This window comes from Lolium rigidum, chromosome 4 (genome assembly GCF_022539505.1).
Source record: "Lolium rigidum isolate FL_2022 chromosome 4, APGP_CSIRO_Lrig_0.1, whole genome shotgun sequence".
In the NCBI taxonomy this organism is placed as follows: Eukaryota; Viridiplantae; Streptophyta; class Magnoliopsida; order Poales; family Poaceae; genus Lolium; species Lolium rigidum.
In genome coordinates this window covers 202,321,661-202,386,937 of record NC_061511.1, presented here as the reverse complement: position 1 = coordinate 202,386,937, position 65,277 = coordinate 202,321,661, and the positions used below count along the sequence as shown (strand labels likewise).

Sequence of the window (65,277 nt, the reverse complement as noted above, 5' to 3'; positions counted from 1 at the left end):
GCTTATAGAGCTGCTTATAAAAATCCCATGGGAATGTCACCTTATAAAATGGTTTATGGGAAAGCTTGTCATTTACCTTTAGAACTAGAGCACAAAGCTTATTGGGCAGTTAGAGAATTAAATAAAGATCCTAAACTTGCCGGTGATAAGAGGTTGTTGCAATTCAGTTCTCTAGATGAATGGAGGAGTGAAGCTTATGAAAGTGCTAAACTCTTTAAAGAGAAAGTTAAAAAATGGCATGATAGAAGAATTATCAAAAGAGAATTTAATATTGGGGATAAAGTCCTATTGTATCGGTCTCGTCTCAGATTCTTTGCAGGGAAATTACTCTCGAAATGGGAAGGACCATATGTTGTCGAGGAGGTGTATCGTTCAGGAGCAATCAAAATTAGCTCTCTCCAAGGCAATGCTACGCAAGTGGTGAATGGACAAAGACTCAAGCATTATATCTCGGGTGATTCCTATAATGTTGATGTTGATATTATTCAAGTGGAAACATCGGAGGCTTTTATCAAAAGGCAAATTGACAGTCCGCCAGAACCCGACTTTGAATAGGTAACGGTACTGGTAATGAAAAGTACGCAATTTACTTTCCGAACAATATTTTTGCTGTTTTTGGAAAATATGAAAAATTACGAGTTCGAAACGGAGTGGAAAGGACGCACGAGGGGGTGCCACCATAGGGCGGCGCGGCCTTACCTGGGCCCGCGCCGACCTATGGTTTGGCCGCCTCGTCGCCCCTTTCCGACTCTGGTTCGATCTGGCACTTTCCTTATGTCGCGAAAAATTTTGCTATATAATCCCCCGGACCCCTGGAGGTCCGTATATCGTTTTCTCAACGTGTTTTGTTTCAAGCTGTTTCTGCCAGGATCTGTTTTCGGTCTAGAAGCACCATGGCCTCCAACAACAAGGGCAAGGGGCTTTCGGAGGAAGAAGTGAAGGAGGTGCCATCAAGACAAGAGCAGCAAGCCGGAGGGAGCAAGCAAATCTTGGTGGGATCTGTTGCCACTCGATGTTCTTTTTCTCATAACTTGCAGGGACCTTTACCATCCGCTCGTAGCCTCGACTCCTTCCCTGTGTTGGAGGAAGCTCTACGGACTACCGATGAGTTTTGTGATCAATATCGGGCTCTGAGAAGGGAAGTGGAGATACTCCAGGAGGAGAATTGCCGTCTCCGAAGATTACTGGAATACCATTCGATTCGCATCACAAGGTCATCATCGCCAACTTCAGATAACAATGAATATCTTCGAGTTTTAGTGCAGAATTGCCAAGCTGAGAAACTGAAGCTAAAGGAACTCGTTGAGAAGCTTATCAGGAATTCATCACCACCATCGCCGAAGGAGTAATTCATCATCGGTATTGGCATCCCCTTGGTTTGTTCCAAGCTTGGGGGAGTGCCGCGGTATCACATTATCACTACCTTTTACTTTTATTGTCAAGTAGTGTCATATCATGAGTAGGGAAGTTATTATATAAGATGGGTTGCAGTGTGGAAGTATCTCTCCTTTAGTTGGTTATCTATGTATCCCTTGGTGTGAGTTATCGCTATGGAATATTAATGAGAAGTCTTATCATTTACATATTGCACATCTTATTTTAGTTTGCAATCTCTATTGTATGATTCACCTTGTTGTTAGTATTAGTATCACTTTGGGAGCATTAAATAAATCTATTTGGTTTTGGCAAACTTAGCATTGGTCAATAGCAACAACACTTTGAGGTTTAAATAGAAAAGAGAAATACATGTAGTTGTTTCATTGTCTTTCTTTCTTATTAGCTCATAGCTTATTATTACGAAGTTAAAATTGTTTGTGCTTACAAGGAAGATGCATGATTGTTTCTATCACATGTATATTTGTTTGTTTCCCTCGACTCTTATGCTTGCTAATTAACCTTGCTAGCCAAAGACCTGTGCTGAGAGGGAATACTTCTCGTGCATCCAAACCTTAGCCCAAACCTATGCCATTTGTGTCCACCATACCTACCTACTACATGGTATTTTACTGCCATTCCAAGTAAATACTTCATGTGCTACCTTTAAACAATTCAAAACTTAGTATCTCTTATTTGTGTCAATATTTTATAGCTCATGAGGAAGTATGTGGTGTTTTATCTTTCAATCTTGTTGGGCAACTTTCACCAATGGACTAGTGGCTTCATCCGCTTATCCAATAATTTTGCAAAGAGAGGCGGCAATGGGATTCCCGGTCCCAAATTAATTAAACTAAGTAGACACTCCTCCATGGTATGTGATTGATGGACGGCACCCGAAGGATTCGGTTAGCCATGGCTTGTGTAAGCAAAGGTTGGGGGAGTGTCATCATCATAATAAAGCTAAAATAAAAAGGCACTCCTTCATGGTATGAGATTGTTGGCAGGCACCCGAGGATTCGGTTAGCCATGGTTTGTGAAAGAAAGGTTGGAAGGAGTGCCGCACAAAATGAAAATAATATGGGAGCCGCTCTTTGAAGGTTTGTTTGGCAAGGGGGTTAGAGTACCCGCTACCAGTCGTTGACAACAACAAACACTCCTCAAAATGTTACTTTTATTATCTCTATATGATTTCAAAAGCTGAAAAAGCTCTAGCACATGATTTAATCCCTGCTTCCCTCTGCGAAGGGCATTGTCTTTTACTTTATGTTGAGTCAGTAAACCTATTTCCCTCCATCTCAAGCAAGCATTTGAGTAGTTGTGATCAAACCATTATATTGTGATTTGCTTCATCATGCCTTTTATTCTTCCTTGTTTAGTACAAGTTTTATCTGAATGAATATAGCTTTGCCAGTTATCAATGATTATGAAGAGACCATTATGATTGAGTATGCAAGTTGTGCCTTATAAACTTTAACATGAGAGCATTGCTCAATGAGATAAATATAATCTGTTAATTGTTCTCTGACCAAGAACGAAGTTTGCCATCACCAACTATGATTTCTTATGCACCTTTATTTGTGATTACCTTATACTTGTTTCAAGTTGAGTTATATGAGGAAGTTGTCTACTATAATGTCTTGTGCGAATGAATATGATGCTTCTTGTTCGTATTTTATTTATCGACTCTTCACTCCATAAACATGTGGTCCTGTTTACTAAGTTCAGTTTCGCTTGGGGACAAGCGAAGTCTAAGCTTGGGGGGAGTTGATACGTCCAATTTGCATCACTATTTTATATCATAATTTGCTGTTATTCATTGATATATTTCATATTGGGACACAATACTTATGTTATTTCGTCTATTTTGCATGTTTCATCATTATTGGGAGATCAAGCACCGGAGCCAGGATTCTGCTGGAAAAAGCACCGTCGAACGCAATATTTCGGAAGATCAAGCTGTGGAAGGAAATTATACCAAAAATCCTATTTTTCAAGATGACGAAGGAAGCCGGAAGGAGGAGCCGGGAGGACCCGGGGTGGGCCCACACCCTAGGGCGGCGCGGCCCATGGCACTGGCCGCGCCGCCATGTAGTGTGGGGGGCCCACGGCTCCTTTCGCCTCCTTTTCTTCGCGAAACCCTTCGTCCCGAAGACCTAAGCCACAGAGGGTTCCTCACGAAGAGTTACAGCCGCCTCTGCGGGGTGGAGAACACCAGAGAGAAAAGAGCTCTCCGGCGGGCAGGAATCCGCCGAGGAAATTCCCTCCGGGAGGGGGAAATCGACGCCATCGACACCGTCATCGAGCTGGACATCATCTCCATCACCATCATCATCATCTCCACCATCATCACCACCGTCTCCACCGCTGGACACCGTCACCGCCGTAGCAATTTGGGTTTGATCTTGATTGTTTGATAGGGAAACTCTCCCGGTATCGATCTCTACTTGTTGTTGATGCTATTGAGTGAAACCATTGAACCAAGTTTATGTTCAGATTGTTATTCATCATCATATCACCTCTGATCATGTTCCATATGATGTCTCGTGAGTAGTTCGTTTAGTTCTTGAGGACATGGGTGAAGTCTAAATGTTAGTAGTGAACTATGGTTGAGTAATATTCAATGGTATGATACTTAAGTTGTGGTGTTATTCTTCTAGTGGTGTCATGTGAACGTCGACTACATGACACTTCACCAATTATGGGCCTAGGGGAATGCATCTTGTATTCGTTTGCTAATTGCGGGGTTGCCGGAGTGACGAAACCTAAACCCCCGTTGGTATATCGATGCGGGAGGGATCGCGAGGATCTCGAGTTTAAGGCTGTGGTTAGATTTATTCTTAATTACTTTCTTGTAGTTGCGGATGCTTGCAAGGGGTATAATCACAAGTATGTATTAGTCCTAGGAAGGGCGGTACATTAGCATAGGTTCACCCACACAACACTTATCATAACAATGAAGATTATTTAGCCGTATGTAGCGAAAGCACTAGACTAAAATCCCGTGTGTCCTCGAGAACGTTTGGTCATTATAAGTAAACAAACCGGCTTGTCCTTTGTGCTAAAAAGGATTGGGCCACTCGCTGCAATTGTTACTCTCGCAGTTTACTTACTCGTACTTTATTCAACTGTTACATCAAAACCCCCTGAATACTTGTCTGTGAGCATTTACAGTGAATCCTTCATCGAAACTGCTTGTCAACACCTTCTGCTCCTCGTTGGGATCGACATTCTTACTTATCGAAAATACTACGATACACCACCTATACTTGTGGGTCATCAGGGGGTTCGGATGATAACCTGAAGGTGGACTTTTTAGGCATAGATGCAGTTGGATGGCGGTCTATGTACTTTGTCGTAATGCCCAATTAAATCTCACTATACTCATCATAATATGTATGTGCATGGTCATGCCCTCTCTATTTGTCAATTGCCCAACTGTAATTTGTTCACCCAACATGTTGTTTATCTTATGGGAGAGATACCTCTAGTGAACTGTGGACCCCGGTCCAATTCTCTTTCTTGAAATACAATCTCTTGCAATACTTGTTCTCTTGTTTTACGCAAACAATCATCATCCACACTATACATCTAATCCTTTGTTACGGCAAGCCGGTGAGATTGACAACCTCACTTTGTTTCGTTGGGGCAAAGTACTTTGGTTGTGTTGTGCGGGTTCCACGTTGGCGCCGGAATCTCCGGTGTTGCGCCGCACTACATCCCGCCGCCATCAACCTTCAACGTGCTTCTTGGCTCCTACTGGTTCGATAACCTTGGTTTCATACTGAGGGAAAACTTGCCGCTGTACGCATCACACCTTCCTCTTGGGGTTCCCAACGGACGCGTGTTGTACGCGTATCAAGGATGCCCGCCCGAATGTGAACTCCAGCAAGCGCCACTTCATGCCCCACGGTGGGCGCCAACTGTCGTCGTGGCGAACGAGCAGATGCCATGGGATGGCTTAAGTTGGGGCCGAATGGGCGCTAGAGGATTCGGGGGAGGGTTTGCGACTAGATGGGATGAACTTCCGGATGCTTTCCTCAAGAACTCAGCCAAAGGCCGGTATGCAAGAAGAGAGACAAGAGGAAGAACTCTTCACTAGATCGCTAGCTTCATTGATCTCAACATGGTTACAGGTTCTTGGATACAAGGTCTATCGTCTAATCTCCTCTGTCAATATGCGCCTGTGAGAGGCTGTGCCCCCTCTCCTTATATAGGGGAGAGGGTGGCTTACAGAACAAGAAACCCTAATGGCATCTTTGACTGGACAAACTACTTTACAAAGCTACTTTAATCATGGATGACGCCGGGGTCTTCTTTAATCAGGGACGCTGACGTCCTCCGGCTTCTTTCAGCGTCACCCCTCTCTTTGGCGCCAGGGCTCCGATTAAAGTCACTTTGCTTAGCTCATCCTTGTCTTCTAGCTCTGAAGAGAATCTTTGACCAGTCTTGCCGACAGGCCCTTCTTTCCGGTATCTTCTTTATCCGGTTCCGGTATACCCCTCTTGGGGATACCGGCTCAGCTTCACTTAGCCAAATTCTTATCTTTGTACTCCGGTAAGAATATTAAACCGGTATCTTGATGGCTCAAACCACCCGGTTTGGCATGCCTTTGGCATACCGGGGGTCATCCCCCCAACAAACGTGTACCGGGGAGACAAGGCAATGGCCACCCATTGGGGGATTATGCAGACGGCGTGCAACAAATGGCACGGCATACAAGAGGAGGTCGACAAACGGCCGATCAGCGGCCACGACTTGGAGCAAAAGGTATGCTCCGTCGACCCTGCATCACCGAGGTACATCGTCGTTAGCTGACCCGTATCGCCGTGCTCTTTTTTCCCCAGCTGCGCCGAGCTTTGGACTTGTACACCGACGACACCGGCCTGCAGTTCAAGTTCCTCAACGTCTACGCTCGCCTCGAGAAATGCGAGAAGTGGAAGGAAACTCGCACGACCCTCTCGAAGAGCAAGACCGAGCAGTACAACCCCGACGCTCCGGCGGCTTGCGCGGCGGAAGGGCGCCCTGAACTCGGCCAGAAAAAGCTCAAAGAGCTCAAACGGACGGACAATCCCGCCGACAGGATGCATGCGTCGATCGACAAGTGGTGGGCCGACTTGAGGTCGCACGCCGACGGGAGGAACGACAAGTTCGACGGCAGGTGGCGGGAGATGCTCGCCAACCAAGGCGTCCGGATCACCCTGCTGAAGACGATGGTGGCGGCGAAGAAGAGGAACACAGACTTGGCGTTCCTGATGGGCGGCGGCGACATGGAACTGATGGACGAGGAGACGAGGAATTGGTACCAGGGCCACCGTAGCGACATCCTCCAAGCCACTCCGGCCAGTCCTTCGTCGTCTCCGTCGGCTCCAACCTCGGCTTCGTCACCATCTACCTCGTCCACTGCGGCTGCTTCGACGTCCACTGCCGCTCCTTCGGCCACGGCGTGTGAGGAAACTGGTCCGTCGGACACCGCCGTGCCGGCCGGGACTGCCGACGAGCCTGTTTCCGTGTAATTTCCCTCCGATCGCCGATCTGTGGCTGATCTTTTTGCTCCTTTTGCCGATCAACTGGCCGTACTTGTAGCGCGGGACGGCTCTTTGTTTGAATTTAAACTATGTCCGCCGAACTCCGGGTGGACGACTGGAAATTCGGCGCTCCCCAGGCCAAATTTTCATCCAATCCGGATGAAAGTTTTGCCGGATTTGGGCGTGTGGAGCGCCAACGAGTGGGGATGCTCTTACCTGAGACCGACCTGATTGTCTCGCCTTCACCTCTTGTTTCATGGCGCACCGGGTCATGTATGGTCCACAGTGGGATTTAAAACCGAAATTCATACGAAATTTATATACAAGTAACTTAAATTTAAATCTAAATAAAATTTAAACTTAATTCTAATCTACTGGCCGTAGGTTGGGGCGCCCGACGGGCCTGCCTCGTCATCGTTCTTCGCATTTACCGCCTGCGTCCGTGCCCGCCTCTTGTCCCTTGCTTCGCACATCTGGTGGTGGAGCATGGCGACCGGCGTCGCAGGAGCTTGCCGGCGGCGCTATCCCCGCGCTTCCAGCATTTACCGAGAAGCCTCGTTCTCGGCGCGCCTCGCTTGCTCGCGGGCGGACGCCTCGTAGTGGCAATGAGCGTTGAGCTCGTAGAGCTTCTGTCGCTCCGCCTCCATGAGGAGGCGTCCCGCCTCCTCCGTGGTAGCTCGCTGGCGCGAGATCTCAAGGGCGTGCTCGAGGTTAGCGACGTTGATGAACTCCCGCTGCTCCTCCTTCAACCTCCGGAAGCGCTGCACGTTCAACGATGCCAGGATCGCCGCTTGCTCCAGGTCGGCGGGGGACTGCGGATGCTCGCCCCACTGCGCCGCCTCCTTTGCCACCTCAGCTTCCACATCTGTGACGTAGGCCTCGTGCCACGCCGCGAACCGTCGGTCCTTGGCGTCGTCGGAGTTGTAGTCCGCATCAGGCTACGACTCCAGCTGCGGTGATGGTAAAGGCGCCGCACGCAGCGCGCGGCCGTTGAGACCAAGCATGGAGTACGTCGTCTTAAGACGGCGCGACATCTTTGAGGTGGAGAGGAGAGAATGGCGCGGCGGCGGCGGTGGAGATGAGAGGATAGCACCGCGGTGGTGACGGTGTACATACTAAATAGTGGTGCCAACTACCCGCATTTACAGCGGCGTAGGCGACTGAACGCCGCGTGGCCAGTCGCTGCCCTCGTCACCGCCTCGGTTTCCGTGCGGGAGACCATTAAACACCGACGACCAACATTCCCGTGTCGTGGCCGATGCGAACCATCGCGTCCTCTCGCTGACAAGGCGCCCCACCCACGAAAACCGTCGTGCCGCGAGACGCCGGCGCGCCCGATTCACGCTCTACACCTCAAATGGTGCCGGCTAGTGAATTGGCTCAGTGCAGAAAACTGCGGATGTATATGAGCAACGTCAACTAATTATTTATATAGTGCATAACAGCATCTCCAACAGGCGCTGTAAAATCTGGCGCTGTAAACCGGCAATTCGGTGCGCTGTATACCGCTAGCGCGTGTTAGCGAATTTGCCCGCGGCAGAGGCTCTATTTTGCAGCGCGCGTTGCTGTGCGAAAAACGCACCTCCGGCAGAGGCTCTATTTTGCAGCGCGCGCGGCACAAACTGCTAATCCGACCGTATTTTTGAAAATTTAAATCAAACAAACTATGAAAATTTGATCGAAAATACGAATATATTTTAAAAGTTCAACGATACAATACGACATATAGAACTGCTAACTACTCGTCCGACGTCCAATCGAAGGAGGAGGAGGACGAGAGGACGATGGTCGACGGCCCTGCGCCGTTCTTCTTTTGCTCCTCCTTCCTCGCCGCCTTCGCGGCCCTCGCCGCCTTCCTCGCCGCGGACTCGGCGCCGCTTTTTTCTTTGCCTTCGCTGCCGCCTTCTCCTCCTCCTTCTTCTCCTTCTGCGCGTAGAAGGCCGCCTTGGCGGCGACGTCCTCGGGGAAGCGGCGCACCCATTCAAGGCGCAGCGCCTCGTCGCGCTCGGCGATGAGAAGGCGCTGCTCCAGCTCCCGCTGTCGGCGCTGCTGCTCCCGCGTGATCACCGGCGGCGGCGGCGCGAGCATCTCCGCCTGCTCCCGCGTGAACACGTCGTGGAAGTTCATTGCGTGGCGGGAGCGGCCCAGCCGCCACACGACGGCGTCGTACGCCCGCTCCGCCTCGTGCGCCGTGTCGAACGTGCCGAGGCGGATCCGCTCCTCGCCGAAAAGGATTTCCGCGTCGAATCGGCCGCTCGGCCGCGCCCGAACGCCGTGGTAGCCGGAGGCGGGGCGGCGGCGCGGAGGCGGAGGGGACGACGGCGGAGGCGGAACGGCCGGAGGCGGAGCGGCGCGGGAGGGAGAGAGGCGGGGAGAGAGACGAACGCGTGGGAGGGATGGCAGTTGGCTGCTTTCGGCGTGGCGAGTTTATAGCGCGCGGGGCAGCGCGCGGCAAGTTTCCCGCGCGGGATAGCGCGAAAGCGCGGGAGGCAAAAACTTTAGCGCACACCATTTTCCCGCCTCCGCTGGAGCAGCGCGGCAGCACCCGCGCGGCAAACCGGCGGTTTTTTTGCCGCGCGGGACTTTTACAGCGTCTGTTGGAGATGCTCTAAGGGGATTTAGCTTCATTTGTGCACAGATAGGCTAAGTTGTTTTAGGGGAGTGACAGGACACATCATGTTCAGCATGGTGCTTGAAACTAAAATTAAAGGAAATATTGTTCAGGATTTGTAGCTCGTATTTATTTATTAGATCAAACGGATGTGTTCCTATTGGTGGTTATCCAAACCATCAAGGCAAATTGGTACAATGTTAAAAAAAAAGGCTGCATTTCCATAAAAAGTGCAGAGCCGAAAAATACGACGCAGGTAAAGCCTGTAAACTTCACAGCTCTGAATTTAATAACTAATTGGGGTTGCAATTCCAGGTGCAAGCCATAACGGGTTTTTTCCTACTACATTCTCTCGCAACAGAACAAAAAATTACCTACATTTATGGTCTGCAATAAGGTGATTGCAAAGGGAACAACATAGCACAAGGGAAAACCTGGTTAATTATTGGCTCGATCGCTAGTTCCCATATTGGCACCTACTTGATTGGCTTGGTCGCTGGTGCCCATCTATGGCCTATGTGCCTGACGGCATTTGGTCTGCCCGCAACTCCGGTTGGAATCAAGCGCGAGGCCGCCGGAGCCACAGCTGCATACCGAGCAGAGCAGCAGCACTGCGGCAGCGATCGAGGCGAGCGACGCCGCCGGACCAGAGGGCGTGGTGCGGCGACCAGAGGGGCGAGTTGGAGCGGCAAAGGGCGGAGTGTCATCCGTCAGATCTCTAGAGGGCGTCGGCGTGACCTTGGGCTGGTCGGGTGGGCCGGTCCGCCTGTGCCGTGCGGGGAGCAGCAGAGCAAGGGTCGACCGCCGGAGTTCGCGAGGAGGCGCGACCTAGGACAGTAGGGATTGAGGCGAGGGAGGCGCGACCTGGTCACCTGAGTCTGGGAGTCTGGAACGACGCGCACTCGACCACAGAAAATTTAACTCTGCCCAGAAAAATATGCTCCAATCGCAACAGGATTACATGTTTAGAATAATAATGTAAATCAGCCATTATAAGTTCGGAGCCCATCTACACTGGTCCCCGAAATATATACAACTACTCCAACACGAAGGAGAAAAGGGGGAGACACCGATCTGTGGAATTCATACATCTTTCACCATGACGTGCTTCTGACGCTCCCCTAGCTGCCTCAGGATCTCTGGCTTCAATGATTCCGTATAATAACCCAGCCTAATTTCCTTGAGGCTTGTGAGAACTGATAGCCCGGAGATTTTCTTCAGCTCGTGGCAAAAACCAACTTGTAGCAGCTCGAGCCTAGGCATTGCGTCTTCTTCAAACAGCACCGATTCAAGGTCCAAGGAAAAAAGCTCCAACACCACGAGACTCGGGAAAGCCGAGTTTTGGAAATGGAGCTGTTCCCCCAAGAATGAATCCTCCTTCAGGCGTAGAACTGCAAGATTTGGTAGCATCCCAAGGGCTCGTATGGCATCATCTTGCTTCAAACTGCTATTCTTAAGCACCAACTTGCAGAGATTCCGAAGCTGATGGATCCAATCCATTACCCTGACTAGCTTGCCGTACAGCTTGAGGCTCTCAAGCCAGCTTGGTGGCAACAAACCCTCACCCAGACAACCATCTAACTCATTGTACCATGAATGTCTTCTCACTGAAAGAGATCGAAGATGGTAGTGACCAGCAATGGCAGACCAGAACTCCATGCTGTTTTTGCTGTTGATACCAACCACTCCAAGCTTACGCAATTCATTAAGCTCTCTAAACTCTTTTACGGTGGCATTCCCCTCAACATAGGCACCATCTAGTTTGTGCAGGGCCTTCAGCTGACCAATTCCTCTAGGAACTTTAGCACCACACAGCTTGTTGTCATAAAGCTCATAGCGAAACAGATTGAGTACATCGCGCCTGTTCAAACCGCCAGCTACAATTTGTGGTCTCAATAAAACAGGAACCGTAGTCATCCAAAGGCAACATGAGTCAACCAAGGAGGGGACAATATCATGAACGTACTCATCATACGAAACTTCTATGTCCTGCTCTCCCTTGACATTAGTGTGTCCTATCGATACACGAAGGTTCCGTAGCATCCCAAGATTGGTGATTGTTCTTGGCAACTCAAATATTTGTGTACCTCTAACATCAAGTGTTTGCAGGTGCCGCAAATTCCCCACAGAATTAGGCAAACAGTAAATATTCCAACATCCTCGAAGAGAAAGGTACTTGAGGTGATGGAGTTGTCCGACACGGTCAAGATGGTGATCTCTCAACCCTATTGTGTCTTCCAAATCGAGCACTCGGAGGAACCTCATGTTCTCGGAGATGAAAAATGGTCTCCAGTCTCCAAACACGGTCAATGACCGTAGGTGAGACAAGTCCAGCACACCTGGCAATGCATCTCCATCCCTTTTCCAGTTGCTGCCTATGACAAGATGGCGTATTGGACCTTGTGTGCTACTCAAACAACACCCATCCTCCAGTTTGAAGACAAGGTTTTCCTCTCTTGCCTTTGAGATGCATATTTCCCGGATGATATCATGAAGTTGGCAAGAATTAATTTTTCCATTGTAATCATTTACATCTTCCCGTGGCAGGATCATACTCCTATCCAAAAGCTCTTCAAAGTACCTACGACCGAGTTGCTCGGCAGTAATGCCATGAATATCTCGTGAGTATCCCTCTGCAATCCACCTCCTCACCAGACGATCCAAACTAATTACTTGATCTTCTTGAAATATTGATAGGTACAGGAAAACAGACTTGAGATAATATGGCAAGCCATCGTAGCTCCTCATAAGAACTGTCTTTATTGTCCTAAGTTCAGGATTGATCTCTAGTTCAGCACTGATACGATCATTCATCGTTCTCCATTCAATAGCAGTTTTTGGCTTAGTTGCTAGAAATCCACCTATGGTTGATATTGCAAGGGGCAGTCCACCACACTTCTTTAGGATAATCTTTGCTTGCTCCATCATTGCAGGGACAAAATAAATTTGTTCAGTGTTGTCTTTCAATACCTACAATGAATATAATTGTCAAATTAAGTATTTCGATTACAGAATAACTATCACTAAAAGAAGACTATCACATACTATACTTGTTTGTGTTAGCTTCAGCTTGTGGCTCGTAGAAGCTGAACTAGGATAAAGCAATCGCGAAAATAACAATGGAGCTCAGTAATAAAGATCATATTTCTAGATTTGAAAAGTTGTCAAAAAAATCACACGACCTAACTTTTGAGTACTGTTTGGACACAAGTTTTCTTGATTCTATTTATACATAATTAAGTTGAACGTTTAGAAACAATTTTAAAGGTTGTTAGTAACTTAGAGCAATCCGTTTGCACCACTTTATCATTTTGCACGGGGAAAATCTTTGCAAGTCTTTCCGTGATATTCGTAGAGAAACTAGTACTTAATATTTTGTTCTTTTAAATTATTACATATATTCCGATTTTTGAAAATGCATTTTGAAATATAATTGGTATGGAGCTCACTTGTTCCTAGAATGAAAAAAATAACATTTACATGATGTTTCATGTTGGCCATATGGAACAAGCTTGATTAAGCTTCCGTTGAACTAGGAAACCCTAGATGGTAGGACACACTCAGACACGAAAAAACCCCCGTCTCGCTCCTCTCGCCCCCCGCGCGGGCGAGCAGGGGCGAACCCTAGCCGCCGCGCCTCCCAGCCCGTTTCTTCCCCCTCCCTCTCTGCGCCGCCGCCGGCATGGGCCGCCGGGCGTTGCCTGTGCGGTGCCGGCGGCGGCGGGCGGCCTTTCCCCGCGAGCGCGGAGCCCTGGCGCGGCGCAGGGCAGCCCGTGGCAGTGCACCTCGGCCTTTGGCGGATTGATGCGGCGGCGTGAGATCCGCGTGTCGGGTGGAAGGAGGCGCAGCGGCGCCGTCGTTGGCGGCGGAGCGGCGGTCGGGAGGGGTGGTGGCGGCGTCCGTTCGGCCAAGATCTGGGCCCCTTTTGGGCCCGATCTGGGCTTGGCGGGCCGTAGGCCCCTGGCCGACCTTGCGGTTCCCTGGTGGCGGAAGAGGCTCGTCGGCGGTGGTAGGGTGGTGGCGACGCCATGGCCGGCCTGCTGCAACTTGGCGGCGAGGACTTCACGGGCCTGGATGGGCTCGGCCGGGCCAGGAGGGGCCTGGTTTGTCCTTGCTGCTTCGTCCGGTCGGCTGCCGTGACGACCGCAGGTGGTGGTCGTCCGGTGGAGGTTGTTCCCTCCCGCCGGTAGTGGTGTGCTACCCCGGGCCCTGTTGTCTCCCTCTTCTTCCTCTAGGCCTTGCGCCGGTGTCCACGGCGAGACAGCGATGAGGACTTCAAGACCGCGGGGGCGTGTGTTGGTGGGCGGTAGGTTGGGGGGAGCTCTTCGAATCGTCCAGGATGGTGGATTTGGGGTTGGGAGAAATCCATGTTGGCTCATCCGACTCTGACGCGGTGGCGCCCGAGGGTGCCACCTTGCCTTCTTGGAGGGCGTCGGATGTACCCCCTTTCCATTTCCTTCCGTGTACCGGGGGAAACCCCAGGAGTTCTCTGGACAGCAGCGGCGTCGTCGTCGCTCTCCTTGTTGAAGGTGTTGTTTTGGTATGCGGCGGTTCGAGGTGCTAGGAGTGTGGTGGGAATTCTCCGGAGGCGCAGCGGTTGCAGGGTCGTCATCGTTCTTGTCGAGCTACCGGTGTCGGCTTTTGTTTTATTTTCTCTTTCTCTTCCGTTTCTTTTGGGCCTGGTTGTGCTGCGGCTCCAGCATGCTTGTATCGTGTGGTTGCTATATTAATATAGCGGAGCGAAAGCCTATTTCGAGGAAACCCTAGATAAGAGATGAAGACATCGAGTGATAACTCTTATAAGTAAATTTGTGTATTTCATATTATGTTTTTTTTGCCAGAATTAAGTTTAAATGTATCATTACTTGTCTCATACTCCATTTCTCCCTACTAGGACACTATGTACTTCTATAAGACCCCAAGAAGAATAGTTCTATAAAATTCATATAATTTCCAACATCACTTTCTCTCTCCTTCCGCATCGTGCCACCCCCGGGAGACCGATTTCCTCTCCCCGGGGACATGGCACTGGACCAATTAAAGACTAGATCGTTCCTCAGATAAGTTTAAATCTAATTTTTGAAATTCCAATTCCAAATCCAGATCTCCACGACCTTCAAATTTTGGTGAACATAATGCAGAAATCGACATCAAAATCGATGTGCTTGTACAAATGATCCCATGGCCCGCGGCAGCGCGCAACGGAAAACATGAGATAACATGGTCGACTACCCCTAAAAGCATCTCGAAGCGATCCCTTAGAACGCTTTGGATGAGTAAAATTTGGCTAAAACCGCTCCTAACCGATCATTTATACTGTTAGAGGAGTCAAATTATAAGAACCGTCCCCAAAAGGAGGCCAACTATATTTGACCGCGCCACCGGCCGAGCATACACTAGTAGAAAATGGTGCTTTTGCACCGGTTGCTAAGGGTCATATGCACCGAATGCCCAACCGGTGCAAAGCATCCGGTGCAAAAAGGCCCCCCCTTTTGCACCGGTTCAGTTACGAACCGGTGCTAAAGGGGTCACCACGTGGCGGCTGTCGGGCCCCGAACGAGAGGACCTTTAGCACCGGTTTGTAATACGAACTGGTGCTAAAAGGTCTGCCGCGGCAGGAAAACGCCCCAAAACGCTGCCGCGGTAGAACCCCACTATCGTAAAATTTTTATGAATTTTTTTCACTCCCTTTTTTTCTTTTCTTCAGAATTTCTAATATTTAGTTATTTCACAAGTTTAGTCTCTAACTACTCTTATCTCTAGTCTAATTATTTACTCGTGCTCAGACTTCCCGCTCGGTCACCCATCCTCCCACTACTCTAGCACTAGCACGCTTAACTTCCTCGTTCCTTTCCATCCCGCATCCAAGTGCTTCGCGCGCATACATGTGATGGTAGTATCATATCAATCCTATTAACATATCGGTCGATGTCATATTTCTTTATTGTTTGAATTTCAAATAAGTCTTTTAATAAACAAAAGTAATGATATAATAATAATCTTCAATAAATAAATAAACATTAACTTCATACTTTATATTATTTTTAATTATTTTAATTTTTTAATTTTTTAATTTTTTTTGCCAAACCTAAAACCTGAAAATTTGAAAATCTTATAATTTGCTAAAAGTAATAGCAATCTGCATGATGCAATTATTAATTTTAATTTAAAAAAAAATATATATATATATAAATTTCTAAATTTCTAGGAAAAACTAAAATCTTCCTGCTTTCATATTTTAATTTGGAATTTTGAGAATCTAAGAATTGGCTAACCGGGTAAACCCTGGTGAATTCGGATGTAACATTTTCCCACGATAATTTTGATATATTATACGTTTTTTTCCGAGGTCGTATGCAAAAGTTAATGCGGTTTTACCATTTTTCAAACTTTTGTTGCAAATAAAATTGAAATTGAAATTTGTTAATTTTCCCTAATAGTAGGTTGCGTAACATACAGGAATCACAAAAGATTTTATTTTTTGAATTTTCTATCATTTTCTTTTCTATTTTACAGTGTTAAAAAAGGCGATCCACGGGGGGATTGTGGTGGAGGTGCGTGGGGAGGAGAAAAACCTTTTGCACCGGTTCGTGTTACGAACCGGTGCTAACATCGCACCGGTTCGTGTTACGAACCGGTGCAAAAGGGTTCGCGGCCGATGCCAACCTTTTAGCACCGGTTCGTGTTACGAACCGGTGCTAAAGATAGCTCATTTGCACCGGTTCGTAACACGAACCGGTGCTAAAGGTCCATCAAACGGCTGGACCGCACGAACCGGTGCTAATGACCCCCTTTAGCACCGGTTCGTGCCAAATTCGGTGCAAAAGCTCTTTGGGGCAAAAAACCAAAGCCCTTGTTTCTACTAGTGATATTTTCCCCTCCCCCGCCATCTTCCAAACCTTCCCGCCGTTTCCGCATCTTCTCAGCCAGCGCTGACGCCCCCGAATCCGCTCGGAATGGCGTTGTTGCAGATATTGGGTGTAATTGGTATCTCTCGATATTAATATATTCCCTTTATCGAAAAAACATTGTTTTTGGAGCATCTGCTAGATGGAGGTGACAAGTGGGGTGGAGCAGTATGGTTATTAACACATCAATTACGGTGGGTCTTGGTGGCGTGGAGTCGCGGAGTCTCAACGGAGGACGATGGAGGTCACGACTCCGTAGTGGGTACATGAGGTGCTCGCTAAGAGTCTGCCAAACCGGGGTATGCGATGCTGAGACGAGCTTCACCCATTGTCGGGTCAGTAGGTGTTGTGCAGAGGCTTCGTGTTTTTTTATGTATGCTCTTTATCCGTCCTTTGTTGAATAAATTAATAAAGATGGTCGTATGCATCTTTTCTATGTAGAGGTTGGGGGTCTCGTCCTCCATTCGAAAAAACAAGAGCACGTTCTTCGGTCTTCTTCTCTTTTGCTAACCATTCCTCCTGTAGTGGAAGCCTATGATCTTGTACCCTTGTCTTCCTCTCTTCAGCCGCCAAATTGGGAAAGGGAGCCGGTCAGGGTGCGCTTCCACTACCGGTACCCATAGAGGATCAAGGGCTATGTGCAAGTTTTTGTCAATGGGGAAGGATTCACGGCGGGAGTGCAAGCGGAGACGCCACCTAGGGGTGGGCAGGAGGGTCTGGGGGACCGTCGCCGCATCTGTCGCACACAGACCAAGAGAATGATCTTGACTCGGATGACCTCTCGTCGGAGGGAGTGGAACAAACATGGCAGGATAAGAAGATACAATGACCAGGAAAAAGAGAAGGAAAAGGAGACAGGACCAGCGACATCCGCGGGTGGGCAAGGGAACAAGGCGGTGGGGGTGCTCGAGAGGGGCTCACAGAATGCTCCTTCCATCCCGAAGAGCAAGCCGCTTAGGCCAGAAGCCTTGGTGGCGTCTATTTACCAATACGGGTCGAATCTGGCAAGGTTGCTTCGTTGCTCCCTCCCCTAACATGCGATGGCGAGGTGGGGGTTAGGGCCCTGACGGGACAAAAGGGACAGTGAGGCGAGCCTGGCAGGCCGTAGTGGATCCACCATCTCTACGGAGATAGGCTCCAAGGTGACGGGGTTGGACTCCTCTTGGGTGGTGGACATCCCAGCGGCGGAGGGGCCACTAGCCAAGCTGGCCAGGCTCGGGACAACTGAGGGGGAGATGGTGGAGGTGGAGTCGGTGGATGATGACGAGGAGATGCATGAGATGAGGAAGAAGGAGGTGGAGATGCTGCAGAAGGACCTGCAAGCGGACGCGCTGGCAACTTTTTCGATAGTCCAGGGGAGGCGCTCCAAGGCCGCCTCGTACACCAGGAGGGCGCCATCGACTCCTGCCTCGGTGGTTTGCAAGAGTGCAAGGCACACGGGCGCGGCAACGGGAAGCACGACACTGATGAAAGCACATCGATGCACGAGGGACAAGAACCTGGAGACGGACATGAGCAAGGAGAAAGGTACGAACTTCAATCATCTCAATCTTCTTGCTTATTCTCATATCTCCACAGTGGTGCAAAATAGTTGCGTTGTTTTAAGCCCGAGTGCTGGTACTCCGGGTGAGGCGATTTCGCTACTGCGTGCCAAGGAGCGGGCACACACGGTGTTGGTGGCTACGGCTCGTCTTTTGGAGCTGGAGGCGCTAGCCAAAAGGGCGGCGGCGGAGGGAACCTCAGCGCCGGTCGAGGAGGTGGAGGGGAACCACCCCTCGGGTGTTTGCAACACGGTCAGGGATCAGAGGATTCGGCTGGGGCGAGTGACATAGGCATCCCCAATGGGCCTGCCGAAGAAGGTACCCGGGGTTTACTGAAGGCCCACGACCCGAAGGATAAGAAGATTCGGAAGCCCAAGATACTATTAAGGAAAGCTAGAGTTGTAATAGGAAGCATTATTTGTAATCTTGCGGGACGGGTTAGAAACCCTCCCGGACTCCGTAAACCCGTGTATCACGAATCCCTCGGCTCCACCTCCTATATAAGGGGAGTCGAGGGACAAAGAAAGGATCGAATCATTGTTTCACAAACCCTAGCTTTTACATCGTCGAGTACTTTTCGGCTGAAACCTTCAAGATCTACTTGCCCTCTACATCCAACGAAACCCTAGTCTACTACTTGTAGGCATTGACAAGTTAATACCTTGTCAGCGAGTGTTGTTGGTCCAGGGCCGTTGATGGGACAGGGTCAGAGAGGACCGAGTCTGATCAATCGGATGCTAACTTTGAGGGAAGGGATACAGCTCCCGCTAAGGGGGTGCAGCGTCGGCGGAGGAAGTCGGTGTTGACGGACCGGAAACGGAAGGGCAAACGCAAGGGTACATCATGGCAAGGGCACGTCATGAGATTCATGATACAGAACATTAGGGGCTTTGGCGCATACAACTGATGGATATTTTCAAAAATGAGCGGGTCGACATCATCGTCATTCAGGAAACTATTAAGCAAGAGTTTTCATCCCAGGAGCTTAGATGGCTAGAGGTAGGGGCCAACTCTGCTGGACTGGGTCCCTACCTCGGGACATTTCGGGGGATGCTCCTGGGCTTCAGGGATGAGTTCTTTGAGGTTGGGTGTTGGAGGAAAGGGTCCTTCTTCATTAGTGCGGACATATGGCAACGAAATGTCAATATGAAATGGAGATTCGTGATGGTTTATGGCCCTACAGACCACAACCGCACTGTGGAATTCCTGGGGAACTGGAGGGTAGGTTGCTACCTACTAGCTGCCCATTGTGATGGCAGGCGATTTCAACTTTGTCCGACGGGCGGAGGATAAGAGCAATGGCAATGTCAACTGGCCTAGGGTGCGCAGACTCAATGATGTGTTGGCAGGGTTGTCGCTAAGGGAAATTAGCAGAGCTCGGGCTCGCTTCACCTGGACTAATAACCAGGCGTCACCAATCCATTCGGTCCTTGATAGGGTGTTTTCCTCGCCGTCATGGGAAACTCTTTTCCCTTGTGCTCGCTGACGGATATTACTAGGATTGGGTCTCACCACTGCCCTCTGATCCTAGACAACGGCGAGAAAGGTTTGAAGAAGACACATATATTTTCGTTCAGACCTGGTGGTTTGGTGTGCCTGGCTTTGGGGAGCTGTTTAGGGGGGGAATTTCTAGAGTCATGTCGGGGATGGCTCCACACAGATGTAGTATTGACGTCTGGCAGGACGTTGCCAGAAGTCATCGTCAGTTCCTTAAGGGTTGGGGAGCAAACCTAGGTAAGGATAAGAGGGCTTTTAGGGTGGAGCTCCTCAACCAAGTGGCCAGTCTAGACGGAGTTACTGACTCCACAGGTTTGGACGAAGAGGGTTGGGCACTCCGATACCACTTGGAGGACCATACCATTCAACTAGACTACATGGAGGAAGAATATTGGCGGCAACGCAGCAGGCTCAAGTGGACGCTCCAGGGGGCGCATGTACGGCTTACTTTTATGCCTTCGCTAACGGGAGGCGAAGAAAGTGCATGATTTCGTGACTAATCACGGAAACTGGGGAGGTTTCCGAGCAGCGGGCGCTGGTGGAACACATCTATGAGTTCCACCAGGGGCTTATGGGTTCCGTGTGGGAGAACAAGGTATTCTCGCTCGCCCCGGACCAATGGCCGACCGAGAAAAGGGTTTCAGAGGAAGAGAATAACGGTCTAGAGCTGACCTTCACTCCGGAGGAGCTTGATGACGTACTGGCAGGAATGAAACCGGACTCTACGCCCGGGCCGGATGGGCTTCCGGTGGCTTTGTATAAGAAATTTTGGGAAATTCTTAAAGGACCTATTCTTGCGATCCTAAACGATTTCATCCTAGGGAGGGTGGACATTTCATGGTTGAACTATGGTATTATTTCGCTTATACCCAAGGTTAGAGGGGCGGACACAGTAAGACAGTTTAGACCGATTGCCCTAATTAATGTTATATTTAAATTTATCGGCAAAGCATACGCCACAAGGTTGTCCCCGATTGCACATAGGACGGTGCATCGTAACCAGATGGCTTTTATCAAGGGTCGGTGCCTACACGAGGATGTGTTGGCGCTACATGAGATTGTCCATGAACAGCGGGTCAAAAAGCTGAAGGGTGTTCTTCTCAAAATTGACTTCGAAAAGGCATACGATAAGGTTAACTTGGAGTTCCTGAGGGAGGTGTTGTTGAGGAAAGGGTTCGTGCATCGCCTGATGCAACTTGTTGCGGGGGGGGGGGGGGGGCTGCTATTAACATCAATGGTGATATTGGCCCATACTTTAGGAATGCGAGGGGGTGCGGCAAGGGGACCCACTTTCCCCTGTCCTCTTAGACTTCATGGTTGACGCCCTAGCGGTGATTTTGCTAGGGCCAAACAAGCTGGCCACATCTAGGGGTTGGTTTCCCACTCCATCCCAGGGGGTGACTCGTCTTCAGTATGCAGACGACACCATGATTCTTGTTGAGCCGACACCACTAGGAGTGGCAAACCTCAAGGTTCTCTTACTGTGTTTTGAGAATATGTCGGGGCTCAAGATTAACTTCACCAAGAGTGAAGCGGTGGTGACAGGGGTCACGGAGGAGAAGCTGAGGGTAGCAAAATGCCTTAATTGTAGGTTGGGTTCTCTTCCCACGTCTTATTTGGGGCTTCCGGTATCCGATAATTCTTTGTCCGTAGCCGACTGGTACTTTCTCACGGAGAAGGTGGGTCATAGGGTTGACCCGTGGCAAGGTCTTTTCCTTGCTTATGCGGGGACACTAGAATTGACGAATTCGTGCCTGTCTAGCCTCCCAATGTTTGCAATGGGGGTTTACCTACTCCATGATATTACGCACGGACTGGTGAACAAGGTTCGATCCTAGTTTTTCTGGGAGGGAGTGGGAAATAAGAGGAAACACCACATGGTGGTTGGGCCATGGTGTACAAACCGCGCGAATTAGGGGGATTGGGAATCCTTAACACGAATTTTATGAGCATCGCTCTGATGCTCAAATGGATCTGGAAGCTTTACCGGAATGCGGGGCGTCTATGGGCAGACCTTATTAGGGCAAAGTACCTAGGGGAGGATGACCTCTTCTCGCCGGCGGTGCTCACAAGGGGCTCACAATTTTGGAATGCCATCCAAAATATTAAATGGTACTTCAAATTATGGGCAAGGCACTGGGTACATGACGGCTGTCACACTTATTTCTAGTTTGACTGGTGGACTATGAGGGGCCCACTATGGGAAAGCTTCCCGCGTTTGTTACGCTGATGTAATAACCCATTTATCATGGTGGCAGGGGTCAGAAATGCCAAGGGACGGCGAATCGGGTTTAGGAGAACCTTTGGATTGGCTGAAATGGTGGAATGGAACAATCTTTGCAGGATTTTTGACCTATACCCTTTTGATCAGGAATGTGACGAGGTGACTTGGGATCTGGAAGCCTCGGGCCAATTCTCCACGAGATCAATCTACCTTAGGATGTCGAAAGTGGCGGCAGTTACACACTTTAAGGAGGTCTGGAGGGCTAGGCTGCCTCCCAAAGTCAAAGTGTTTCGATGGCAACTCATTAGCGGCAGTTACACACTTTAAGAGTCGACTACCCTCGGGGGTCTAGCTAGCTAAGCGGAATGGGCCGTCTAATGGGGACTGCCCCCTCTGTGGGGAGATAGAGGATTGTAACCATATCTTCTTTGGCTGCCACTTGGCGAGGATGATGTGGGCTGGAGTTAGGGAACTACTGCACAACAACTGGAATCCGACACGGGTCGGCCATTTCATTGCAATCGTCTAGGGTCTATCGGGGTCTCTTCGTAGGTTAGCTTGGTTCACCTTCGCGGCTCAGTGTTGGGCGCTTTGGAACATACGAAACAAGTTAGATATTGAAGGGAAACTCATCAACAACCCCGCTGATGCAATATTCCATATGTCTATGTACATGCAGAGATGGAGGGTTCTGGTCATACCGAGGGACCGACCATTACGATGGACGAGATTAGGAGTCTACATGTGAGGATCAGGACAGAGGCTACATGAAGATAACGGGCACTCTCTTAGGAGGCTGCTTTTAGCCTGTCTTGGTTTTGCTGTGTAATCCTATGTGCTTTACCTAGAACTTTTATGGTTGGTATCTGTACTTGGTGGGTGTGTTGTATCAGGATTGTATGGTTGCCGTATTGCTTTATATATAAAGCTGGGCCTTTGGCATTATGTTTAAAAAGATATTCCCGCTCTCAACACAATGCCTTCAGCAAGGCCATTGCCAGGCACAACCAGTTAAGGCCAGATCTTAGATTTTCACCCTGAAAGGTAAGACTGTGAACTTCACCTGTGTTGCCGCCCCCATTTGCATATTGCTGTTGCGAAACCCAGAACAGCAAGCAAGTCCTTCAACGATAGACTCAAACCTCCATTGCTAGTCCTCCAGTACGACCTTCATGATATTTCCCGCCTCTGATTTCACCGTGGACCAGAATGTCATCTGATGGCAACACAGAACAGAGCTTCGTGCCGCTCCCTCCAGAACCAAATGGTTAGAATAAAGGGATTTCTATTTTCCTGCCCCTGGCTCCTTAGTTGTGCTCAGTTTTCCCCAACCCCTTAGTTTTTCCTCAGTTTTCCCCAAGACCTTGTCTGAAACCCGCAGAAGGAGCTCGGACGAAGGATTCTCGTTTAGTTGACGTTGGTTGGTGCTGGCAAGTGGGGCCGCTGTTGGTGCCCCGCAGTGGACATGTCTTCACTTATCCATATCATCGTGGGACCCACAACTTGTCCTCGTTAGTGCGCCGAACCCACAGCTTACCCAGGTGACCGTTGCAAAATGGGAGCCCGAGCCAGCCCCGCGCCCGTGCCCGTGCCATTGCTTCCCCTTTCTTTCCCCGCGCCCCATTGTTCTTCTTCTCCGCCAGCGGCAGCCCTTCTCCGGCAGGCGGGTGATGTCTAGTTTCTCTTCGACCCCCCGTTCTTCATGGCCGCAGTATGGACCCGTGCCTTTGACAAGATGCCCTGACTGCCCTCGTCAGGAGCCTCTGAAGCGGTCGATCTGTAAGACGGACGAGAACGGCAACCGTGGACATGAGTTCCTTGCATGCGAGAGCTTGCCATATAGAGAGGGGGATAAGGTTAGATCTCGCTCCAATTTCTCTGTTTTTTCTCGATTTTCTTGTTATTCCCTCGAATTTGAGATTTAGGGTTCATGTTGTTGTTTTCAGATCCTGAAGAAATGCAGGAATTTCGAGTGGATCGATGTGTACGTTCAGAGGCTTCAATTGCAGGAATCAATTGGCGCTATTGGGGAGCGCAATTTGGGAGGGGGGACTTGCTGTAGAGAATGCGGCGGAGAGAGGAGCCGTTCCGATTATGCATAATGCTCCCAATGCAGGACTAGTGGAAGTGAAGGGAGAACTGAAGAAAATGAACAAGCAGTTAAGGCAGCTGATCGAGTTGAAGAAGCAAGCTAATCTGATAGCTGGTTGTTTTTTCTGTTGTATAATTGCGATCGGATTCTTATCATTGCTCACTGGGCGCTAGAAGTCTGTTACAAGGGATACCTTGTTACAAATCCATTATTCAGTTACATGTACTTGTATTTGTTTTCATAGTTAGTGTGTGCATTCACCGAAATTACCAACTATATTGGCATATAGTTAGTTGATAATTGTTAGAGGGGTGACAATAATGCATTCACCGAAATCCGCAAATATGTATGGCTCATGTTTATACCAAAATTATACCACTTTTGGGCCATTTCAAATTACCAAAACTATATGCCAAAACTATATCCCCTAAAAGAAAAGGAAAGCGAAAGATAGTTGATAATTGTTAGAGGGGTGACAATAATGCATTCACCGAAATCCGCAAATATGTATGGCTCATGTTTATACCAAAATTATACCACTTTTGGGCTGTTTCAAATTACCAAAACTATATGCCAAAACTATATCCCCTAAAAGAAAAGGAAAGTGAAAGATAGTTAATAATTGTTAGAGGGGTGACAATAATGCATTCACCGAAATCCGCAAATATGTATACCTCATGTTTATACCAAAATTATACCACTTTTGGGCCGTTTCAAATTACCAAAACTATATGCCAAAACTATATCCCCTAAAAGAAAAGGAAAGCGAAAGATAGTTGATAATTGTTAGAGGGGTGACAATAATGCATTCACCGAAATCCGTAAATATGTATGCCTCATGTTTATACCAAAATTATACCACTTTTAGCCGTTTCAAATTACCAAAACTATATGCCAAAACTATATCCCGTAAAAGAAAGGAAAGCGAAAGATAGTTGATAATTGTTAGAGGGGTGACAATAATGCATTCACCGAAATCCGCAAATATGTATGCCTCATGTTTATACCAAAATTATACCACTTTTGGGCCATTTCAAATTACCGAAACTATATCCCAAACTATATCCCTAAAAGAAAAGGAAAGCGAAAGATAGTTGATAATTATTAGAGGGGTGACAATAATGCATCCACCGACAGAGAGAGAGAGAGGGGTGGCCACGAAGAGAGAGAGAGAGGGGTGGCCACGGAGAGACGGGGAGGGGTATACTGCCCGTTACATCAGTTGATCAACGGTTCGTGGAGTCGATCCGTGTGACAACGGCTCAACCAATCAGGATAAGTTTGGGCTTCTGAGAGAATTTGTGACAGAACTTGAGGGCAAAGCCGAGTAGTACCGACAATCCAAGGGCACATAAATAGTAAATAGACTAAGGGATTCAAACAAAAAGAATTACAAAATGAAAAATGAGTGTTTTGTACAATATAATTCATATTGGGCTACATCAAATTATTTGCAATTCAAATATACATGAGTGTGATAATTATGGCATCATTTAGACAAACTATGTTTTTGGGGAAGATGTTTTGCAAAGGGGTTTGAGTGGAAAGCCATGCATCTTCATAGCTACACTAGTGATTCTGAGAAGTGGCAATTTATGGTAAAACTTGATTTATATATGTTTGTTAAGGTTTTCTAGGTGGCAGGTTGCGTAGGAAGACTTCATGAGTAGGTGCCACTATGTTTTTATTTTTTTGGATTTTTTTGCGCATGAAATGACTCAATTAGATATGTTAATCTCATTTGTTGACTCTCTGTTGACCAGCTACTTGAGGGTAAAATTGAGTATATTGCACTTGCCAGTCTAAGTACTCGAGGGGAAAACTGAGTATAGATAAAAAAATTGTATAAGGCCCGAGGTTATAACTGAGTACACCAAACGTCCCAGGGTTAGACTCGTGTCGCGGTGCACGCTGCAGCCGTGCATAGCGGACGCGTGTTGCGGTACACACCACATTCGTCTTTATAGAGCCCTTTTTCTCTCCCTCGACGCACGTTCTCACTGCAACCGCCTCTCCTGTCCCATCATCTTCTCCATAACCGAAGAAAAAACCCCGAAGAAAACCGCTGGCGATGGACAAGAATGAGATGCCCATTGTCGGCGCATCAGCCGCCGGCGCATCGGCCGTAGCCCCCGTCCAGGCCCCTGTCGCTGCTTCCAACGTAGCAGCCGGCGCATCAGCCGCCGGCGCATCGGCCGCCGTCCCCGTCCGAGCTCCTGTCGCTGCTTCCAACGTAGCAGCCCGACGCATCAGCCGCCGGCGCATCGGCCGCTGCCCCCGTCCGAGCCCCTGTCGCTGCTTCCAACGTAGCAGCCGGCGCATCAGCCCACCGGCGCATCGGCCGCCGCCACCGTCCAGGCCCCGTCCGGGCCCCGGCGCTTGGGACCCGTACGAACCAGTGCCGTACGTCGCGCCGGAGAACCCCTACGACACCAGCATCGTCGACGACGAGCCGGAGGTAACCCTTTGCTCCCTTGTTCTTATCCCATTTCAATCCTTTTGTGTTATATCTAGCGTTATTAGGGTTCTTCTGTTCCTAGTTCAATCCATGTTAGATCTTGCGTTATTAGGGTGCGTCTGTTCCTAGTTCAATCCTTTTGTGTTAGATCTTGCGTTATTAGTGCTTGTGATTTGCTTTTGTTTAAGATTTGTGCCGATGATGATGAATATTTGGGCACAAATTGATTCAGGGTTTGGTCGATAAACAATTGGTGTGTACAAATTTGTTGTGCATGATCTTTTGTTTACGCACTCAAATCCTGGATATAAGTGTGTCCAATGTAGCCGAGGCTACCTCTTTTTTCGAGCCCATATTATCATGCATGATCTTTGTTCACTCTCTGTTCCATCATCGTTGCAATTGACTCCGTGTTTTTTGCACGATCTTTGGTGCTACGTGACAGGTGCGGAGCAGCGACGTCGGCAAGCGACGACGAGTCCTTCCACACCAAGACTCGTCACGTCCTCGAGAAGGCTGCGATCCGGCCATTACGATGGCCCCTTTGCTCGAGGCATTTACAAGTGCCCCTTCTGCAACAGGAAGCTCCGCGCCACCGACTTCAACTGCCTGGTGAACCATGCTGAATCCATTGGCAGATGCGGCGCTAGAGTTGGAAACGTGCATGCGTTCATGGCCAAACACAAAGAACTTGAGATTCACCTGCGCAACCTCCAAGCGAGTCACAGGCGCAACCTGGAGGCGTTGAACATGCCTACTGCACTCTCTGTATGTGACTGCTCTATCTGTAGAGCAGCTTAAATTGATGTAAAATGTAGCTTATGTTGTAGAGTTCTATCGGTACTACTGTTGGATCTGTCGTGAATATATCTATGCTATGTTGGCTGCTGTATGCAGCTTATCCTATATTTTCTCTGGATTTGTGCCCAAGATTTCCTACCTGATTGGGTAAAAACGAAGGCATAAAGAAATGAACGGCGTTAAAAAACAGAAGGAGAAGCTGCTCTAGATTTGCTACTAATTTGGGCTATCAAATATGAATGAGATCGAGCGAGAGAGAGAAAAAAGGTACATTGAAAACTGCTAATCTGGGCGAAAGAGACAGAAACCACTCGTGCCCATGTCCCGGACCCACACGGCTCCACACGCTACGGCCCCACACGCTACGGCCACACAAACATGGTCTCGTCCTGTCCCACGCGGTTCCTTCCTACCAGCCCCACACGACGTGACCCCACAAATGACACGACCCCACTCGTCAGCACGGAACGGTCAACTTAACGGATTTCTGCCGTCTCAGCTGCTTCTGCGGGTTTCAAACAAGCACTTGGGGAAAACTGAGGAAAAACTAAGGAGCTGGGGAAAACTGAGCACAACTAAGGAACCGAGGGCACAAAAATAGAAATCCCTAGAATAAAAGCATGGGTGCACACGATCCAAAAACAATGCCCTCATGAGGGAGCACGGCGTTGAAAGAGTTGGCATCGTCCGATCTAGGATACTTAAATCTAGGGTTTCCCCCAGAGAAACACGAGTGAGTAAACGCAGACTGCAACAACGATGCCTTCAACAAGGCAACATCGCGTATGCGCTGCCATCGCGCATCATGACCTGAGTCTGATCTCGGTTATCAAGAGCCGCGGCTCATCGAACTCGCCACCGAGACAGGATGTGGAATCTGAGAATGACAACTAGCCGACCGACCACCTTCGGCGCGGAAGGAGATCACCATGCCTGGGAACAGCGTCCCCAGCTTCCTCATATTGCAGGCTTAGCCCAATATCGATCGGGTGCCATCACTGAAGACGAAGAGATGAAAAAGCGATCTGCAGGTCGCGGCCCATCAGAGCCCGCCATATGGCCTCAGATCGGCCCGGCTTGCATGACGCCCGCACCTCGTGCCGCCTGCAGCCGCCGCAACGCCACGCTCTTGGCCATCGCTACCCGCACCAAGCGCGTAGTGGGCGGCGCGTTTCGGGAAGGGATGTCGAGGAAGGGGAGAGCTAGAAGAGCCACCGCTGAAACGCCATGCTTCGACGAAACACCGCCACCGCGCCCCAAACTCTGGCCAAGGAAATTCGCCACGCCGCACGGTCTTTGCCAGGCGACACCGTAGGGGGGGAGCATCGGGAAGGGAGGTCGAGGAAAGGGAGAGCTAGAACAGCCGCCACCGGGTGGGTGAGGGAGGGTTAGGACGAGGGTGGTGGTCCTATCGTAGGCTGGTGCTGGAGGGTTAGGTCGCGGGTGCGCTGACCTAGAATGGATCCAAACACGATGGATGCGATGGGATGGATCTATTATGAGCTCACTCTCAAGAGATCCTAGCCCGTGATGGTGGTTGTTGTGTCCTTGGTGGAGGTGGTATTGGTGGTGGTGGACATGGAGGGTGGAGATGATATTGATGATCATTTCCATGGCGGTGATTAGCACGGGGTTCTTGAGTTCTTCAGAGGTGATGCAAGTGGCTGAAGTGATGGTTTTTGGAGAGCTACATGCATATTGATTGATGTGGTTCCATTTTGGATAAACTTAATCGATGTTGTCTAGGGGCACTCTATGACAGGTCTTTCTCGACTCCATGTGCTTGAGGGACGAACATCTTTTGTACGCGGTTTACCTGCCTCCCGGGTCGCACGGAAGGGCGACTCCGGAGGCGATCCAATCCAGTCGCCAAAGAACTCCTTCCTCGCGGCGCCGTTCACCCCGTCGCAGCTGGAGGAGGCCGCCCGGCGGCGGACAGCGGCGGCGGGGTGTCTCACCGCTTTTCCTTTCTTCATCCCTGGCTTTTTTTTTCCTTCTCCTTCCTTGCGCTGTTGTCTTCCGATCCGGTTGTGGGACATCTCCTTTTGCATGCTCAAGACTCAGGCTGGGCTACATCGTCAGGATCTGTGCCTCCATGCCCTGGCGTGAGCTTGATGGAGATCTGCCCGTGGCGGTTGCTGGCATCCAGCGCTAGTTGTTTTTCCCATGGATGCAAGATCTGGGAATTCAATAGCAGCCCATGCGATGTGGTCCGGCCAGGTGCTCGATGGTCACTGCGAGGGCTCATAGATCTTCGTTGTCCTCGCGCTAAATATGTCCAGCGAAGACACATGCGCTGAGGATGGCAAGTTCTTCGGCTGAAGCAAGAGCACTTCATGCTGGATTGACCGGAGGCATCATTGGCTGAAGATGTGCACCTCTCCCCCTAGCAGAACTACCATATAGGCGAATCTGCATGTGTGGCTTCGAGGAAACACGTCTTAAGGACTCACTTTTGTCAGAGCCACCGGATGACTGCGCCTAATGAAGGTTACGGTCCTAGGGTTTCTCGCAAGCGAAGATGAAGATCTACCGGAGATCAGTTTGCTTTGATCTGGCTGGAGAGATGAGTTCCGGAAAGCTCCGCTGGCGAATGGAACAGTGCATATTTTGCCTGCAGTTTGCTAGATCGGGTGGTATTCGGTCGCGCGCACCCATGTTTTTATTCCGACCGTTTGGTTCCGGAGGGAGCGCCGCGAAGCTATATTCTGTGTTGACATCTGGTGACTTTTTGGTCCATGGTGAAGTCAGAAGAAGGAATATCATGAAGGCCGGATTGGTGGACTAACTAAAGGAGGTTTGAGTCAACGTGATGCTGAGGGATCTGCTTGGCGTTCCGGGCTTGCAACAGTGGTATGCATGTGGGGGCGGCAGCACAGGGGAAGTTCGGAGTCTTACCTCTCAGGGTAAAAACTCAAGGTCTGGCCTTAACTGGTTGTGCCTGGCAATGTTCTTGTTGGAGGCATTCTTTTGAGAGTGGGGACTATCTTCAGGGAGAAATCCTAAGACCTTTGGTCGGGCGATGACGGTGCTGGTCACTGTTTCCTTCTTGGAGGCGTCGCTTTTGGAGAGTCTGTACTTCAGGTGTTGTCACGGTGGTGGTTGTATTGCTGTTGCTAGGTCTAGAAGGCTGTAGCGGGACTTTTATTTCTTAGTTTTCTTTTCTCTTTTTTGGCTGTGTGCATCCGTACTGCCATTAGGATGGACCGTTGTTGCAGAGATTGGGTGTAATTGGTATCTTTTGATATTAATATATTCCCTTTATCGAAAAAATGTGCTTGAGGGAAAGACAGAGCCACATACATCAGCTACCCTCTACATACAGCCATGAGCTATGCAATGCACTAGAAGATAACTCAGACAAGATGCCTTCTTTTTTCTTTGAACATAAGATTCCTCAGCTATGCACGAGCACAAAACTCGTTGATCGATATGGCCGAGGACTTTGACCCACACACGCAACTGCGCCGACTTGTGTATTCTGTTTTGTGCACCAAAAGGACGACTTCTCCAAGCGCCCAGGGACCCTGCCGATTTGATCGGAACTATAGACGACAAGTCCCAAGAGGCCACGTCTGCATCGACACGAGGTCTTCATCAAACGCACGACTCGGACCTATGACCATATATAGTTTTAAAAACCGGACTAGTGATCAAAGCGGGAAGGTTGTCGGTTCGGGATTTTATCGGTCGAACCACTAGTTCACCGGTCCAGTGTCTGATTTTTTAAGATATAGAGTAATATATTTTACCTATAAATGCTGCAATAAATAATTACGTATGCAAATATATAAACTTGCAATTTGATTAGCAGCTAAGCACCAACTTATCCGCTTTGCTATGTCCATGACAGCCAAGTACATAACAGGCTAACACCGATGTCTGCAACTTTGCGTACATGCCACAAAGCAATGCAACAAATCCCATCATGTTGGTTCATTTTTTCATGCTACCGTGTAAGTCACGTATAAAAGAAATTTGTCTCTACTATACGCAACAAGCCAACAGGCAATCTCATCTCAACTGGTCACCGCAAGTATAATTGGAAGCTTAGAGGTCGCGCCTCTCACACATTTACTTTTCCCCACGCGCTATTACTTTCACTGGTCGGACCGGTGGTCTGTTTGGGCGTTTTTCTTCCAAAGCCTCATGTTTAACCGCGGTTCGGGTGGTTTTTACCGGTCCAATGCGCTTAACAAACCACCAGTATAATTGGAAGCTTATAGGTCGCAAGGTCGATTCCCGCCTCTCACACATTTACTTTTCCCCACGCGCTATTACTTTCACTGGTCGGACCGGTGGTCTGTTTGGGTGGTTTTCTTCAAAAACCTCTGGTTTAACCGCGGTTCGGGTGGTTTTTACCGGGTCACTTGCGCGAGCGGTCCAGTGCGCTTAACAAACCAACGGAGGCCCTGGTTCCAGTTTTTTCCGGTTCAACCACCAGTCCGGTCCGGTTTTTAAAATTATGCCTATGACGTGCTCGCCACCAACTGGCAGCGCCGTCGCTGCACCGCCACCCGGAGCCACACCAGAACGCCACTGGCCTTGCTGCCCCGCCGCCATGCTGCGCCCTCTCAAGCAGAGCAGCCGGCGCCGGGTAGGAGAAGGATCCGCCACCGCTGGCTTGGCAGCAGCACCACGCGGGCAACGCCCAGCGGCGGCAGACGGATGGGAGGAGGATCAGGAGGGTCTTTGGGAGGAGGGGGAGGGCCACCCGGTAGCCTCGGTCAGGGAACCGAAGCGGGGGTACCGGGGCCAAGCGTTTTTTCCTTCCGCCAACGACCCAAGGTTAAGCCAAGCAAACATCGGCATCTACCATGCCATCCACGCCCGAGCTGTACGACTACATACATGATCATCGCCCGAATCATCATAGTACATCTAGTGCATCCACGAGGAGTCACTACAAGAATCGCGCGCTACGCCGATGGTACGGCCCTCGGGGTAGAGTCCGTCGCCCAGGGTCGCCCAGGCCGCGCCACGCGTCCACGTACGCCGACGGTGCGGCCCTCGGCGTAGAGTCCGTCGCCCAGGGTCGCCCAGGCCGCGCCACGCGTCCACGTACGCCGACGGTGCGGCCCTCGGCGTATCCAGCGCCAGGGTCGACCAGGCCACGCCACGCGTCCCCGTACGCCGACGGTGCGGCCCTCGGCGTATCCAGCACCAGGGTCGACCAGGCCATGCCACGCGTCCCCGTACGCCGATGGTGCGGCGCTCGGCGTAGCTGTAACAGCCGTCAGCTTGACGGTGCCGGTTAGCGAGCTACGCCGAGGGCCAGTACGCCGAGGTGGGTGGGGCCAACCGTCGGCCCTCTCCGTCTACGCCGACGGGCGGCGCTACGCCGAGGGCCACGTGTGCTCTGCCGAGGCCCACCTTCCCCGAGGAGCTACACCGAGGGCCCCCGTCGGCGTAGCGTACGCCGAGAGCGAGGCGGTGCTACGCCGAGGGCTGGAGGCCGTCGGCATCTTGCCAGATTCTAGTGAGTGCACATTAGCATCATCCATACACCTGCCTGTGCCATCTACTTCTCCGGTGATGGGTGACGCTTAGGTCAACATGGCATTCATCAACATACCGCCATCACATCGTTCAAATGGTTACACATCATCAGCAACACCGATGACAACATTTGCCATGTCGCGAAAATGACTATATCGACACACCGGTGTTACTAATTGTGGTAATACCTACAACCGCACAAACGGTTCTTACAAAGCCGTTGTATGCTCGGTGCGATTCCTCCAGTCATGATAAAACTGGTGGTGTCGCGACCGTGCCCTCTGACATCTGCAAAGTCGCTCTCCCACGGCATCTCTGATATCTGCAAGGTGGAAATAGTCTACAACTACCGCTCAGTTCATAAACATAGCGCAATTTGTTTTTGCGCCTCCGGCCGTGTCTATAGAGACTATGACGACTACACAAACAACCACAACTATCTCAACCATGACTACTACATCATGATAGGATACATCGACATCACGACTATGTTTACAACAACACATCGACAACAACTTCATTCAAAGTGTCAGCGTAGTCACTAGCGTCGGCGAACTCCAAATACATGAACACAATGTGATTCAGAAGTTCTCTATAGTAGTCCACAAAGCTAATGGTAAATACTAAAATGACAGTATTAACCCCTTTGTCAGTACCACATATATCAGTCTATATCATTGGCTCGTTCCTATCACTCAAAGAATGCGGGAGGTGATACAGGAGGGATAAGGCGGCTGCTAAAGGGGCGGAATCACCGCGCTAGGTGCTAACCCACCATAATTTAATTGATGACCACAGAGCGGAGAAGGCGGTAGAAGCAATACAAGACTTCAAATCCAGTTACATTCATCCACTTCGCTCTTACTTCGACTGATGGTGAATGTTAGAAGCATGTTTGGGTGTGGTTAGAGATAAAAGAGTATTACCAACAAACTCAAGAGATAGGGATAGATTATGTTTTAAAATAGCATTACTTGTCATGTACTCCAAGTCTCTCCACGATGCTATATAAACCCTATGAGGGACCAGGTCAATACAAGGCACACAAATAGGGTTTCGTACTATTTTGAACAATAAAAACGCACCATAGGACGAAGTCATCCTCCTTTTCGAAAAAGTTATAATAGCATATTTAGCCCTCTTTTTTAGTTTTATTTTATTTTATTCAAAATGCAATAAAGTAAACTAGGGTATGATCTCCAAGGCACATGAGTTGTCGTCTATGGTTAATTATTATATATCCAAATAGCTGTAAGATTCAAGACCTCAAATTCTTAACACTCTAAATACAAAAGAACTCTTTTCTCTATTTTGAACGGTGTGGACATTTTCCAAGATGCAGTATTTATGTATATACAAGACTATCGAGGCGTAAACAATAATTTCTTCCAAGAAGACATGAGTTTCAAATTTTAATATTTTAATTGAGAAAAATGTAAAGCATACTCAATAATATATTAAGTGGACAAAAACTCATAAGAAAAAATAAAAAAGAAAGTTATAAAAGTACCTTCTTTGTGAAGAGGTCAAGTGCATCATTATCTGTAAGACCTTCGAGACTGAACATGTTCCTGTAATCTCTTGAACAATGTTGGGCAATATTTTTTTCTCTTGTGGTGATTATGATCATTCCAGCATTATTCAAACAACCTTTGACCAAATCCCATTCAGAAGTGGATGATATATCATCAAGAACGACAAGACAGTTTTGTGTTTTCAGTAGCCGGTCTAACTCCACCTTCAACTCTTTACTATTCATCAGTGCTATGCTCTTCTTTTTCTGCTGCCCAGCCACAATGGTGTTCTTCTTTGGCATTCTATTTGATGTTGCTCCAGGAGTATCTTCTAGAATACTTTCCTCAAGCTGCAAAGCCAAATATCTAAGGAGTATTTCAGGGTTAAAAGGACGCAGTGCAGTGACCCATGCATGCTTCCAGGCAGCAAGCTCTTGGCTTCGGTACACGCTTCGGACAAGAGTGGTTTTTCCCAGACCGCCCATTCCCCAAACTGAGATTACCTTACAGCTTTGGTTGATGTCCGGTTGACCAACTAATTTTGTAACAATAGACTTCTCCGTTTCTCGTCCAGTGAGCACTCCGTCAAACAGTGCCAGTGTCCTGCTACGATCGAATTTCTTTGTAGAAATTGGTTTAAATACTTTGTCTTCACCTGCAGTCTTGTGTCCTTCATCTTCCTGATGTATTTCGCCTGTGGGCGTTGATGCATGCACAGCCTGAACAAAGAGCATAGCTATGAGAACTTCTGTACTTGTACTCTACACATAGAGAAAAAGGTCCACTCTTCAACCCTTAACTTTTGCAAAACGTCATAATTCAACCGGTTATTTTTTATTTTGAGCTATCGAATCAGTGTATCCCAAAGACGCAGTGCGGACCCAGTGTTCCTATTTCCCAGCCTTTGCCCGGGCTTCTCAGCTGCGTGCATCGTGCATCATGTGTAAGAGCAAGTACAATAAATTCTAGTCAGCTGTCTATAATGATTAAAATAGTATATTATTGCTTAGTTGGAGGAGAGAGAGGAGGAGAGAGAAGAAGAGTGGGCTCTTATGCAAGAGCCATCTCTAGCACGTGCTTCTAGGCACTTTGTGAGAATGAAAGTTGGGTCATACATTGATAAAATACTATATTTTTATAGCTCACTATTGTATGTGCTAGCTCTAAGTTGACTATAGATGACATGACACTTGGTTTATAGCCAGCAGCTGGCTACACTATTGGAATTGCTCTAAGCGACTGCATACACCGTGCCAGCGCTTGTAATAAAAAAATTGAAATGGGATCATAATAGTAATTGGTTAAACAGTAATTGGTTAAACATCGGCTTATTAATTAGTGTGCTAAGGCTGGCGCATGAGTGCCACTTTTTGGGCCGTGTCTGGTTGCTCCACGTCATTTTTGATCCTCCAGTTCTCCACGATGGTGGGTGACCCGTAGATGGTGCATGCAAAATGGGGCGAAGGTGATATCACAACCGTTCTTGTTACTTATGTGTCTTGAGATTCGGTCCGACACGGTCCCACATGAAAAGAGAATCTACAACTGTCATATGTGTAAAACTAATAGTACTTTTGACAGGACTGTATGTACCATCTAATAAATTTGGACGGACTCTAGGAACTTCATGTGCAAATAATAGAGGACTCTATAGATATAGGTCACGAAATAAATTTTAAAATATTAAATATTAGACTCATTTTGACAAGCTCGCGACGAGGAAGTCAAATATGCAAACAAAATCTCATTTACATTTGTTCCGTGAAAGTTGTGCTCGTTTTTCAATTTGTAGTGTAGTTGGAGAAGGGAATCTTCTAGTATGAGTGGTCACATGTGCGATCCCCACTGATGGACATCCCAATGACATGCAAGGGCTCAGATTTCACTTGCGCCCCATTTCATAAGTGACAACGCATTTTCGGATGGCGGGCAAAGCAACTGCTGATAGATCGATCTCAGCTAAAAAAACTGATAAATCTTCGAATTAATCCAAATCCATGCCCCGTTCAGTCACCTATCTATTTCTGTCTGGAAAATTTAGATGTGTATGCTTAATTGCTTATAATCGTAAACGTGTGGAGAAGTTAGATGTGTATGTGAAACAAGTCCGTCCTACTTGCAGGTTGGCCAGACTATGAAAATTCTGCCAGTGGCCTCACTTATGCAGGTAAGCATCTTGACGTGCCAAAATTTGACTAAAAATAAACTAAAACCATGACATTTATTATGGATCAGAGGGAGCATAAAAAAACAGAAAAGGGAAAATAATGATTTGAATAAAGCTAAAAGTAGAACTCCCAAAAATGCTGGGAAATAACAAAAGTTGGCAAATATTGAGGATTTCAATGTTGCAAACTGATTATCAGAATAAATAATAATGGTTTCAGAGTTCAAGGTTGAAAAGTAAACTTCTGCAATGTTGGAGGTTTGATTGTAGTTTTTGTATTTAAATGTTGTCGCATTTTAAGTGCACGCTTTTAAATATGCTAGCAATTTACCATTTTAAGTAGCATATGCTTTAAAATTAGGCATGTCTCGGAAAGTTAAAATATCTTAATATCAGTTTCCATTAGTTTTGATGAGTTTTGTTAAATACTACCTCGGTCCCGCAAAATTTTGTTTTAGACAAGGATAGTGTCAACAACCTTCTGAAATTTCGATTATTAATATATTATAGTGGATTTGTTGCCACCCGGTGGCAATGCCTCCCGCTGGCTACCGTCCGAAGATTTGCTGGAGATGCCCTCAGCGTTACAGTTAAAACTCGATGAATCGTGTTGTAAACTGAATTAGAATCTAATTATGCTTTGCAGAGCTATGCAGCACAAGACCCGGCTTGGGTGACACAGGAGCCAGGGAGTCACTATACATGGAGGTTAGAAAGAGTAATCCAGTTTTCCGAGTTTGAACTTGCATTCGGGATTCAATGAGATTATTCAGGCAAAAAAATAATGAATCATTCATGCAGAAAAAATAACTCACCACCGATGGTTTCGTTGGCAGGGCCGGAAGTACGGCGATGGTTGGATGCGATGGCGACCTGTGTCCTCGAGTCGACGCATGAACCAGGGCGAGGATGGTGTGGACACCGGACCCATGGCAGCGCGCTTTGATGGGCCGAAGACGGCGAACACCAGAGTTACGGCAGTGTGCTTTGATGGTCCGCCGCCCGAGGTGTCCTCGAGATGCCGCGGCCACAAGGTCGATGATGGCGGACACCAGAGCTAGGGTAGCGGGTGGCGTGGTGGCGGTGCTGATCGGCTGAGCGAGACTATGGGCGTGGTGGCGGCGTTGATTGCTGGGAGCGAGTTCGTGGGCGCGGTAACGACGTTATTCGGCTGGGAGCGACATCGTGGGCGTGCTGACCACATTGATCTGCTGAGCGAGATCGTGGGCGTGCTGTGGAAGCTCTGGTCGAATTATTAGTGATGCGTGTCGGGAAAATGAAAGCGGATTAGCCATGTCCGTGTTGTCTGCCTCCCGTCGAACACGGAAAGAATGTGAGCCGTTGGATATTTCGAACTAACGGCTGAGATATCTTGGATCAGACCCTCTGGATATTTTATTAGTAGTGGTGATGAATATAATTGGTGATAGTGGCTATTTAATGACATATATATGATTGCATTTACAGACCGTATGTAAGATACAGAGTAAGAGATACCTCCCTCCTACCCATTTTATGTTGCGCATAATTTTTCGTGCAAATTAAATAATGCAAACTTTTACTAAGAATATAAATAATAATAAAAAGATCTACTATGACAAATGCATATAATATGAAAATATACTTCATGACAATTCTAAAAATATCATTCTTTTATTGTATATGTTTATATTTTTTTCAATATAGATGATAAACCTTTACGAAATTTGACTTTGACCAAACCTTATATGCAACATATTTTGGCCAAGAGGGAATAGTTTCATCATCTCTCCTCATTATTTTCTTTGCGTAACATGTTTTTACTGAGTTTGAGGAGAGATAAGAGCAAAGAGAACAGAGAACAGAAGCGGGTTGTAGGTTAAGAGTCAACTGCAGCATGTGCTCTATAAGACTTTGTGGAGTGTAAGGTGTGTCAAGTATTAATAAAGTACTAATACATATTTATAGATAACTGCTATACATATTGGCTATTAGACAGGCTATAGATGACATGACAATATTATTTAGCCATCAGTTGGCTCTACTACCTTGCTCAAAAGTATAGTTCACGTAGGTTATGCTCCTTTGCTTCATCCCACCAGGCCACCACATTGGCAAAAAACTTGTACCAAGCAAAAAAGACATGCTGCATATTTTCCCTTTTATTGGTTGATAATATTATTTACTTCCATCTTTATGTGGCGACCACTGCCTCATCGAGCTTGTATAAGGATTCTGTAGCCTGGTCATTTTCTTTTGTTTTGCTTCTGGATTGCCATATGTGTCGTGGCGTATTCTAGAAATAAAATACTTTCATGTTTGGGTGAAATGCAAAATTTCCGTATTATCCCTATACAATCATGAATAGCATCTAACACATAAACATGTAATAGTAGGTAGGAGCCACTAAATCACAATAAAAATAATTGTTCATGTTAATTTTTTTTGAACAGGTTTTTCATGTTAATTGAGATGTGTCTTCAAATTTCTGCACTGGTTTTATCTATTTGAAACTTTGCATATCAAATTACTAGGTAAAATTCAGGCTCGTTTAGTGCATCTGTGTGTGGATAAAAGGAACACATCACGAACATTTATAGAAGCCCATATAATTCACAGATATGTAATTTAAGAAATTAATTTTGATCAGCTGGAGGAGTCCAACCTTCAGTTTCGCTTCATTGTCGGTAAGGCTTGCTTCCTTGGTAGCAAACATCACCATACTAGAACTTGTCATGATGTTCTCTTCCGTATTCTGCAAATAGATTTGAAATGAAAAAAAACAATATATCATCTATATGACTATATCACAAACGAAATAAATGTATAACAGAAGATATACCAGAAGAAAGATTTACCTTCTTGTGGAAAAGATAAATTGTTTGATCAGATGACAACTGCCTGAGCTCCGACACCTGGTACGGTTGCTCGCTGCACAAGCTTGCAATTTCAACATTCTGCGTCGAAACAATGATTCTACTTTGTTTCTTGTTGTTGGGAAAGTACATTTGAATGCAATGCCATTCTTCTATTGTGGATAGGTCATTTATCACAATCAGGTACCTATTGCTACACATTTGTTCATTGAACACACGGGTTAAGTCACTTTGATTCATCTTCTCCATGATTGCAGATATATTAGCCCCGACACTTGTTCTGCTTTCTTGCTTTCCAACCTGATCATGTGATTTTTCATAGAATTGCCTCACCAAGCTCCAGAGGAACTCTTGTGGATTGAAAGGATGCATCAACCTAACCCAAGCACAAAATCCAAACTTCTTTTGTACCTTTGTATAAACCTGTTGGATGGCGGACGTCTTCCCATGATCACCGTTTGTTCCCCACATGGCGATCACCCTAAGATCCTCTTCGTCGCTAGTGACCAGCGAGTGGAGATCCACGTCTGATTTATCCTGCTTCGGGGTGGCAAGTGTTTCTTCGTTGATGGAAAACATTGCTGCACTAGCAATGGCGGCCTGATTCTCGGCCGCAGTATGCTTGGAGCCAGCGCTATCATTGTGGTCCTTGACGAGGCGGTAGCGCAGGTTCCTGTTGCTCACGTCCTCCACCTTGGCTCTCAACTCCTTCACCTCTTTGGCAATTCGGCGTCTGTCAGATAAGCTGCGGGGGATGCACCCCCAGAACGGTTTCTTCTCCGAGTGGAGGCCAAAATCCATGAGGCTGTCCTCCACTTTGTAGGCCAGGTCGCGGATCTGCTTCACCCAGGCCATGAACACCTTGTTGTGACCATTGTCCTCATCAGCCATCTCCAGGAACGACTGCATCATCTGCAGCTCGTCCGTGATGAAGTCCACGTCGCCCTGGACGCCGAACTGCAGCGCAATCTCCTCAGCCGCCTTGGACCCGGCGTAGCCCAGCGCACCATTAAGCACGGACTTGCCCACGCTTACTGCCGTCGCCTCCATGGCTCTCCTTTATCGCTGTGATTTGTGCTGTGTTGGTGCTAATGGACGTGGGTCTAGCAGATGACCATGGCAGGCGGATTAAGAAAGTGTAAACGATTAACATATGTGTGGCGATGAGGCGCTAGCTTCAGCTGCATCCACACGCCACACACAAACCTTATCACCACGTCCATCCTAGAAACTTGTCTCCACACACTGCACGCAAAGCCTTGTCCCCACTTATCTCCCAGAAGAAAATTCTCCGTCCCGTTGTGCTCTTCCCCAGAGCCTAAATGTCGTTACACATGAATGGACACGAATAAAAACTTCATCAGGCATAGCATCAAACACGTTACGTGCATGCCCATACAGCACTAACAAGCACGCACTAGCACTTGTTACAATTTACAAAGCCTATTTCGTTCCACGCCAAAAAAAAAAACTATATTTTCCAAATGGAATTTACTGAACCTCCTCCATTGCTCCTTCTTTGACGCTACCGAAATCTATCCCCAGATCGAATCTATAGGCACTCGATTGGTGGAATAAAACCAGTAATGCTACACTTACGCGCAATTTACTTACGCAAAAGCCTTACGGGCTGATGTGGCTTGGAGCGGTGCATCCGGATTTGCTAGAAAAACAGCTGCAGCCCAATACTTACCAACCACAGCAGGCCACGTTTTGTCCGTAACTCTATTCCGTAAGTTCACTCCGTAGGTGTAGGATTATTGGAATAAAACAGCCAAACTGAAGGGCGTGTAAGAGCATGTCTAGTAGAACCCTTAAAACTGTAAAAGTTTTCTAGGATTTACAAGCCGAGATTTGCAAGTTTTGGACACATTTACAGGTTGAAAAACAGGGGCAAAGAATAGAACCCCTAAACCCAACCCGTGTAACAGAATATTCCGTTTTAGGGGTTTGAGGGTTTAGGGGTTCTATTCTTTGCCTCAACCCCAACCTCTAAACCTGTCACATATTCATCACAATATGACACAAAAACACAATGAATCATCAAACATACTACAAAAGTAATAATCATGGATGCATGGTTTAGTAGTTTTTACATCACATAATCATCATCTTGCCCATCTCATTGGCACCATCACCAAAAAATTACACGTCGGTGCCATATGCTAGGCCACTCCACCACCATCAAACCCCACCATCATGCGAGTTGTCGACACCGCCATCGCTCATGGTAGTGTCAACTACAAAGGTAGAGGAGGACCCTCGGAACATCCTCTTCCTCTCGGCGATGTCCTCCTTGTACTCCTTCCACCATTGCAATTGCTCTTCATCCATGTCTTTCTTGCACATCATCATGTGCTCCTTCTCTTCCACCATGAGTTCTTTCCATACCTTTGCTTCTTTCACCTTGAGCATCCTCTCCTCCAAGTCGGCCTTGCGGGCTGCCTCCTCACGCTTTGCTTCAATGTGTGCAAGCTTGACCACCTTCTTTTGCTCGGTGATGAGAAGCTTTGTCTCCAACGTCTTGGTTGCCAAAGCCTCTCTTGCCTTCATCATATGATCCATCTTCTCCCTTAGGCTAGCCGCCTCTCCTTCCATCTTCACCCTAAGCTTGGCCTTCTTGGTTCCCTCGGGCTTGTTCAAGTTCCTCTCCTCAACATCCGGATCATCCATGTCAAGCATTGCGGACTTCTTCGGTGCGGTTTCATCATCTCTCAACTTCCACTTGTCATATGTTTGAAGAATTGACCAAACATGCTTGAATGGGAATTCTTTGCCCTTGGAGCCGGCCATCTCCTTGTACCTCAAGCCGGCAATCTTCTCCTACAAACCAAGCAACACACACAACACACATGAGAGAAACCATACAACACACATGAGAGAAACCATACGATGTGAGGTTTGCAAACTTACATAGTCACTCTCCACGGTGCCACTCGGCGGCGCATCCATCACTTGGTCCATGGCGGCACTCCAACGCGCACATGCCGGCTTCATCAAGTCCCACCGGCCTTGAAGCGACCGGAATGAGCGAGAGGCGAACCCACTCCTCTTCGGCTTCATCTTAAGGTAGGCGTCCTCGATGCGCTGCCAATACCGTTTACCGGTTTGGTCGGTACCGGTGCCCGCATCCAACCCCACCGACGCCCAAGCTCAAACCAAGAGTATATCTTCCGCGTCGGTGTAGTTCGACGAGCGGACGGGGGGGCGAGCAACGGCGGTGAACGCCTCCTCTTGTATCTCTGTGATGTCTTCATCATCATCATCCTCCTCCTCCTCCTCCTCCTCATCTCCTCCCTCCAAATCATCATCCCTATAGGGATCAAGCGGTGGAGCGTTGATGTCCACCTCCACCTCATTGAGCATGTCCATGAAGGACACGGCGGCCGGGGCGGGCGGCACGGCGGCCGGGCGGGCGGCACGACGGCGGCCGGGGCGGGCGGCACGGCGGCGGCCGGGGTGGCCATTTCGTCGAACACCTCCGGGGCGGCCGGGGCGGGCGGCACGGCGGCGGCCACTGGCAGCTTCGCCGGGGCCTTCCTCTTGGCCACGGCCTTCCTCGGCGCCGGAGGAAGCCGCCTTGGCCTTGGCAAGCACGAGGACCACCGGAGGACACCTTCGCCGGTGCCCGGGAGGCGCGGGTGGTGCGGCCGGTGCGGGGGCGGGCGGGAGCGGCGGCCGGTGCGGGGGCGACGGCCGGCACGAGGTGATGCCCCGCACGCCGCCGCTCTCGCGCCGACGTGGGTCGCAGCGACCACGGCGGCGACGTGCGGGTGGGCGGCCGGTGCGGGGGTCGGGGCGGGAGCGACGGGCGGCGGGGCGGGCGGCGGGCCAGGGGTGGGCGGCGGGCGGGCGCGCGCGGCCACGGGCGGCACGGGCGGGCGGGGAGGCGTCCATGGCGGCGGCGGCCGGTGCGCGGGGGCGAGGCGGGCGACGGGCGGCCGGTGCGCGCAGGCGCGCGGAGGCGAGGCCGGGCGGATGAGGCCGGGCGGGAGGAGGGCGAGGCGGAGGCGGGCCGCGGCGGAGGCGAGGCCGAGGCGGAGGAGGCCGGGCGAGGAGAGGACGGGCGGAGGCGGGCCGCGAGCGGAGAGCGGCGAGGCGGGCGGAGGAGGCGGGCGCGCGAGGAGGCAGGCGCGGCGGAGGCGGGCGGAGGAGGCCGGGCGCGGCGGAGGCGGGCCGCGGCGGGGCTGGAGGGCGGCGGCGGCGGCGGGATCGGGGGAGGGAGGAAGAGGGAGCTGAAAGTTCCCTCCCGCACGTGTCCCAGACGTTTACAGGTCGGGGACGGGTTGGATTGCCCAACCCTCGTTTCTACAGGCCAAGAAGGGATTCCCAGGTCCGACCTGGGAATTTTTTTACAGTTTTACAGTTTTAGGGGCTCTAGTCTTTGCGATTTTTTCGTCAAAAACTGTAAAAAAGCGGTTATTTTTACAGATTTAAGGGTTTAGGGGCTCTACTAGACATGCTCTAAGCGTGGGAGCCGGAGACAGGAGGTGACATGCAATTGCTTACCACATGGATAGGAACTTCATGCAGCCCAGCATGGCCGATTCACCTCTGTTCGAGCCCAAATGCGCCTCCCATGGGAACTGCTCCACGCCCCTGCCGCGCACAGGATATTGACGCCTGCTCAACCCGCATGGCTGCTCGCCGTAAGTGCTGTCCGGCAGCACACACACCCGAGGTAGAGGATGCCGTGATGACGGCGACGACGGCCGCACTACTCTCCTCCTCGCCCACCACCCTCGCCTCCCACATGTAAAACATGCCTACCACCGCTTCGTCTCCGTTGCCGGTGACGACGGCCGCACGGGGCGCTGCGTCTCGCCCTCCTTTCCTCCTCCCCCACCACTCTCGCGAGGTACACACACATGACGCATCGACGGCTGCGGCCTGCGGTGGCGGACCTCCTCCCGCGCGCCGCCGCAAGCCCTCAGCGCGCCGCCGCCGGCGTCGACCATCACACCGCGGCGCCGCTGTCCACAATCGCAGTCCCCCCCCCCCCCGTCCCCGCGAACGCCACCGGACGCCGTCCCCGCGGTCTTCCTCAGTTCGAAGAAATGCCGTATCCGATGTCGCCGTCGCGAGACTAGCAGGAAACTCGAGATCCGCCGCTGCCTTCGTGGAGCTCACCGGTATGATTTTTTGGTCAGTGAGAGCACTGGACTCGAGCATCGCGGTTACCTTCCCTGCTCCCACAATAGTCCGTACTCACCGCGACATCTTCTTCACCCTCAACGACAGGGTCTCACTGGGCTCCGGCCTCACGCCTTTATTTCTGCCACTGATCCCGTCCACTGACGGAACCTCTCCATCTGCCACGCCTTGACACGCTTCTGTTGCTAGAGTAATGGATGTAATTCGTTAATCCTTCAGGTTGGTGTGACAGTTCACTGTTGTTTTACTTTTGATTTTAGAAGATTGGAAGGAGGATGAGTAATCTATGTGCACGTCTTTAAAGATTGGAGGGGATTCATCTAGGGCATCAATGGCCGGCAAATGTCTTTAAAGATTGGAGGGGATTCCTTGTCCTGTGTTGTTGGCGTTTGCAATTTGACTAGGATTATATTCTGTTTTACATGGGAGATAGAACTATTTTTTTCTGTCATATTGCTTGAATTATTGCAGGAGTTAAAATTGACGAAGTACAAAAGCTGAACTTCAGTACAGTTTGACAAAGAAAATTTCAGTAAACAATTTGAAAGTTATTCAGATAATGAAAAAAAAAACGGGTTGATTAATTAAATAAGAGAAAGATTAGGCTTTTAACTAGGTTTTTCATCAACTATTTAGCAAGCTGGGAAGTATTTCGAATATCCAATGTGGTTAATGGAGTTGATTTGCATATGCCTCATTGATTTCCGAATTTGACATTCTCAATTACGTTGATCTATAATATATTAACAGATCCTTGATAAGCCCTGAACAACAGATTTTTTTTGTTTCATCCTTCTTGGATGCCCAGATATTGAGATATATCTTATTAGTACTTTTGTTCTTAGAAGGATAAAGCTTTTATTTCCATCCTGAAAGATATTATTTGTAGTTTTTTATTTTTCACTTCTAGCACGTTGTTTCAGATTACTCACGGGCTTTATTATTTTCATGCAGATTCTACTCTGAAGTAATTATGTGCAATAATTTCAAGGTACAACTGGAAAGAAGCAACGCTCCTCTACCTACCATACAACCGGTGAGTGGTGTAGATATTTTGATATAAATGGTTAAATATATATAATGGATGCCTAAACCTATAGAAATTATGTCCATTTCTTGGAGTGTACGAAAGCTCATACACTTATGCAGTTGAATTCAAGTTTTCCTTTCATTCATGCACTACACTAAGTTGGAATATTCTAAAATAGTTAATAGCATACGGAAATTAGTTGGCTGCAACTTCATTTTGTTTTCTAGAAATTTATTTATTTGGTTGTGAATGTGTATTTATTGTCAGTTGCTCGATTACATGATATTGGCAATCACCAAATGGATTTCATCTTCCAAGGGCACTCCATTCAGAACATAACTATTGGGCAAAGCCAAGGTGTTAACAGCGAACATTGCGTTGAGCATGTTACAGATTATGTGAATTACTAAAACATGCTATATATGCAGATCCTAAAGAGGTCAAGAGGCAGAGAGATAGGGAGTGGTATGTAACTAAAGATGAGATTTCAAAGTGCAAATTTTTGGAAATGGCCTGCTGCCACGGAGGCTTGTGGAGTGGTCAGTTTACACCATTCACTTTCAAACTTCGTATTAAGGTCTGCAATAAGATGTACTTCCATTTGACTGTACCAAGTACTCAAAAAGCGTTTGAGTATTTGACACTTCTTAACCTGTACAGCTGCACTTCACCTTCTCCTGAGGTACAGTTAGACACGCTGTACACACTCAGAGGTCAGAGCTCAGGCTGTAGCCTTGTGATCTAACATTGAATCTTATGTTTATGCTGCACCATTTAGGGGTTTGATGAAAATTGTAGTAGGACTTACTTCTTGATAGTGTTATCTATGGTAGGACTTATAATTTGACATTAACAGGAAAGTTGCACTGAGATGTTGGAGCACCTTGCGGCTAGGTGCTATTGATCTGGATATTTTCATAGGCAGGAGTGTACACATACTATTTCTTATATAGTTAGTTGATAGACAAATGTATTGTCTTATGCAGTAGCATTGCAATAGTTGTGTACCGCGCTATGATAAAAGTCAGCGTACCAACGAATATGGTAAAGAAAATGACAATATGATTTTGTGCACTAGGTTCTGAAATATAACCTTTTACTTGATTGGAAATTTAACACCACATTTTTATATTAGTTTTCTTTATCTTCTAATATTCTTATTGTACCATAGGCCCGATAGTAACTTGTATGTATAATTCTCTTCAGTTTGCAGAATACCTTTGGGAAACTCTATATGATTGGTTTTATTTTAATTTTTCAATCTTGATTACGATCTCAAAACATCGCGGAGAAATTTGATGTTTCAGAGTGGCCTGGTCACCATGCAAACTCTGAGGTAAACTCTGTAACCTTTTTTTTTGTTTTGCTTGCATGAAGCTTCCATGCCTCCAATGGAAATATGGATCTTCAGATAGCTTCTTGCATGGGTATTAGCCTATTAGGTAATGCCGTGTGCTTTTATACATGTTGCAGTAGCAGAATTGATTTTATTTTTTTGTCATAGTTGATGCAAGTTGGCCAAATTGGTTTGGACATATTATGATCATATGTGGTTCTGCACTAATGTAGCATTTGGTCTTTGAAAATTTTAATTTTTTTCTTGAAAGCTAGCCAGTTCCTGTAGCTAATCTGTTTCTAATATATGCAGTTGGTTGGCATCATATTTTTGTACTGTACAAAACTTTGTCTAACACCTAATCCTCTACTCTGTGTTAGTGTACACATGTCAGTGATTTGAATAAACACAAGGATGCAACTCAGTAGTGATCAAAAGCTGGCTTAAGAAAGACGATGAAAATACTGAAAAAGACCGCTAGGATGTAGGATAGTTGTTTGGGATCAAGAAACGGAGGAGTGGACATATATATTTTCAGTTTCTATATATTACCATTTTGTCGTAACTAAGTAGTGGCCAAATTATTTCCTAATTAGTTTTCATGTTGAGCATTTTACGATCTCTATCACCCTGTTCCGAGACTTGATATTAGATCACTGTATATTATTTTGGTTACATGTGTTCAATCGCCCCTCGCCAAAGATGTTGAATGTGGAAGCAGGGTTTGTCGCAAATATTCTTGTGCTTCCAGATTTGGTGGTTTTATTTTTAATCTCTGTTTGTTTTGTTTATTTAGAATCTTATGTTACATGAATTGTTTTGTTGGTAAGATCTTTTAGCCGACATTATTAGTTTGATGAACTATTCATACTGATTTAAAATTTGTTTGACACTGATTCTATCGGCGCTTAAGATCTGTGGACTAATGATGATACTTGATTATGCACCAGGTTCGAGTAATCAAAATCCCTATACTAATTCTGTAATGCAAATCCTTTGGCCATCTAATGCCATTTTATCCACTTTCAGTTCCTTGGTAATGATTCTTTGTAGCCCACGATGGATACTAACAGGCGATAGAAGTGGAACTCAGCATTTGCAAATGTGGATTAACATGCCCTAGAGATGCAGATGGCTGATGCTTTTGACCGCACTAATGCCAGCATCTATCCCATTGAAGAACCTCCAACGAAGAAGCTAAAATCTGATGGTGGATCTAACCGCGCTCCAAGATGAAACATCTGTTTGACTGTATGACAAAGGGAAGACGATGAGAGCGTTCAGAGGTCTTCACCTTTATTTCCTTGACCAAGGATGATCTAGATAGATTAGACATCCAAGTCTGAAATTAATAATAAGTAGTGGCATGCATCCTTGCTCCTCACTAATGAAATTTTAAATTTCATAAGTTGCAAGTTTGTGCAGTTCAAAACTTTATTACTCCCTCCGGTGCAAAATAATTGTCTGTAGTAAGTATAAATTTTTTCCAACTTAAGCATAAAAATGAAGTAAATCAATGTGTTCGAGTATCTTGGACAGATTTTGTATTTTCATATAGTCAGTTTATTTGGATTTTGAGCATGAGGTACAAACTGAATCTCTCATAAGTATATGATTTTTATGTTACTATATATTATTAGACCTCTTCATTGATTTGTTTATTTTTTCAGAATTTAATTTGTTTTATACTTACCTACTGCTTAGAATGAGTGAAGAGATTTTTAAGATTACACGTGCATTTACTAGTGAACAAAAGGAAGAGAACGAAGAAACAAGCCAAACAAGCCGCACGTTGTACGCGGCACCGAAAATCCCATTGAGCCCAGCATTTGAGGTAGTACTTTAGGTTCGATCGTCCATCAGCTTTCAATTGACGATGGTTACTCGGTGCTGTTGAGTGCTTCTGCAGTGATTTGGGGTTCGAGGGTAAACTCATCGGCTATTTCTACCTCTCTAGTCTCTCTGTAGTTGCAGGTGAGATGCGGAGCTAGAGCTATCAGCACACAGGATTCCAAAGAAAAAAGATGTATGCTATTTTGAGCGATCAACTTTATGCTTTTTTTTACATGACACGAAAATGGTACTGTACTAGTGTCCTTCAACATTTACCTGTTTCAATCAAGCATCAATAAGGCCTTGTTGGATGAAATGAAACCAAATCCCTAGAATTTCAGCATTTATGTATGCACACATTGAGGGTCCTCCTACACATATCCCCGAAAGATATACAACAGAGATTACTATGGTAATACTACTCTAACAAGAAAAGAAATAAAAAGATGCACATATGCGTGGAGTTCAGTCAGATACACTGACGACGACATGCTCTTTTAGCTGGCTCCGAACCTGTTCCTGCAATGGTATATAGGCAGAAGAGCCTCCCAACCTAATTTCTTGGAGGCTTGTGAGAACCGACAGCCCGGATGTTTTCTTTAGGCGAAGGCAGCGTCCATAAATTTGTAGCAGCTCCAGCCTAGGCATTGTGCCTTAACAACAACGATTCAAGAGAACCCAAGTAATTAATCTCCAGATCCACAAGACTCAGGAAAGCCGAGTTTTGGAAATGGAGTTGTATCCCCAAAAATGACATTTTCTTCAGGCGTAGAACTGCAAGATTTGGTAGCACACCAAGGGCTTGTATGGCATCATCTTCATACAAACGGATAAAACTCTAGCACCAACTTGCAGAGATTCTGAAGCTGATGGATTATCTGCTACCCTGGTTAGCTTGCCACACAGCTTGAGGCTCTCAAGCCAGCTTGGTGGCGACAAACCCTCACCCTCTTGGGCTGTGGGCTGTGGGCTGTGGGCTGGAGCCCACCACGGCAACGCCCGTAGTGGAGTTGGTCTCCTTCCCAACGGGCTGGGAGGGTGGCTCGCTTGTCCACTGGGAGAGGGAGGCCTCTCATCCTCTTGGGCCTCCTGGCAGCCTGCTAGCGAAAAGGATATTTAAGTGGCTGTGGATGCCGAGAGGCTGCGTTTTCCCTTCACTAGGGTTCCCTGCTCGTCCCAGTGAGGTGCGGCGGCGCTTGAGTGATCCCACTGCTCCACCGCATCGCTTGCTCAGGCCACTCCAGGAACCACCGCTTCTCCTCCGTTCGTTTGCGGACGCGGGCATGGACCGTGGCTTCGACGACGGCCGCAAGCGGAGGTTCGAGGGAGGTGCCAGGAGGCAGGAGGGAGGCGGTCGGGGCGATGGGGCCTGGCGCGAAGGAGGAGGAGCGCGGCACGACGGCAACAACAACGGCGGGCGATTCGACGGTGGAGGTGGCCGCCAGGAGGGTGGCTACCGCTACCAGGATCCGGGCGGGATGCGCCAGGAGGAAGTTCCCGTTTCCACGGGGAAGATCTCCGCATCACAGAGCGCGGCGACGATAGGTGGGGCCCACCACCGCCGTGGTGGGAGGAACAACAGAAGCGTGAAGAGGCGCTACGTGCGCGGGAGCTGCAATCGCAAGGCCAATCTGCGCGTGGCTATGGGGAGTGGGCGGGACAGGTGGTCAGGGAGACCGCTCCGGTGCGCCACCGTGACTCCACCACCAACAGCAACCGCAGACCAAGGCTAAAGGGAAAAAGGCGCTGGGCCAGGGGCAGGGGCGGGTCCTGGCCAGCCTAAGGGGAAGAACAAGGCGTCCGCCGTCAAGGCTGGGGCTCCGGCGGCGGGTGAGTGTTTCAAGTACTGCGGCCGTGAAGGGCACTACCAGTCGGAGTGCACTTTTGAGCCGTTATGCGTGGTTTGCAGCGGAGAGGGCCATGCCTCGGCGAACTGCCCCTCCAAAGGGAACTCTCTCCGCCTCCAATCCATGGGGCATGCTATCTCCGGCGGGGGCTTTTTCAACATTGACGTCGAACCCCTTCAGGGCGCGAGCTTCCCGGGGGAGGTCTTTGCCGCTGTGATCAGGTTTGACTCCTCTCCGCTGTCGGAGGAACAACTTTCCGACGAGCTGAAACATCTTGTGGACGAGATGTGGGACTGGCAGGTGTGCCGTCTCTCGGATACGGAGTTCTCGGTCGTTTTTCCGTCAAGGGAGACGATGAGACTGAGTACTGGGAGTGGTAAGCTCCATCTCCCATTGTCCAAGAAGGACACCGCCATCCGGGAGGCGTTCATCTCCCCAAAGCCGTCCCTTGTGCTGCCCTCCACCTGGGTTAGGCTCACAGGGGTCCCGGAGGATCTTCTCTCTAAGGAAAGGATGCGGGTGGCCTTCGTGATGGTGGGGCGCATGATCGACCTCGACGAGCTTTCCGTGCATAAGAGGGACCGGGAGCCGATTCGAGCTCGCTTCCAATGCCGCTACCCGGATCGCATCAAAGGGTCGGTGCAGGTTTTCGTGAATGGGGAAGGCTTCACGGTGGGAGTTCAGGCTGAGGCCCCACTGCGTGGAGGGGCAGGTGGCTCCGGGGGTGCGCCGCCACCACCACCGCGCAAGGATACGGAAGATGATCTCTCGGATGAGTACTCGACTGATGATGAATGGAAGCATGGCAGGAGGAGGAAAAATCAGGAACCAGAGCAGAACAATCCAGGGCAGCAACAGTCAAAGGGGGGCGCGGCGGGGCCGCCGGGGGTGAAAGCATGCGGCAAGGAGATGGGCTCGCAGAGCGCTCCACCTGCGACGCGTGGGCTGGAAGTCCTCGACTTGCCGATCTTCCAGTATGGGTCCAACCTGGGCCGGGATGGCCTGGAGCGGACCAAGTCCCAGGAAGACAAGACCAGTGGTGGTGTGATGTGAGTGGAGCAGCCTAGGGAGGAGGGGGAGTTTTCGCTGCTCAGTGCGGACGACTCGCGGCTCTCGACTGAGACGGAATCTCTCGTCATCGACCCCCTCCAGCTTCCGGCGGTGGACAGCCCGCAGGAGGGCCCACCCACCAAGCTGGCCAGGCGGGACCTATCGCTGGGGGAGAAGGAGCTGGGTAAGGTGGCGATGATGGGAAGGGAGGTGCTGCTGGAGGAGAAGGGCGCAACGACGACAAGGTTGGCGGGGCAGGACCTACAGAAGGAGGCGATGGCGTCCATGCCTCTGGCGCAAGGCCGACGGTCCCAGACGGTGCCATACTCGCGGCGTGGGGCGGGAGCGGCGTCCACGCCCTCCACCACGACCCGCAAGAGCGCAAGACACGGGGGCGGCAAGACCAGCACCTCAACGACCGTGAAGGTGCAGCGCTTGGCGCAGGAGAAGAACTTGGAGGGAAAGTGCAAGGAATCAGGTACGTCTGCAGAGGTGCTTGGTTTTCTTTCTGACTCTCATCTGTCGGAGGTGATCTTGGATAGTGGCATGGTCTTCCGGCCCTCTGCGGGCACACAGGCGGAGGCTCTGTCGATCATTAGAGCGAAGGAGAAGGTACATGCTGCGCTCGCAGCGACGGCCCGGCATCTCGAGCTCGAGGCGGAGGCGCGCTCGGCTCAGGCGCAGACCAAGGCCATGGGGGCTTCGGTGGGTGTGGCGGGAGACACAGGGCTAGCGCCCTCAGGGGAGGTGCGGGCCGCCAATTGCGATACGGAGACGACGGTTGCCCCACGGGCAGGGAGCCCCGGGGAGGGTCCAGACTTGGGCCTGGAGGTTACGGCAGGGGCGCCCCATAGATCCCCTGCCCAACTTCGAGACGGGGAGGCACAGGGCGCCAAACCCCGTAAGCGCAAGGGGCGTGAATCGAACCTCACGGTACGGAAAGGTAGCTCCAAGAGGAAAACCGCGCCATGAGGTTCCTTATCCAAAATATTAGGGGTTTTGGAGCGCCAGGGAGGTGCTCTCAACTCAAAGACATGGTGCACAAGGAACGGATGGATATTATTGGTCTTCAAGAGACTATTAAACATGATTTTTCGACAGTAGAACTACGACGCCTCGAACATGGGGGCCAGTTTGCTTGGAACTGGTTGCCAGCGCAGGGACATTCGGGCGGTATGCTTCTCGGTTTCCGAGACACCTGTTTTGAGGTGGGGAGCTGGAGGATGGGCTCCTTCTTCCTTAGCGCGGACATTCCGCAATGAAACCTGAACCTTAAATGGCGGTTTATGCTGATCTATGGGCCAGCTGATCATGCCAGGACGGCGGAGTTTCTGGGGGAACTAGAGGCTGAGGTCTTAGTGTTGTGGGTATACTTCATGGGTGTACCATCGACAGTGCCTAGATCCGGCAAGCCCGGGTGGCCCACAGATGGTGATGAGGCATGTGGCCCATCGGGCGGCCCAGTTGCTGTTGATCATGAAGGAAGAAGTCCAGCCCGAGATCAGCAGGCCGGATCCGTATCGACCTTGGGAGTAACTCGGATCCATGGAGGCCCATGAGGAACCCGGATCCGGTACGACGTATATGGAAGGCGGATCCGTAACGTGCACGACAAGATGTTGTACCGTAGTTAGGCTATCTGTAATCCGGCTAGGACTCTCCATGTAAACCCTAGATCCGTGCGCCTTTATAAGCCGGATCCCGGGAGCCCTAGAGGCAAGACAACAACTCATTGTAACAACGCGAAAGCGCCCGGATAATTCCGGACAAGCAGCAGTAGAGCCTCGTCATCGTGCAGGTGTTCCGAAGCTGGGTAACTCGCGTACCACCGTCCCGAGAGCACTCCGCCCTATGGCCCCTACTTCTTCTCCCCCTCGTGAGGATCCCTCCTCCGGGGTACCGTCGATTAGGCAACGACAGTTGGCGCCCACCGTGGGGCCTGCGGCGTCTGGAGGCCGGAACCGGGAGGGTTCCGCCATGGGAAGCTACGACGACACCATCGCTGTGGGGCGTGTCCTTTACGCCGGAAATCTGCCGATCGTCCCTCCGGATGAGTGTTGGATTCCGGCTAAAACCGACCCCGTCAAGCTCTCCATCGTCCCAGTTGGCGGCATACACATCTTCATCGGGGAAACCGTCGATTCCGACGGAAACCCACTGGTAAGTAGCGCTGACGCGACCGCCGTTGAGCAGGACGCAGTCGCGAAGATCCGATCTGAGACGCAGGAGCTTCCTAGTGAAGATTCCGCCTTGGATCTGAAAAAATCAAAGCCCACCCAATCCGCCCCTGAGCAGGAAACAACGGTGGAAGACCAATGCAGATCCGCCTGGGTCTCCCAGGTGTTAGAAAAGCAAAGGTGTCACTTCGTACACTTCTTGGCCCATACCGCCGGAACCGCCCCTCATGAAGCCGGAGCTGGTCCCGAGCAGGTCGAGGCCCCGGAAAACAACGCTGCTCCGGATCAGCAAGAGGCTGTCGGAGAAAGCGGAATTCCGGCTGAAGAGTCAATTTTGGGCAACCTAAGCCCAACTTCCGATGATTCCTCCTCTATGGACACGGAAAAGTTCGACCGCAAGGTGCAGGAACTCGGATACGGTGAACAGCCTGAAGTCGATTCCACCAAACCAAAGCAGGTACTTGCAACTGTCGCGGCACTGGAAGGGATCGAATCAGAAGAGTTGGGAACCCAATCCGACCCCCAACCGTCCCACCAGGGATCTCCAATGTCGCGGGAGCGCCCCCGCAAGGATTCTTCCTCGGAAAGCCTCCTGTCGCCTGAAGAGATGGTCGCACAAGCAGGCATGGATGCAGTTTATCGCTCGGATATCCTCAACAAACCCATCACTCCTGAAGACATAGAAGCGCGGCGGATCCGACATGGTCGCCATGGCGTTCCAACGCGGAGGATCAGGAGGCGGAAGAGGACGCGGTCGTGGAGGCGGAGCCGGCAGAGGCCAACAGCATGGCACTGAAGTCACAGCTGGCGGATCCCGCGCTCCGCAAACTTACGAGGAGTATAGAGACATGCCCTGCCTGGCCCACTTGGATCCGGCTACAGGGAAGTCCACTCACACCAACCGCAACTGCAAGTGGGTCAACGACCTAAAGAACGACCCGGAGGCAGGATACAAGCGAGCCCGGAAGCACCGCCCACGCGGCAAAGGAGGCAAGGGCAAGAACAAGGACAAAGAAGAGGACAGTTCCGAGGCGATGGACGAGGATGATAACTCGCCGGATCCCAAAGCCGGATCCGCAGGTAAATCCAACCCCTTCGAGAAAAAGAGCGTGGGGGCTTACCACACCTTCCTCGGAACCCCCACAGTCCGCGCTACAAAGTCAGCTACCCGGATCCTGAACGCCACAGTTCCGGCTGTGCCGCAGTATGTCAGGTGGTCGGAAGTTCCATGCACATTTGACAGGGAGGATCACCCCGCCATTGTGCCAAAAGAATACTACGCCTTGGTTGTAAGTCCCCGCATAGACGGGTATGATTTCTCCAAGTGCCTCATGGATGGCGGAGCCAGCTTGAACATCATGTACCTGGAGACTCTGGAGCGGATGAACCTCACCAAGGAACAGCTCAAACACAGCAACACTGAGTTTCACGGCGTGGTCCCGGGTAAGAAGGCGAACTCCCTCGGTAGCATCACACTTCCCGTGGCCTTCGGCGATGTTCACAATTTCCGCGAAGAAAAGATCACGTTTGAAGTTGTGCCCTTCAAGAGCTCCTACCACGTCATCTTCGGCAGGCCCACCTACCACAAGTTCCACGCAAGAGCGTGCTACATCTACAACAAGCTTAAGATTCCGGGTCCTAATGGTATGATCACCATAACCGGAGACTACAAAAAGGCTCACGAGTGCGAGTTGGGCGAAGCCGCCTTCGCAGAGTCCGTCATATCCGGAGAAGAGCTAAAAGGCTACAGAGCCGCGGTGGATCCGACTGAGATGCAAACCACCAAGAAGCAGATCTCCGAACCAAAAAACTCCTTCAAGGCTGCGATAGAGACCAAGAAAGTCAACTTCAAGGAAGATGACCCTAGCAAGCAAGTCTCGATCGGAGCTAACATGGACCCCAAATAGGAAAGCGCGCTCGTCGAGTTCCTCCGCGCTAACATGGATATCTTCGCATGGCAACCTTCTGACATGTCCGGAGTACCTAGGGAACTCGCCGAGCACTACCTCAACATAAATCCGGGGCTAAACCGGTGAAGCAAGCTATGCGACGCTTTGGAGACAAGAAGCGCCGCGCCATAGGAATGGAACTAGCAAAGTTACTAGAAGCAGGTTTTGTAATAGAAGTTATTCACACCGATTGGGTCTCGAATCCCGTCCTTGTACCCAAAAAGAACACTGAAATACTAAGAATGTGCATCGATTACTCTGGCGTGAACAAGCATTGCCCGAAGGATCCGTTCCCCTTGCCGCGCATTGACCAAGTCATTGATTCGACGGCGGGGCGGAACTTCTGTGTTTTCTTGATGCGTATTCCGGGTACCATCAGATCCGGATGAAGGAATCCGACCAAAAGGCGACTTCATTCATTACCCCGTTTGGCACTTATTGCTATGTTACTATGCCTTTTGGTTTGAAAAACGCAGGTGCCACCTACCAACGTACGATGCAGCGATGCTTGAAGGACCAAATTGGCCGGAACGTGCACGCCTACGTCGACGACATCGCGGTCATGACCCGGAAAGGATCCGACTTGATCAGCGACCTCACGAAACCTTTGAGAATCTCCGTCGGTACAAGATGATGTTGAATCCGCTGAAGTGCGTCTTTGGCGTGCCAGCCGGAAAACTCCTTGGCTTCATAGTCTCTCACAGAGGCATTGAGGTTAACCCGGAAAAGATCAAGGCAATCCTGTGCATCGAAAGGCCAACTTGTCTCAAAGATGTGCAACGACTAACTGGTTGCGTCGCGGCAATCAGCAGGTTTGTTAGCCGTCTTGGCGAGAAGGCGCTACCTCTGTACAAGCTACTGAAGAAAACAGACAAATTTGTCTGGGACGACGCAGCCGACGCAGCTCTTCGTAGGTTGAAGGAAATACTTACCTCCCCACCTATCTTGGCAGCCCCAGCAGAGTCAGAGCCAATGCTCCTTTATCTGGCAGCTACCAACAAAGTCGTCAGCCTCGTCATCGTGGTGGAGCGAAAGGAAGAAGGTCATGAATATGACGTCCAGAGACCTGTCTACTACATTAGCGAGGTGTCGACGGAATCAAAGCAAAGATACCCTCACTTTCAGAAGCTAGCTTATGGAGTTTTCCTAGGCAGCCGGAAGCTGAGACACTACTTCCAAGAGCACCCAGTAACAGTTGTGAGCAAGGCTCCGCTGTCAACAATTCTCAACAACGCTGACGCAACAGGACGTACGGCTAAATGGGGCATCGAATTATCCGCCTTCGACATCGCTTACAAGCCAAGGACCGCGGTAAAATCTCAGGTTCTGGCAGATTTCGTTGCAGATTGGACAGAAGCTCCGGATGCAAGTCTGGAGCCGGAACCAGAGACATGGGTCATGCACTTCGATGGATCCAAGCAGCATCAGGGCTCAGGAGCCGGAGTCACCCTGAAGTCCCCTACCGGAGAGGAACTGCAGTATGTTCGCGGATCCACTTCGAGCTACAAATAACATGGCGGAATATGAGGCTCTACTACACGGTCCGCGCATCGCTAAGGAAATTGGGATCAAGCACATCATATGCTGTGGAGATTCCGACCTGGTGGCACAACAAGTAGCCGGAACCCGGAACGCCGAAATTCCGTCATGGCGGCCTACGAGAGACGAAGTTGATGAGATCGCCAAGTGCTTCCTCGGATACGAAGTCAAGTACGTCGGAGAGACGATAACACAGCGGCAGACATGCTATCCAAGCTCGGATCCGGCAGGAAGCAAATTCCGCCTGGCATTTTCCTGGAGCATCTCCGGATACCCTCTGTGAAGGGCGCTAACCCGGAAAACCCAGAGGTGGCAGTGTCTCCGGCCAGAGAGGTATTGGCTACCATTCCGGCTTGGACACAGCCTTTCCTGGACTACCTCATCGATCAGAAGTTGCCTGAGGACGAGGTCCTCGCACGACAGATCGTCAGACGAGCAAGAACCTACACAATAGTTGATGGACAGCTCTATAAACGAAGTGCAGCAGGGGTATTCCTCAAATGCGTCTCCAATCAAGATGGCATTGAGATCCTCCGAGAGATCCACGCAGGGGATTGCGGGCATCATGCCGCTCCCGGATCACTCGTTGCAAAAGCTTTTCGGTTAGGGTTCTATTGGCTTACAGCCTAAAGAAGATGCCGACAAAATAGTCAAGACCTGCCGAGGTTGTCGAGTACTACGCTACTCAACCAAACGCTCCAGCCCAAGAGCTGAAGACCATACCCATCACCCGGCCATTTGCGGTCCAGGGGCTCGATATGGTTGGTAAGTTAAAAAGATCATCTCCCGGCGGTTTTGAGTACCTCCTGGTCGCCGTTGACAAGTTCAGCAAATGGATCGAGGCTAAGCCAGTGAGAAAAGCCGACGGTGCTACGGCACTAAAATTCGTCTGCAGCCTCGTGATGAGATTCGGCATCCCACACAGCATAATCACAGATAACGGCACGAACTTCGCTCAAGGAGAATTAAGGGATTATTGTGAAACAATGGGGATACGGCTGGACCTCGCATCTGTGGCTCATCCACAGTCCAATGGTCAGGTTGAAAGGGCTAACGGCCTAATATTATCAGGAATTAAACCACGCCTTGAAGAACCGCTGCGACGAGCAGCTGGAGCTTGGGCTGATGAGTTGGAAGCTGTTCTGTGGAGTTTACGAACTACCCCTAACAGGTCAACAGGGTTTACCCCTTTTTTCCTGGTATACGGATCCGAAGCCGTGCTTCCCTCCGACATCATCCACGATTCACCGCGAGTTTCCGCCTACAATGAAGAAACAGCTGACGAGGCCAGACAGCTATCTGTGGACCTGATCGAAGAAGCTCGGAACTTAGCAGACCAGAGATCCGCCATCTACCAGCAAAAGCTCCGACGTTATCACAGTCGTCGAGTCCGGAAACGCTCCTTCATGGCAGGAGACCTGGTCCTCCGCCTTCGACAGGTGAAAGACCATAAGCTGCAATCTCCATGGGAAGGACCCTTCGTCGTTAGCAAAGTGCTTCATAACGGGTCGTACTACCTTGTTGATTTCCGCGAGTTAAGGGATAGACCTGCTAACTGGCACCGGAAACGCAAGCGTGAGGATCCGGATGACATCTACGATGAAACAGATCGCCCCTGGAATATCGCACAGCTACGTCCTTTCTACACTTAGCATATATTTTTCGAGTTCTAAACTCTGTAATAGTTATACATGATCAATGAAATAAAGCTTCTGGTTCGCTCTTTGAGTCTTTTACCTCCTTTACTTGTTCATTTTAGATCGTGTATGTTTTTTCCGACTAAAACCGCAGAGCTGGATATTTCCGCCTAGGCGTGTATGAAAGTTGTGATTTTCAAAAATCGTCCTTTAGGACGTAAGCTTAAGTTTTCTGATTAAATTGTGATCTGTTGCGAACTCGTGGATTCCTAGTAGCGATTTCCGGCACCTATGCTTGGGGGCTTGTTTCCGCGGTTATTGACGGATTACCATTGGGTTTCGTCGCCGCTGGCGAGCGTTTCCGGCTAAGGTCTTCCGGCTCGCGGAAGGTCAAGCGAGCAAGCCGGAAAACAACGACATCAGCACTTGCTTTCCGACATAAACGAAACATGCAGAATAAAATTAAAGGATAGCAGGATAAGTTGTTTCCGCCCATGCATAGTTGTTTCGTCCCTAGCTACTTAAGAATTTAAGTCTTATTACAAACCCACTCTGGGGCCAAAATGATGCAACTTGTTTCATTGTTTTAATACAGGAGCTCTACTCGGAGTCCTCCTCTTCAGATTGCTGGTAGTTGGAGCCATCATCACTGTCACCAGATCCGTCTTCGGAGACGTCGCCAGAGCTTCCTCCGGAATGCTCGCCGCTTGACCCGGATCCTTCCCCGTAATACTCTGGCTCACCTGCTTCTTCCTCAGCATCGGAAAACCCTTCGGGCAGATCGTGCTTGCTATACCAGAACGAGTGATCCACTCGCCTGACAAACAGCTGTTCATAGCCTTCGGTTTCCGTGAGGAGGGCGCTCATATCGGAACCCTTGGGGGCTCCGCGTGCAACAGTCGCCATGTTGAGTGAGGGGAAGTGAGCCTTGCAAGTGGCCAAGACTAGGGAGGCGACTCCGCGTGCTGAAGACTTCTGCCAGTCCTTGATGAATTCCGGCACCAGCCTCATAAGTTTGGTCATCGTATCGATGACTGTAGTTTTGGCCTTCTTCAGAGACAGAGCCGTGGCGATTCCGCGACATGCTTCAAATAACGCGTCAATTGATTTACGCGCTTCCTCATATGCTTCCGTCCTCGAGAGGTTTGACTCTTTTGTCCATTCGAAGCCAAGGCTTGCTGTGGAAGAAAGCGGTTTAGTTCCGACAGAGGAATCATACAAGATAGTCGGAGCAACGAAACGGAAAAATGCTTACGGAAGATAAGTTTGTCAATAGCCTCCGCCTCCTCCTCCAGAACTCTGTTCTTGGATATCACGGAGATCACACGGCCCTGGCTTTTCTCCAGTCTGTCAATCAGTTCCGCCTTGTCTTGGGCATGCTTCTCGGAGAGCTTTTTCCTCGCCTCAGTCTCCTTATTAGAGGATTCTTGAATGAAGGTCTTGAGAGACTCGTTTTCCGCCTCAAGCACCTTGACTTTGGCGGCAAGCTCATCGAACGAGGAATGCTTGGCAGTTTCTTCTGAAGGCAGAAAATTGCACATATTATGCATCTTGGAACAACTATGTCAACACAAAAGGTAAAGACCCGGATCTTGTACCTTGAAGGCGGGTCTCAAGCAGCTGGATAGCCTTCTGGCTATTTTCCGCGTTCTGGCGCAGCCCCTCGATCTCCGTGATCTGTTCCAGCACGTGCACGCGCAGGTCTTCGTGCAGTTTCCGCGTGGTCTGTGAAGCAGCAAGGAGTTAGTCGGATATTTAAAATCTTGGGGGCTAGCGAGGAATTCAGTCTTGGTACAAAAATTTTAAATTTCCGCCTAATGTACATTTTTGGGAAAGCATCGGTTAATACATGTTACACGGAAATATATCACCCAATGCTTGGGGGCTAGTATTACCTGCCGCACTTCCTTGTGCTTGGCGAAAAACTCCTTCAGGCTGTCTTCCAGTTCGGCGAGATAACTCACTTCCTCCTCCGGTTTTCCCCATACCTTGTTCAGCATGGCGGAAACTTCCGCGTGACGTTGTGCAAGAGTAAGTTTTTGGAGGGACGGAGTTGGTTGGATGTTGACTCGTGTCGCGTTGGCAACTTGGAGGAGCTTAGCCTTTTGCTCTTGTTCTTCGTCAGTGGGCCCCGCGAAAGCGGAGCTTGGCTGATCTGGCGGAGGAGCGGGTGAGGAGGTCCCCTTGGCGGAGTCGCCATGGTGAGCGGGGTCTTCAGGAAGGTCATCAACGTTGATGACATCTTTCGGATCCGGCTTGGAGGTGGATGAAGCCTTGGGTGGAACCTCAACCTCAGGAGTAATTGGAAACGAAGCCGGAGATGGCTTGGTTCTCTTCTTAAGGACCTTTGGTGCCTTGGGGGGCTGGCTTCCGGAGCTTCAGGAAAAACATAAAGTATAAGAACGAGTGCTGAATCAGGACTTGGGACTCGGAAGTGGACATTTACCCGGAAGGTTTGAAGAAGTGCTGGATGGCAGGCTGCCCTCTGTTGCTGGTGTTAATTAGCGAGAGGCGCTTCTTTTCCGCCTCCAATTTCCGGGTAGCCGCAATGCTGAGCACATCGCGGGCGCGTTTCGCACGGGGGCTGGAAGGAGCTGGCTTTTTCCTCTTAGCGGGGCGGGAAGCCTCGGGAGCTTCCGTCTCCGATGCGGCTTCCGGGTCCACGTTGCTGGAGGAGGGGACTCGGAGGAGAGTTCCGAGTTCATTTTCCTCAAGCGCCTCGAGCTAATACATAGTTAAACACTGATGAAAAAAGTGAAGAAAAATAACAGACCAAAGTCAAGACGACGTACCGCGGTTCCGGATCCATTTGTATGGATGTCTTTGTTGCACACGTGAACATGGAGTTCACGTGAGATCTTGATGAGGACCCGGATCCTTTTGTCGAGGGCGTCGGCGGAAAGATTATCCTTGGTGGCGCGCATTGGATCGTCGCGCCCAGTGTATTCAAACATCAGGCGATCCCTGTGTTGCAGCGGCTGGATCCGCTTGGTGAACCAGGAAAGGGTTAAGTCCTTCCCCATTAGTCCCTCCTCCGTGAGCTTGCAGATCCGCCTGACAGCGCGGGTCAGCTGAGGCGAGTCGGAGAAGTGGGGGCAGTGCGTCCATGACGGAAGCTCGTTGGCGGGGCAGTTCTTAAAAGCCGGAAGTTTCCGCGCACTCGCGGGGTCGGAGACGTCCTTCAGATAGAAGAAACCCCCGGACCAGTACCTTGCAGATTCGTGGCGGTCGGTAGGGGGGTAGACGCGGCCCGGGCGGAGCATAAAAGTGATGGATCCGCATGTGGCGAGTTCGCCGGACTGCCGGATCTTCTTTACAGAGAAAAAATGTTGGAACAGAGAAATCTCAGGGGTTACCCGGAGATGGCCTTCGCAGAGGGCGACGTGGTTGCTGATGGCGAGCACGCTGTTTGGAGATATGTTGTGGGGCTGAAGTCCATACGTCTTCAGAATCTCCAGGAAGAAATCAGAAGGCGGAAATGAAAATCCGCGCTCCACCAGTGCCTTTGTCAGCACCATCTCATCGTCCCTCGGAGCTGGAGCAAGTTCATTCGGAACTGACCTCCAGCTTCCGGGTTGCAGAAAGCCCTCCGACTCGAGGTTCTTCAACTCCATCTCGGTGGTGGTACAAGGCCACCATTTTCCTTTAGCTTCGGAGTCTCGCTTCCGAGCTTTCGACTTCTTTGTGACCTCTTCTGCTTGGTGTTCCGTTTGACCCGCCCCGGAGGTTTTCTCCGGGTGAGCAGTGGTCCCCTCAGCCTCCTTGCCGGAATCCTTTGAGGGATCCAGCCTGACTGGGACAAAGGGAGGAGGGGCGGAGGAGATTGGCGTCGCCATGATCGGTTCCGAGCTCGGGGGCGGCGTCGTCGAAGACATCTGAAGAAAAAAGTTAGGCGGAAACTTTCCTTAGTCGGATCCCACATCGTCCTCTCCAAGTTCATCCCTACCAACTACGGCGCGAAAGTGAGGCTCGAGGACTTACCGTAATGGAGCGTGCGGTGGTCGAAGTTGCCGGCGACGAGTTTTCCGCGCGGTGGCTCGCCGGAGTTAAGAACACGAAGAACACCGCGGCGAAGGGCTCGATCCGGCGATGCTCCGGCGACTTTTCCGGCAGGTTCCGGCACGGCGGAGGAGGAGCTCGCGGGCGGCGCTCGGCAGAGAGATGAATAGGGGGGTGAATGGGGTAAAGGGGTCGACGGCTGATATTTATAGGCTGAGGGGATAAGATTCGTGTTCCGCATCCTGTGGTCGGAACGCAAGCGTCGCGCCGTTGGATGCGTGACACGTGTCCCAAACCCTAGCAGTAAAAATGGCTAGAGATAAGTTACCGCACAAATCGCGCGGAAATGGCGCCAGAATTGGCGGAACCGTTTGAGTCTTTTAAGATTCCGGGTGCAGGCGCGAGGATAAGATGGCTCTCGTTCGCGAGCAGGGAGTAACCCGGAAATATTCTTTGGAATGTCGATGGATGAAGTTCCGCAGGATGAGAGCATTTTCCGGCTGTAAGTTGGAAAAGGAAGAAAATGCAAGGTTGGAGCTCTTCAAGTTTTTCCGCGTTCCCGACGATGCCGGAAGTCTAAGGAACAAGCATGGCGGAAACTGCAGGCGAAACTCGGAGAACTCTGGGGGCTACTGTTGTGGGTATACTTCATGGGTGTACCATCGACAGTGCCTAGATCCGGCAAGCCCGGGTGGCCCACAGATGGTGATGAGGCATGTGGCCCATCGGGCGGCCCAGTTGCTGTTGATCATGAAGGAAGAAGTCCAGCCCAGGATCAGCAGGCCGGATCCGTATCGACCTTGGGAGTAACTCGGATCCATGGAGGCCCATGAGGAACCCGGATCCGGTACGACGTATATGGAAGGCGGATCCGTAACGTGCACGACAAGATGTTGTACCGTAGTTAGGCTATCTGTAATCCGGCTAGGACTCTCCATGTAAACCCTAGATCCGTGCGCCTTTATAAGCCGGATCCCGGGAGCCCTAGAGGCAGAACCACAACTCATTGTAACAACGCGAAAGCGCCCAGATAATTCCAGACAAGCAGCAGTAGGCCCTGTCATCGTGCAGGTGTTCCGAAGCTGGGTAACTCGCGTACCACCGTCCCGAGAGCACTCCGCCCTATGGCCCCTACTTCTTCTCCCCCTCGTGAGGATCCCTCCTCCGGGGTACCGTCGATTAGGCAACGACACTTAGCTTGCCCCCTTCCGCTGGTGGTTGGAGGGTATTTCAACCTTGTCCGCAGGGTCGCGGACAAGAGCAACGGGATTGTTAACTGGCCAAGGGTGCGTCGCTTCAATGACGTACTAGCTGGCCTTGCGCTTCGGGAAGTTTGTCGAGCAGGGGCTTGTTTCACTTGGACCAATAACCAAGCCGCTCCTATCAGGGCAGTGCTGGATAGGGTGTTTGTGTCCAACAGCTAGGAAACCCTGTTCCCGTTGTGCTCTCTGGTGGCGATCACCAGGATCGGGTCCGATCACTGCCCCCTCATACTCGATAATGGGGAAAAGGGCATTCGTCGCTCACCCAGGTTTTTCTTCCAAACTTGGTGGTTCGGCGTAGCTGGCTTCGGGGAGCTAGTTAAGGGGAAGATCTTGCGTGCTATGGAGGAGTCGGGGCCGCACCTCTGTAGCATCGATGCTTGGCAGGGGATTGCTAGAGGCCTGAGGCGGTTCCTCAAGGGTTGGGGTGCAAACCTCGGGAAAGAGAAGCGGTCCTTCCGTGAGGAGCTGCTGAGGTAGGTTGCCTCTCTTGATAGGCAGGCGTATTCCTCAGGGCTGGACGAGGAGGGTTGGGCACTCCGATACCACCTGGAGGACCAAATAACCCAGCTGGACGCCTTAGACGAGTAATATTGGCGACAACGGAGCCGCTTGAAGTGGTCCCATAAGGGGGATGCCTGTACGGCGTACTTCCATGCCTTCGCGAACGGAAGGCGTAGGAAATGTATGATTCCCAGGCTTTTGACTGAGACATGGGAAGTCTCGGAACAGGCTCAACTGGTGGAACATATCTATGGGTTCTATCAGGGGCTGATGGCTGCTTCGGGGGAGGAGAGGGTCTTCTCTCTGGCCACTGACCTGTCGCCGGCCGAACGACAAGTGGCTGTTGAGGAGAACGCCGCGCTTGAACTAACCTTTACCCCGGAAGAATTGGACCAGGTGCTGGCTGACATGAAGCCTGACTCCGCACCTGGGCCGGATGGTTTTCCGGTGGCGTTCTTCAAGAGATTCTGGGAGATTCTCAAGGGACCGATTCTTGCTATCCTTAACGATTTTGCCCTAGGGAGGGTTGACATCTCTCGACTCAACTATGGGATTATCTCGCTTATCCCGAAAGTGAAAGGGGCAAACACAGTCAAACAGTTTAGGCTTATAGCCCTTATTAATGTCATCTTTAAATTCATAGCTAAGCTTACGCTTCTAGACTTACCCCGATAGCGCACAGGACGATTGATCATAGCCAAACGGCTTTCATAAAGGGTAGATGCCTACATGAGGGGGTGCTGGCACTACACGAGATCGCGCATGAGCTCAGAGCTAAGAAACTGAAAGGCCTCCTCCTCAAATTGGACTTCGAAAAGGCCTACGATAGAGTTGACTGGGGATTCCTTAGGGAGGTACTGTTGGGAAAAGGGTTCTCGGCAGCTACGACTC

The 65,277-nt window shown here is 49.8% G+C and overlaps 1 protein-coding gene across 1 annotated transcript; it reads right to left on the bottom strand.

Annotated features, from left to right (window-relative positions):
- Window positions 1-10,596: 10,596 nt before the first annotated feature.
- Window positions 10,597-40,149, bottom strand: LOC124648052 (disease resistance protein Pik-2-like). The gene is made up of 4 exons (XM_047187878.1): window positions 39,052-40,149; window positions 38,859-38,948; window positions 34,044-34,766; window positions 10,597-12,483 (listed from the first exon to the last, which is right to left on the bottom strand). Exons 1-4 carry the CDS (start codon window positions 40,117-40,119, stop codon window positions 10,597-10,599), a joined length of 3,768 nt encoding a protein of 1,255 aa, XP_047043834.1. The 5' UTR covers window positions 40,120-40,149.
- Window positions 40,150-65,277: the final 25,128 nt, after the last annotated feature.

Coding starts and splice junctions, on each gene's coding strand:
- LOC124648052 (XM_047187878.1), bottom strand. CDS start 40,119: ATGGAGGCGACGGCAGTAAGCGTGGGCAAGTCCGTGCTTAATGGTGCG. Junction 38,949..39,051: donor TTTATCTTTTCCACAAGAAG/GTAAATCTTTCT, acceptor ATCTATTTGCAG/AATACGGAAGAGAACATCAT. Junction 12,484..34,043: donor TTGACCTCTTCACAAAGAAG/GTACTTTTATAA, acceptor TATTCATTGTAG/GTATTGAAAGACAACACTGA.